General features: G+C 45.2%; 3 protein-coding genes, 3 long non-coding RNA genes, 1 other non-coding gene and 2 pseudogenes across 8 annotated transcripts; 5 read left to right on the top strand and 4 right to left on the bottom strand.

Annotated features, from left to right (window-relative positions):
- The first annotated feature begins 3,454 nt into the window (after nucleotides 1–3,454).
- LOC130370021 (uncharacterized) lies at nucleotides 3,455–5,486 on the top strand. Its single transcript, XR_008892945.1, has 3 exons — nucleotides 3,455–3,525; nucleotides 3,830–4,084; nucleotides 5,021–5,486. It is a non-coding gene; the product is annotated as an uncharacterized LOC130370021 (long non-coding RNA).
- A 311-nt stretch (nucleotides 5,487–5,797) lies between these two features.
- Nucleotides 5,798–6,896, top strand: LOC130370281 (uncharacterized). Of its 2 annotated transcripts, XR_008893007.1 has the most exons (4): nucleotides 5,798–5,880; nucleotides 6,356–6,416; nucleotides 6,535–6,592; nucleotides 6,733–6,896. It is a non-coding gene; the product is annotated as an uncharacterized LOC130370281 (long non-coding RNA). The 2 variants fall into 2 exon arrangements; XR_008893006.1 differs by having other exon boundaries at nucleotides 6,356–6,592.
- Nucleotides 6,897–7,499: 603 nt separating this feature from the next.
- On the top strand, nucleotides 7,500–7,618 carry LOC130370557 (5S ribosomal RNA; annotated as a pseudogene).
- A 7,433-nt stretch (nucleotides 7,619–15,051) lies between these two features.
- LOC130369802 (putative nuclease HARBI1) lies at nucleotides 15,052–16,993 on the top strand. Its single transcript, XM_056575359.1, has 3 exons — nucleotides 15,052–16,075; nucleotides 16,162–16,556; nucleotides 16,626–16,993. Exons 1-3 carry the CDS (start codon nucleotides 15,810–15,812, stop codon nucleotides 16,991–16,993), a joined length of 1,029 nt encoding a protein of 342 aa, XP_056431334.1. The 5' UTR covers nucleotides 15,052–15,809.
- On the bottom strand, nucleotides 16,948–19,125 carry LOC130370304 (nuclear apoptosis-inducing factor 1-like). The gene is made up of 3 exons (XM_056576032.1): nucleotides 17,601–19,125; nucleotides 17,335–17,512; nucleotides 16,948–17,252 (listed from the first exon to the last, which is right to left on the bottom strand). Exons 1-3 carry the CDS (start codon nucleotides 17,826–17,828, stop codon nucleotides 17,083–17,085), a joined length of 576 nt encoding a protein of 191 aa, XP_056432007.1. The 5' UTR covers nucleotides 17,829–19,125; the 3' UTR covers nucleotides 16,948–17,082.
- A 3,974-nt stretch (nucleotides 19,126–23,099) lies between these two features.
- Nucleotides 23,100–24,613, top strand: LOC130370306 (uncharacterized). Its single transcript, XR_008893013.1, has 4 exons — nucleotides 23,100–23,491; nucleotides 24,206–24,255; nucleotides 24,347–24,400; nucleotides 24,574–24,613. It is a non-coding gene; the product is annotated as an uncharacterized LOC130370306 (long non-coding RNA).
- Nucleotides 24,614–27,911: 3,298 nt separating this feature from the next.
- LOC130370302 (putative nuclease HARBI1) lies at nucleotides 27,912–32,772 on the bottom strand. The gene is made up of 2 exons (XM_056576031.1): nucleotides 30,507–32,772; nucleotides 27,912–30,374 (listed from the first exon to the last, which is right to left on the bottom strand). The coding sequence occupies exons 1-2, from the start codon at nucleotides 31,177–31,179 to the stop codon at nucleotides 30,001–30,003; spliced, it is 1,047 nt and encodes a 348-aa protein (XP_056432006.1). The 5' UTR covers nucleotides 31,180–32,772; the 3' UTR covers nucleotides 27,912–30,000.
- Nucleotides 32,773–57,605: 24,833 nt separating this feature from the next.
- LOC130370581 (5S ribosomal RNA) lies at nucleotides 57,606–57,724 on the bottom strand (annotated as a pseudogene).
- Nucleotides 57,725–58,031: 307 nt separating this feature from the next.
- LOC130370615 (U1 spliceosomal RNA) lies at nucleotides 58,032–58,193 on the bottom strand. Its single transcript, XR_008893102.1, has one exon. It is a non-coding gene; the product is annotated as a U1 spliceosomal RNA (small nuclear RNA).
- Between the last annotated feature and the right edge of the window lie 13,019 nt (nucleotides 58,194–71,212).

A 71,212-nucleotide genomic window follows, 5' to 3' on the forward strand; every position in this document is an offset into this window, starting at 1 on the left:
TTGATGGACGTACTTGCAAAAAGAACTGCGTTATGAGCTAAATTGATGGGTAAATTTAGGAATGCAAGTCGGGAGGCGGCCTGGAAAGGCCACTTCAGCCAGTGGCTGAGCACTTTTGGTAAAAAAAAAAGTAAAGACAATTTGTTGCAGATACAGAACGCAGCGGCTTATGCACATCTGCCACGGTTCTTCCAGGAGGTGCTCAACGCGTGGTTCCTGCTTTTTGATAAGACTACACTCGTATGCGAGTCAAGAGCGTCTGTGATGATGCTGCCTTTCCTCTCCAGCCCATATTTTAAACAGGGGGGCGGAGGAGTCTTAAAGAGCTTGGCTCTTGAGAGGGCGGGGCTGAAGTGGGTGGGAGATTTTGTCGACAGGGGAGGGAGATGGGATAAAGAAAGAGTGATTAGGATAGTGAGAGAGAAGGGGATAACATAGGAGGGGAGTGATTGTGAAAGTGTTGGAGAGAGTTGGAGAGACACTACTTTTTTGGAGAGAGGGCGAATGGGGGGATGGGTTTAGAAATAAGGGGAGGGTTGGGCAGGATGATGCGGTGGGAATCTCCCTGTGCCTGGGGGGGAAGACACACGCCATTGCTGATGTCACAACAAAGATTTGGTATTAGCATGCATTGACACAGAGTACAAAAACCCACATGCGAGAGTAAATGGACAGACACATATCCGGACATTACACCCATTTTGTGGAAGTATATTAACATACCGCACGCAATATTCGATCTTGATTTCAAGATAAGGCACAGGAGGATTTTCACCTGCATCATCCTGCACCAAATGCACAGGGGAGTGTATGGGAGGACGTGTATGGTGTGTGAAAGGGTGGATGAAGATGTTAATCATATTTTTGTGTATTGTCGCGAGCTAGCTGGATTCTGGGGAAAAATCAAGGGGCTGCTTGGAGGGTGCAGTGTGGCAGACTGCTGGGTGGATCGTGGGTGGGAATTATCTGTACTCTTGGGAGTAGATAGGAAATATAAAAACTGGAAAACGACCAACATGATCTTTGGGTTCGCAAGGAGGGCGATTTTTAACAGACGCAATTTTGCACTGTATGAAAGGAGAAAGTTGGATGTATGGAGGTTGTTTGTGAATGAATGGGAAAGACACTAACGAATGCTGTATGTTGTGGATGAGAGTTTGTTTGAGTATGTTTGTAGAGAGCACGGGAGTATATGGTGTGAATGAGAATGGAATTGTATGGATGACTGAGGCTACGTTTACACGATGACGGTTTGACCAGAAGACGCAAAAGTGGCGTCGCGTCTTCACTTTTTATTCCGCGTTTAGACAAGCGTTTTCGGGAGGAAATCTGCGTGCATACGGTGACGCAAAAGTGTGTGGAATTCGATTGGGTATGCATGCGAGGCGGCGAGGTGGTGATGTGATACACTATCACACAACACCGCCATGTCTGAGCGCATGCGTAGAATCTTCCTTCTCTTAATCTGTGCCGCAAAAACCAAAAACATCCTTCTCTGTTCAGTAACACTATCTGTACATATCCTGTACATTTCGTGGAAAGACTCCTGTACGCTTGTTAGAGCTGCCAGAGCAGCTTGAAGGTCCGACGCATGGAAATAATCCGACATGTTTGTTTATTTCCTTGTACTGGCACATGTATGTGACGTAAACGCGTACGCGACGTGAGCAGATCTGTGCAGGGTTTTGCGTCTTGGCAGTGTAGACGGAAACGCTACGGCGGAGCGTATTCAACTTTTCCACTCTGGAGGGTGGTTTCAGATGTATGCGTTTTCATGCCCTAAAAACGCCGTCACCGTCTAAACGAAAGGCACTTCCGATAAAATATTTCGTTGTTTTCACCCGCAAGCGTCCTCGTGTAAACGGGGCCTGAGCAGGGCACCGTTTGGGGTTGATTTGGGTGTTTTAAAGGGGGAGGCTTAATTTTGGAGGTGGGAGAGTGAGGGAGTTTTGTGTGGGATTTGGGTTTTGTGTGGTTTTTTGAATGAGGGGTGGTTTAATTTTTAAAAGTGTTCAAGGTTAAAAGATTCTGTGTTTGTTGTCTGGTTTTGTGGGATTGACATGTGGTTTAATTTTGTGGGTAGGTGTTCAAGGTTAAAAGACTCTGTATTTGTTGTCTGGTTTGTGTTTTGGGACTAAGGCTACGTTTACACGATGACGGTGTGAACAGAAGACGCAAAAGTGGCGTTGCGTCTTCACTTTTTATTCCGCGTTTAGACAAGCGTTTTCGGGAGGAAATTTGCGTGCATACGGTGACGCAAAAGTGTGTGGAATTCGATTGGGTATGCATGCCAGGCGGTGCTGTGATAGACTATCACACAACACCGCCATGTCTGAGCGCATGCGTAGAATCTTCCTTCTCTTATCCGTGCCGCAAAAACCAAAAAGATCCTTCTCTGTTCATTAATACTATCTGTAAATATCCTGTACATTTCGTGGAAATACTCCTGTATGCTTGTTAGAGCTGCCAGAGCAGCTTGAAGGTCCGACGCATGGAAATAATCGGACACGTTTGTTTATTTCCTTGTACTGGCACATGTATGTGACGTAAACGCGTACGCGACGTGAGCAGATCTGAGCAGTGTTTTGCGTCTTGGCAGTTTAGACGGAAACGCAACGGCGGAGCGTTTTCAACTTTTCCACTCTGGAGGGTGGTTTCGGATTTATGCGTTTTCATGCCCCAAAAACGCCGTCACCGTCTAAACGAAAGGCACTTCCGATAAAATATTTTGTCGTTTTCACCCGCAAGCGTCCTCGTGTAAACGGGGCCTGAGGGGCGGTTTAATTTCGAGGGTAAGTGTATTGCGGCTATGTGTTGGCATTGCAACTTTGTTTGTGGCTATGTGCGGGAATTACACTTGTTCTTGTGGCCTTGAGCGTCTGGGTCTCTCGAACATCTTGACCGCTCGTATCTCTAGAATTGACACATGATGAATGGCCTCCTTTATGAGCTGGACGCCTCCCTAGGCTCCGGATCCCTCCTGAGCGTGATAAAAAAGACTCTTTAATTGGTAAGGGCATATGTGGCCTTGGTATGAATGTGTGAATTACGTTACAGCTGCAATGGCCTTCCGTGCGCTGATCTTTAGCACCCACTGTTTTGGAGAATTTAAGCAACATACAGACACTGACAACGTCTCACCAAACTCTATTTGTGAAACATGTGGACAGTGTACTGACGCTGCTAGCAGGGAGCAGCGGAGAGCTGCAATGACGGCGGTCCGCTGCAGTCCAACCCAGGTTTTGCAACGCTACGTTTCTTCAAAAGATCACGCAAACGTTGACGCCCAAGCAGTGTAATGCATTTCGTTCAAAGATGGAACTCTGAGCCTGGAATAACGTATAAATTCATTCATTTCTTTCATTCATTATAGATCTAATCATTGTTTCTGTATAAGTCCAGTCTCTGGCCACGGCAGCGCTCTCACTCCTTACGTGCTCCTCCTGTATAAAAGCTAATATGGTCCCGACAATAATTGCTTACGGCCGTCTGAGTCCATAATACTGCGCGCTTTTCTGCCTAGTGGTAAGTTGCCGCTCTCTGTTCGTGTACATTATAAACTAATGTATGGATATACCAACAAGTTGATCATTAAAATATCCATGCAAGTAACATGCATAGGACTCATGTTTATGTCATGAGGTCGTTTGAATAATAGCATTTCGGCAGTGTTTTTCAGCTTTTTTAACCCTTTCGTGCATGGCGTCAACATAGGAAGACGATTAAATTAACTTCAATATTTTGGGCTTATCATGGTAATATTCTCTAAACCACATTGGTAAAATATGTTTTGTGATGTTTCAGATTAAAATTTTGCTTTCCCCTCCAGATTTGCACACGCACACTGCACCACGACATTGCACCACATAAAACACACATTACAAAACCAACAGTTATTTTAAGGAACTCCTGTCTGTCTTTCTGTCTGACTGAATGTCTATGTCCTGATTTTCTCTGGTCAGGTAGGTTCACTGCAATGCTTAAAAAAAATCATATTTCAAATCCAGGTTTATAAAAACAGTAACTAATGCGCTGTATTTGTGTGTGTTTCTACCCTCGAGTATGTCTGAGAGAAATAAAGAAGGTAATCAATGAATACATCACTTGAATTAGAGTATGATAATGCATAATAACAGGATTTGAATATCAACATTTAATGCATGGCATTACTCTTTGCATAGTGCATTACATTTTGATGTTGGAATTCTGCGTTGACGATCAAAATAAATGTAATGAAATACATTCATTTATTCATTCTTTGTGTCCGTTTGTTGGCCAATTTCCACCGGAACCGGCACGGAAGCGGCACGGCAGCGAACCGGTCGCTGAAAATAATAGAAACCATTAAAGTGAACGTAGGCTATTCCACTGGATACGGCAACGGCACAGCACGGAACCATCCCCAAACAGGCACTTCGTTTACGATACTTGCCTCTATTTCTGAAAGTTGCTGGTTCGCAGCCGTGTCTCAGAACACGACTACAGCCAATCAGTTTGCCTTTGCTCATGAATATTCATGAGCTCACATCGATCCCTATGCAATTCACAGGGTATTGTAATATTATACAGCCTATCTATGGTATCAATAGCTAATCAGTGGCAAAGAAGAAATGAAAGTCTGCGTCGATGCCTCGCAAGGCCAGTGTCGCGAGTGGACAGTGCCATGACATCTAGAAATGTTAGGTCTACCGTAGTTAATGGGTTATGTGTATGGTTGATTATAAGGTGTGTATATATATATATATATATATTATAATGTATATTAGAATATATATGGTTTGAACATAACTCGTGAATAATATTGTATGAATAATTATTATAATTATGCACGTCTTGAGCCATCAGTCGGAACGTGTCCGTGCCGCTTCCAGTGGGGATTGCAGTACGGAACACAGCCGCTTCCCTGCCGTGGCGCTTCTGTGCCGGTTCTGGTGGAAATTGGCCTTTACCCACAGCTACTTTGATTGACCTTGTGTTTCCTTCGTACGTGTGTGCGTGCGTGCGTGCGTGCGTGTGTCAGGTGTCCCACTGCGGTACCCCCCGCTACATGGAGCCCCACATCCTGAGCTGGAGGCCTCTCATGCTCTCCATGGTCAAGCTCAGGCTGATTTACTTCCTCTTCCTGAGGCCATCCCTGATGACGTCACTGTGGTAAAAGATATCAAAATGTCAGTGTCAATTTCAGATGGTAAAAGTTATGTTTTAGCAGGGGTTTAAGTGATGCTGTGCCTTTTAATGTTTATTCTTTTCCCCTCTGATATTATTAGACACATAAGTATACTTTTTGATCGTGATACACCAAACATTAATAACATCACCAACAGTGAACTGTTCCACTGTCCCTTCTGTAAATGCGTGGGTGCAAAATATAAGGTTGACAACCATGTAAAAGGCCATTGGTCAGTGAAACACAAAGGTGCTTATCTAAAATATTACAGAAATGAATTAATTTGTATTATAAGTATATATATAAGTATGAATCTTACTTCCTTTATTCCTCCCTTACAGATTTCACAATAATCAAGTGTGGATTAAGTTGTCGGACGGCAACACATTTTCATTGTTGCTATTGTGCACCAACACTTAGAAATCGATTGCAATTGGTAAGGCACCTACAAATACACCAGGAGGAGGTGCAAGCTGCAGGCCCTGCATAGCACTCTGTGGCCCCCGCTCAGCTCCCTGTGGCCCCCGCTCAGCTCCCTGTGGCCCCCACTCAGCTCCCCGTGGCCCCCGCTCAGCTCCCCGTGGCCCCCTCTCAGCTCCCCGTGGCCCCCTCTCAGCTCCCCGTGGCCCCCTCTCAGCTCCCTCAGCTCCCTGTGGCCCCCACTCAGCTCCCATTGGCTCCTGCAGAATGTTCCACGGCCACTAAAGCATCAAGTGAGCAAAATAAATTCTGTTGTCCTCATTGCATGTTGATTTTAAACAAAAGAAACTTCAAAACACACTGCAGGAGAAAACACACCAACCTCCTCTAGACGATAACGAAGGACAGATTTTTGTCAGTGTATCGATTGTACACATGGTGTGTTTGCAGTTGAAAAATCTTCTAGTGGTCCTTCAACACCCATACATGTAATCAAGAATATGTGGGGGCCAGCACAGAAGATCATCTGTGAGGTCGACCAGTGTCGTTTGAATGCTGACTTTGCTCAAAGGTGCGGGATGTTGCCTTTCGATTGCCAACACATCCAATCATTGGTGTTACGGTCAAACCGTGACACTCTGTACATTGTATCGGGGCCAATTGTGATTTCAGAGAGGTATGCGTAAATCATGACACATTATGCTTATTGTACAAGGTGTTATTTTTTTTACAACCTATTAACATCTTCCTGCATTTCCTTCTTCAAAGGAAAACATGCTGCAAATTAGAGTTGGTTGTGTCTCGCTCTCCTGCAGAACTTCCCTTAGCCGTAAGTGCCCTGAATATCAAAATTTTGAATCAAATCACAAAAAAACAGTTTTACTCACTGTCAACAGACCAACATGAATGTTTTCATAGTGAATGTATGTTGTCATTAAATCACTAAGGTCTGAAGAAGACCGATTGCAGGACAGAAAACGGCGACGAGTGCAAGGAGGGCTACGGGTGAGAGGTCATGTGATTAAATAGTCTTGTAGTCAACTATTGCTAGACTAAATCGTAATCCCTCCACTTATTTAAATTATCTGTTTTACATCTTGCATTGTTATTGTGCCTATAAGAACCGCAATCTGTTTCCTTTCTAGACGCTGGGAATTTGACAGAACTGGATTCCGGGAACAGGGTTGCTTGTTATGGGCCAGAAAAATACCCTGATACTTGCCATTGTTAAACATTTATGGAAGCTTAAGGAATGTATTTGGCTAGGCTAAAACTATTTTTTTTTCTTTGCAGATCAATTTTTTTTTGCCTGGGGTGAAAATAAAAATCATTGATGCAAAGTCTTCTGTCTTTGGTTTATTTGACTTAGCTAATATAATTGAGTGTACAAAATAATATGTGTCTATACTCTTATGGAAATGCTATGGTATGGTATATATTTAATGCTATGGTTTATATATATATATATATATATTTATTTTCATGGTAAAAAATCATTTGACAAGTTAAAAGTATGAATGTCTAAGTCTATCAAACGCATGATCCTTTTTCCACATTAAGTCATTGTGCTGTGCTGTATTGACGTTTGAGAATGCCGGATCTCCGCCACCAGATGGCGCCTGCGGGGGTGAAACCACGGGTTAAACGTTCAGACCAGCCCACATTTAGGGAAAATTTAAGCTCCTCCTCGATCTGCGAGCTGCAGTCAGGGGTACTTGAAAGATCCCGAAAACGATGACGCCCAAGCTGCATTGCGTTCAAATATGGAACTCTGAGTCTGGAATAACGTATTCATTAATTCATTCTGGATCGAATCAATGTTTCTGTACAAGTCCCGTCTCTGGCCACGGTAGAACTCTCACTCCTTACGTGCTCCTCCTGTATAAATGCTAATATGGTCCCGACAATTATTGCTTACGGCCATACCACCCTGAGCACGCCCGATCTCGTCTGATCTCGGAAGCTAAGCAGCGTCCGGACTGGTTAGTACTTGAATGGGTGACCGCCTGGGAATACCAGGTGCTGTAAGCTTTATTCTTTTTCAACTCGAGCTCATTGGCTGCAATGGCCTGCCGTGCGTTGATCATTAGGGCCCACTGTTTGAGAATTTAAGCAACATACAGACACTGACAACGTCTTTCCAAACTCCATTTGTGAAACATGTGGACAGTGTAGTGACGCTGCTAGCAGGGCGCCGCAGAGAGCTGCAATGACTACGGTCCACTGTAGTCTATCCCAGGTTTTGCAAAGCTACGTTTCTTCAAAAGATCACGCAGACGATGACGCCCAAGGAGTGTAATGCATTGCGTTCAAATATGGAACTCTTGAGTCTGGAATAACGTATTCATTCATTCATTTCTTTCATTCATTATGGATCTAATCATTGTGTCTTTACAAGTCCCGTCTCTGGCCACGGCAGCGCTCTCACTCACTTACGTGCTCCTCCTGTATAAAAGCTAATATGGTCCAGACAATTATTGCTTACGGCCATAACACCCTGAGCACGCCCGATCTCGTTTGGTCTGATACCGTTCAGGTGTGCGAAGAGTAAGTGTGCACAGAGCAGTAGAGTGTTTGTTGGATCTTTTGTGCTTGAGAAGGTACTTTTTTTTTTTTGATTTTTGTCTATACATCTCCCCCAAACAGTGATTCACTGTTTGGGGGAACACAATTCTCCCATTGTTTTGGCGAGGATTATCCCGTGGACGGACAAAATGGAAATGGAAAAGGCTTGAATGGAGTAGATCACGGAAAGAAAGACCAGAGGGGAGAAGAGGCTGGAGATAAAGAAAATACATTTGATTAAGAACTGACAGTGAGTGTGGAACTGATCAGTGAAGACACAGTAACGGTGATGGAAGTGATGAAAGCTACGAAAGAGATTTGCGGGGAGCTGATGGCTTGCCGCAAAATTGGACTGAAAAAATATGAATTAACAATGTGGGAAAGAGAAATTGATGGACGGTTTCAAAATAAGAGGGATTAGTGTAATTGTGAAAGAGCTCACTAATGGCGAAACGTTGGTTTCGTTTTTGGAGCTGCCGGCATACACCTCGGACAGGGACATTATCGGGAAACTACAAGGGTGGGGGGTCTCAGCTGTTTCACCTATTACAAGGAGAATGTGGCCCGGTACCAAAATTGCAGACGGGACCAGGGGCCGTATTCACAAAGGATTTTAGGGCTAAAAGTAGGTCCTAACTGGCGAATTTAGGAGTAACTCCTAAAAATAATGGGCGTGTCAGTCTTAAATTTAGGACTCCTAACTTTTTTCACTAAGAGCAATTCACAAAGTATTTTAGGCCTAAAAGTAGCACCTAAGTCTGGGAGAGCTTAAAAGTCCTCGAGAGGACTCCTAACTCACTAAGACCTATTCACAAAGGATCGCAAAATGGCTGCGAGACGAAATGTGTTGGAGACAATGGAAGACTGTGAGTTGATAAAGAGATTTAGGCTTAATCGTGAGGGCATTAAAATTGTTGTGGAGTTAGTGCGGGATACAATAACATCCCAGACTAACAGAAACAATCCAATTAGTCCCGAAATAAAATGTTTGGCAACACTTCGCTATTTAGCAACAGGGAAAATGCAACTGTGCAATGCCGACGATTTAGGAATATCGCAACCATCAGTCAGCCGTGCCATAAACCAAACCATCAACGCGCTCTCTAGACCACATATAATCCAACAGTTTATCTGGTTTCCTTTGGACATTCAACATTTACACAGGATCAAAGCCAACTTCATGGCAATTGCAGGTATGCCCGGTGTGGTCGGTGTTATTGACGGGACGCACGTAAAAATAATCGCGCCATCAAATGACGAGGACGCGTTCGTCAATAGAAAGAAGGTGCATTCCATCAACACCCAGGTTGTTTTTGATGCAAATTTTAACATACTGGATGTTGTTGCAAAGTGGCCTTGAGCTACCCATGATTCGCGCATTTTAACGGAGAGCGGTCTGAGGCAGCTTTTTGAGAGGCACCATGTACCAGTTGGGTGTCACTTGCTGGGTGACAGTGGCTATCCCTGCAAGACGTGGCTCTTGACACCCTACCTCAATCCACAACCGGGAGCACAGTTAACGTATAACATGTAAGTGATTACGCAGATTACGCTTAGTCCTATGCGTAAAACACATCGTATTGGCTCTTTGACGCCTTTTATTTGTTGAATCCATATTAATTATTGTTAACTGTTTTCCTTAGAGCACACAAACCTACACAAAATGTTGTGGAGAGAGGAATTGGGCAGATGAAACGTCGGTTTCATGTCCTCCACGGCGAAATTCGCCTCACCCCAGAGAGGGCAAGCACAGTAATCACTGTATGTGCCATTCTCCACAACCTCTGCAAGCGGAGGAACATTCCACAGCCAGAAGATGATGACGACGATGAAGAGGACGATGATGACGATGGCGATCAACATGAAGAGGAATTTGACCCTGTGGAACCGAGTGGACTGGCATTTAGGGATCACTTTGTGAATACACATTTTAGGTAAACACCTTGGCACAAATCAGTCAACACACATTTGTGTAGTTCAAAACATTTATTTTCTTTCAATTTTTCAATCTTTCCATCTTAAGATGATAATATTCCGTCTTCATTTTTATAAGCCGCTCTTTTGCTTTGAGGACCTTTCTTTGCCTTTTTAAAACCCTCATTTCCAGCCTCAATTTCTTCTCCAACAGTGAACTGGCACCAGCAGCAGGAGGGAGAGGAGAGCCAGTGGGTGCACCAAGAGGGAGAGTTGGAAGAGGAAGAGCAGGGAGAGGAAGAGCTGTGAGAGGAGGTGCAGTTGGAAGAGGACGAGCTGTGAGAGGAGGTGCAGCTGGAAGAGGAAGAGCTGGCAGAGGAAGGGCTAGGAGGGGGAGAAGAGGAAGAGCTGTCTGATGTGATCCTGCAGCTGCAGCAGGACTTTGTTCTTCATTTCTCCTGTGGGGAATATATATGTATAATTTGTCACACATTTTTGGGAAGTGGGTTGACCAGTTGCACATTGTAATTCTTCTGTAAATATTAAACAGAAAGGTTTTTCATGGAGCCTATTGCAATCATTGCATACATACCCCTCAATCTCCTTTAGCAAATCGACTGCAGGATCAGCTGCACCCTCAAGGCCGGTTATACTAATGTCCGAGCCTAGGACGGCGTACACCACCGATGCGACCGGGGACAACGACTTTGGTGCAGGTCCTCCTCCTACAAATTAAATTTCAGTTTTATTCACGTTTCATATCACTGTAGCCTTTGTTAATTGTAAATTTAAGACATGCAAATGCATTTCCCAAATGAAGGCAAGCAATGTTAATAATGGACTTACCAGTAGCCGCGACAGCTCTTTTATAGTCGGCAATTTCGAACCTACACTGGGATTGCAGGGCATACCAGCGTTTTTCACAATCGTCGGTAGAGCGACACACAGCAGGGAAGGAAGCATTGATGTTAACGCAAATTTCTTCCCATGCCTCCCGCTTCTTCTTGCTGGTCACTCCAGCCCCGAATCTACCCTTTATTACCGCCCTCCGCTCCAGCACAAACTGGGAAAGTAGTAGTAATTGGTCTTGGGACCAATTGGCCTTTCGCTTGCGTTTCACTTTTTGATCATCCATCATGATAGGGGGACTTGAATTTCGGTATGGGCTTTTATTTAAAGGAAATATGCTAATTAGATAATAGTTTGCAGGGTGTTTTAATTGCCTCCGTGATTTAATGCAACATATTTTTATTGTTTGCTTTCTCTCTATTGAACGTGCAGGCTACAACGTCATTATCGTGGTCTGCACAAAATTGTCATCATGCGTGTATTCTGCTAACTGCACTATAACTACTTAATAGGAATTCAGTTCTAGCCTAGGCTATTTCCTTGTTTTTCGGTGATTCAGGGGGCTCGTCTGAACAACCAATCACCGAACTGACTGCTTCTAAACTCGTGCACGAGAATTGACGTAATCCATAGCAACGGCGCGTCACTCTTAGTTCACTCTTTGTGATTTATCCTTAGTAAGAGTAGGTCTCAGCGGCTTTGTGAATAACTTTTAAGAAAAAACTCGTGTTTTAGCGCGAGTTAGGAGCACTCCTAGCGGTAAGATAAAATGCTTTGTGAATACGGCCCCAGGTTTCTTAAAGTTAAATTTAATGATTTAGTGAGGTCACTGCCGTACTCAACGAAGTTCAACACTGCTACGGGCCCCCAATATTGATCCACGATAAACAGGAGAAGGTGTGCAAGATGTGTATCCAACCGGGGCATATTTTAAGGGATTGCCCAGATTTCAGATGCCACAGGTGCCATAAACAGGGGCACTACACAAGAGAGTGCGGAACAGAAGAGGAAGAGAGGCAACAAGGAGGAGAAGGCGGGAGCCAGGAGATGGATGTCGGCGAGGAGGAGGAGCGACCGAGAGGAGAGGGAGGAGAAGGAGGAAGCGGAGCTGAGGCGACTGGAGCGGAAAAGAGTGGCGTGGGAGTCGGCGGGGAAGGAGAGCAGATGGATGAGGACGAGGAGCAGAAAGGAATGGGAGAGGACGAGACGGCAGCGGAAGAGACAACGGAGACGGGAGGAGAGAAGGAAAGGGAGGAGATCGGCAGCAGCGTGGACAGTGCGGCGAGAGGGACGGACGAGCGAAAGGAGCGGAGCAGCGCGGCGGAGGGAGCTAAAGGAGGGGAGAAGAACAGGGAAAAGAGTGTGTGGGGGGACATGAAGAGGGAAGTGAGGTGACAAGGGATGTTACGGGGGAGAGGCACTTACGCCTCGTGCCCACTGCACCGTCAGTCAACGGACGTGGGAAGGCGTGGCTGACGGATGGGGGAGTAGTCTTTGCAGAGGCATCCGTCAGCCAATCAAATCGCTTCGCCGGGATCTTCCCGCTTCTTCCTGCTTGTTGCGATGCAAGATTACCCGCTTTCCCGCTTTCCAGTATCGTCAGAGCCCGAGTCGCGTCACAGTGCTTAAATTTGCATACGCGATCTGATTGGATGACGGAACCGTCGCTGCCGAAAAAGTTGAACATTTTCAACTTTTTGACGGTGGCGAACGCTCCAACTGAACGGACGGATCCACAATGCATTGCGCGTCCGTCCCCATTCAAAGTCAATGGGAAACGGTCAACTGACGGAGGTAGTGGGCACGGGGCGTTAGGGTGGAAGTGGGCGACTTCGGACATAACAGCCAGTGATGGGGAAAACTTGGAGAAGGTGGGTGCAAATAGGAAAAGACCACTGGGGAGGAGACAAGGTAAGGGGGAAAAAAAGTGCAAAATGATAACATAACATGTGGAATCTTTTCTCATTTATACTTTTAATGATCAAGATATCTCCTTTTAATGCTAATGGGCTAAGGGACAGGAACATGAAGCAGCAAACCTTGATGGTGTGAGGCAGAAATAATATGTTTACAAGAGACACATTGGGATGAGGAGGATATGAGGGTGGTTGAGAGAGAATGGATGGGGGAGATGGAGGTGAATAATGGTGGTGTTAAATCAAGAGGGGTAGCAATTTTAGGGAAAAGGGGATGGTTGAGAATGCGATGAAGTGTGTGGATGATGGTGATGGGAGGGTGATAGGAATTAGTTTTGGGCACTTGGGTAAGAGATGTCGATTGTTGAATGTGTATGCACCGAATGAGGAGATGGAGAAGAGTTTTCTTTTCGGGGGATTGGGAGGAATGTGTGGTGAGAACTGTATGGTGGTGGGGGACTTTAACGTGTGGTGTGGGAGGTTGGATGCGTCTGCGAGTGTGTGTTTTAGGAATGACTCGTCAAGAGGTGTGTTGAAAGAGGTTATGAGAGTGAAAGGTTTGATAGATGTGTGGAGAGAAAGGAATCCAGAGGGGAGGGTTTTTTCAACGAGGCAAGCGGTGAGAGGGGTGTTTAAACAGAGTAGGATAGATTTAGTCTTGAGCACAAAGGGCATAGCAGGTAGGATAGGGAGAATTGATAATAAGGTTACCGCGCTCAGCGATCACATGGTGTTAGGGTTTAACTTAAGTCAGGGATTTGTTGTGACCACATGGCTCAAGCATGGCATAACAAATTGGGAGACACGCAGTGACAAGTTTTTGGTATATTTATTTAACAATAAAAGGCCCTAACAAGGAAATTAAGTATCAGTGTAGATGGCAGCTTAACTATGTGTAATGTGTTATGGACTGGTGTAATGAGTAGTGATGGCAGTGTGACACTGAAGCTTCGATACGTGCTTCAAACCCTGATCTACAACTCCCAAGAAGCACTGCTTCGAAGCTTGCTTCAGAGCAAAAAAAGTCACGTGACATGTGACGTCCGAAGCAGCAACTGGTTCGTTGCCTGAATGAATCACTTGACTGGTCCGCGGCTCGGTGGAGAAGCTTTGAGCAAAAAAAAGAAACCGACTCATAAGGCAGCCTACCTCAATACAAATCTTTGAGTGTCGAACCCCATCCCATACAATCACCCCCTAGAGTTACTCAAGCACACCCAACCAACCATGCCCGAAGCCAGCTGGTCACCGCCTAATTATTTAATGAAAAGAAAAACACAATCGATGCTACAATCGTTTACGGGAGTTGTGCATACTAAGCTATGTAATAGAACAACGTAAGGTATCGATTGGAGTAGGCTAGGGGATAACACACTGACTGTGGAGTGGAGGACCCGGGTTCGAATCCCATTCCTGGGGGGAAAGTTTTTATATGCTGTTTCAATTATATCCTAGCCTACATCAGTTAGCCTATCTGGACAGTAGGCTAGGCATATCCCTTTAAGAACAATTTAGACATCTGTATTCATGGAGATCATGCTATTAAGTATCTGCAGCCTCGAACTTCACCAGCAGAGGTCGCTGTCACTGAAGCTTCGAGTAATGAACCCATTTTCGAAACATTGGCTCAACTGGTTCAATGCTTTATAAAAGCTTCATTTGCCCATCACTAGTAATGAGAATGTACAACAAAACCAAAATAAAGACGATGAGGTTTGGCAGCAGCTTCAGTCACCCAGCAGCGACAGGCTGGATGTCTTCCTCCTTTTATAGGCCAATCAGGCCAATCAGGTCAATCAGTTGCACCTGCTGCAGAAAAGGGAGAGCCAAATGGCCCAAGTAGTAAAGCAGCGCCTCCCCCACCACACAGGGGAAGGACACCTTCCCTGACCGCCATGATATACGTTACCAGGGGGACGTAACACCCTCCCCCTTAAGAACAAACATTTCCTCCTCTGTCCTTTGGCTACTGTCAAAGGGCAAAGGGCTACGGTCAAAGGGCAAAGTAGGCCTCTTGAGCCTTCGGCGGAAGCACACTCTGAATCAGTGCAGTGCGGTCTGTAGCAGTCCAACTTCTTTCCTCTGCCAGACCTCATTAAAGGTCTGGCAGAGGAAATTTCTCATTAAATTTCGGCATCAGACGGACCATATCACCCAAGCTGTCCCTAGACCTTGCATCAACAGCTACGTCAGCATCTGGGGTCTCATTTATAACCGTTGCGTACGCACAAAACTGGGCTGAAATTGGTGTACGTGACTTTCCACGCCAAGGTTGTGATCTATAAAAAACCAACTTGGCGGGAAAATGTGCGCAGCCCTAAGCAAACTCTGACCCATGCGTACGCATGGTTTGGAGGAAAAGGAGATTTGGCGACACAGATGGTGGGGTGGTGAACTGAAGTCAGACTGAAGAAATGTAGAGGGAGTAGAACGATTATGTTTTATCATCCCCCTTCCTAAATTGAATTTCAACCCGTATCATGTGTTAAATCATAGTAGGGCCTAATCAGAATAATTTTAGCCAACTGCGTTATTTCTCAGTTATAACTCCAGAAACATCTCCTTAGAATCTAAATTAAAATTAAAATTCTCTATAGGCCTATTTAATCTCCACACTCCATACTGTCCACTCCCGGATCGCAGAAGGAGGAGAGGACGGCGCGACTCCATGGAATAAAGCATCTGTCCAACATGTGTCAATAACCTAATATTTTTATGTGACACGGTAAACACATAATCAAAATCAAATGTCAATTAAATCCCAAGTGTGGAAAATCAAGCCACACCCTCATCACAATCGTTATATTATAGTCCGTTCCTCTTGATGCTTTTCATGACAAATCAGGCATTCAAAAGGGGTTATATTCAAGAACATTTTACGTGGATGATTACAAACTGATTAACCAAGCTGTTCTCGGTCAGTCTTATTACCGTAACCCTATAAATACAGCGGTGAGCCCAGTGCGTAATGCTGCACCATGGCACTGCTGGAGGACCATGCAAATGGCATGATTCGGAGGGAGAGGGTCTTCAGGGACCATAACGACTTATTGGCCCATGATGATGACTGGCTAATGAGCCGTTTTAGATTCCCTAGAGCTATGCTCTTGGATCTATGTGCTGAACTGGGTCCTGCATTGGAAAGGGCAACACGTAGGAACCACGCAATCCCGGTGCAGACGCAGGTCCTCACCACTTTGGGGTTCCTGGCAACCGGCTGTTTCCAACGGGAATTGGCAGACAGGTAAGTGTTTCATATAGCTGCATCTTACAACCTGCTTTCACATTTAAGCATAATTGTGCTAATTTTGTTTGTTTTCCACCCTGTAGATCCGGTATATCACAGCCATCCCTCAGTGCCCTAATGCCCAGCGTTTTGAATGGCATCATACATATGGGCAGTCGATACATAAGGTTTCCCTACACAGTGGATGAACAGGCCGAGATTAAAAGGCAATTTGCAGCAATGTCCGATTTCCCAAACGTAATCGGCGCAATTGACTGCACTCATATTGCTATAAGTGCTCCATCTGAACATGAGTTCGCTTACGTCAACCGCAAGCACGTGCACACTATTAATGTTCAAGTTATATGTGATGCCCATATGAACTTCACAAACATAGTGGCACGTTGGCCTGGTGCAACACATGATTCATTTATTCTGACGCACAGTAGTGTAGGGAACAGACTACAGGCAGGCGCGGGGCGGGATGGCTGGCTTCTAGGTGAGTTTTTTTTAAAAAGGAATGTAACATTGTGGTTCTTGACATAACTAATGATTTTCTGCATTGCAGGGGACAGTGGATACCCCCTGAGACGCTGGCTCCTCACCCCAGTTTTGAACGCGCAAAGCGCCGAGGAACAACGTTATAATGAGGTCCATGGCCGTGCTCGTTCAGTGGTGGAGTGCGCCATCGGCCTCCTGAAGTGCCGGTGGCGCGCTCTGGATGCGTCGGGGGGGAGGCTTTTATACCAGCCTGCCAAAGTGTGCCGCATTATAAGGGCTTGCGGCGTGCTGCACAATTTGTCCCAGAGGAACGGCATCCCTCTCCCCCCCGACCTCCCGCCCCCCGAGCTTGACCCGGAGGCCCAGCCCCCTCCGAGGCAAGTCGGATTTCAACAGGGTGCAAGAGTACGTGCGGATGTCATGCAGCGTTTATGAAATGAAGACGACTCAAGGTTCATTTTTTCACAGCATCTTTTAATATTGTGGCAATTTCGGTGATGACATTTCGAATCTGCCTCATCTCCTCAGTCAAGTTGTTGACTGCATATAGTTTCCCTCTGTAGCTGCAGAACTTCATCTGTGAGGACCCGACCAGCGGACTGACGCTTGGTGCTGGGGGTGGGGGCAGCCGGATGACCTGCGGCCGAGGGCCCCTCGCCGGCATCATCGTCCTCCTCCCCACCGACCGCTGACTCTGGAGGACGCACAAGCAAAATGGCTTGCACTAGGCCTACATGATCGATAATAAATCTATAAAAAACAGAAATCAGCTTTACCTTGTTCTTCTGTGTTGTCAGTGTCCCCTTCCCTTTCGGACACGATGCCACTCACGCTTGCGGTGCCAATTATGGATGCAACTTGCCTGTCAATTGGGGTTAGGTCAGGAGTACTGGGTCCCCCTCCAGTTGCAGTCACGCTCTGGCGGTGTGAGGACAGCCTCTGCTTTGCACCCACCTGTAATTAACGATCTTCACTATACGACCAGTAACATTTGAGCAATTAATTATAAACATGTGCTGTGCGTGAGGAAATAAAAATGTACCTTTATGTCGGACCACTTCTTTTTCAATTCGGGTACTGTCCGCTCCGTACCACTGACAGCGTTCACTGCCGCAGCAACATGTTGCCACTCATTCTTTTTTTTAATATTGGTGATCCCGATTCCGTGACCGCCGAACAAAATTTCTTTTCGGGCCTCCACCTCACCCACAAGTGTCTCCACCTCAACCTCCGTGAAGTTTCTTTTTTTGGTTTTTCTCTGTCCTGCCATTGTTTCCAACAAGAAATAATACCGGCACCTGAGTCTGTTTTATATGCAGATCGCATTCATGAGGTCATTTGCATTGACCATTTATGGTTAAAAAGGGGCGTGTAGAGGGCGGAACGTGAAGCTGATTCAGCTGCGCACAATTGTAGTCAGTATGTGGTTTATAAAGCAAAGATTGCGTACAGGTGTGCGTACGCAGTGTTTTATAAATCTGAATATTTTTTGGCGCACGCAAAACTTCGCTTCTGGGTGTACGCACATTTTTAGTAACGATCCCACGCACAGTTTTATAAATGAGACCCCTGGTCTTGTCTGGCGCAACCTCTCTAGCTCAAGACGCACCTCCCTTTCTTTCTGGCATTCTCTGGCCTGAAACTCCATCTGCATGGCTAACAGTTATTTTTGCTCTGCAAAGGATAGACCCGTACCCACTGAGACAAATCCAGCCCCTGCCCCTTTAATGGGTGAACCACCTGGGCTAGATGTTTCGTCGTCTTCTAACACGCCGTGGTCAATTAACCCCATATGTGTTACAGCAAACACCTCCTTTTTCTTAGACCGACCCTGCATAACATCGGGGGTGAGGCTATGATGTGTGACGACCCGCCACAATTCTTCAACTTTTAATCTTTTAAGCAACTCGACTGATGGACTGGCCACAAACTCCTTAAAAAGATCCATCCTATTGTAAGCCAATCAACGGTCCACAAATGCTTAATCAGTAGTACCAATAACCTGTTATCAGCTATGATGCCCCGACTCAGAACGGTGAGTAGCGTGATATATCACCAAAAGCACAAGCGGGATAATTATCAGAGCTGCCCCGTATCTAACTGGAAGTAGAAGTCCCTATCTCGCTACCAACTAGTAAATCAATCAACAGGCCAACTCAATAACCCATATCCAAACAAACAAAAGATCAAAACTACCAGTTAACCAAATATGCAACCAAGCAAGACAAACAAATAACCAACTACTCAAACACTGCAAGTCTCCCAACAATAACACTCTCAAACTAACTATACAGGCCTTGGAAAGATATGAAAAAAACCTTAACAAAACCTATCCCGGACGAGCCCCCAATTTGTTATGACCACATGGTTCAAGCATGGCATAACAAATTGGGAGGCACGCAGTGACAAGTTTTTGGTATATTTATTTAACAATAAAAGGCCCTAACAAGGAAATTAAGTATCAGTTTAGATGGCAGCTTAACTATGTGTAATGTGTTATGGACTGGTGTAATGAGAATCTACAACAAAACCAAAATAAAGACGATGAGGTTTGGCAGCAGCTTCAGTCACCCAGCAGCGAGAGCCCGACAGGCTGGATGTCTTCCTCCTTTTATAGGCCAATCAGGCCAATCAGGTCAATCAGTTGCACCTGCTGCAGAAAAGGAAGAGCAAAATGGCCCAAGTAGTGAAGCAGCGCCTCCCCCACCACACAGGGGAAGGACACCTTCCCTGACCGCCATGGTATACGTTACCAGGGGGACGTAACAGAGTTGAGAGGAGAGGGGGGGGGCGTGTGGTGTATGAATGGTGAGTTGCTGAGAGAAGAAAAGTACAAAAGGAAAGTGAGAGTAATGTATATTGAGGAGGACATTGGGAGGTGGTGGGAGAGTTTGAAAGAAGAGATAAAGGAATTGAGTATGGGTTATAGTAGAGGCAGGAATATGATACAGAGAGAGAGAGAGGAGGTTAAAGGAAGATTTAGCTAGAGAGGCAAAGAGAGCGGATGAGGTGGTAGGTTATAATTTGGGGAAGTATATTAGAATTAAAGATGAACTGAAGGAGATAGAACAGAGGAGGTGTATGGGAGCAATGGTCAGAAGTAGGGCTAGATATGTGATTGAGGGAGAGAAATGTACAGGGTTCTTTTTAGGGTTAGAAAAGATGAAGCAGAAGAAGAATTATTTAGAAAAGGTGGAAGGAAAGGAAGGAGAGATGATTACAGATTTTGTAGGGATAGCTGAAAGAGTAGAAGATTTTTATAAGGAATTATTTAGGAAAGAAGAAGTTGATGAGAGTATGAGTCAGGTGTTGGACGGTGTGAAAGCTAGGGTGAGCAATAATGATAGGGAGATGTGTGAGAGAGGAATAGGGACGGGAGAAATAAATGAATGGGAGGGTTAGGCAGAAATAAGAGTCCAGGGATAGATGGGTTAATTGGAGAATTTTACGTTGAGTTTAGAGAGGAATTAGTGCCAGTGCTAGATAGATTATTTAGATGGATAGAGGAGAAGGGCGAGATGCCGCTTAGCATGTCGACAGGGTTAGTTACTATGATATATAAGAAAGGGAGTAGGGATAGACTACAGAATTATAGGCCACTTAGTATGCTGAATGGTGATTATAAAGTTTTAGCAAGGGTGTTAGCCAATAGGGTCAAACAAATAATAGGGAAGGTGGTGGGAAGCACACAGGCATATAGCATACCAGGTAGGGACATAGCAGACACAATAAGCAGTATCAGGGACATAATAGAATATATGAAGAGAGATAAAGGGGGGATAGTTAAGTTTAGATTTGAATAAAGCATTTGATAGGGTGGATCCTGATTATTTATACAGAGTGTTAGGAAAACTTGGTTTTTGGCACAGGTTGGTAGGATGGATAAAGAGAATGTATGACAGGGCAGTGAGTTGTGTTAAAATTAATGGGATAGTCACAGACGCATTTAGATTAGAAAGGTCGGTTAGGCAAAGCTGTCCGCTGTCGGCTCTGCTGTACTCCTTGTCGGCAGAGCCGCTAGCGGCACTACTATTGCAAAATGATAAGATTAGGGGTATAGAGTTACCAGAGGAGCAGGTAAGTTTATTATATCAGTGTGCAGATGACACGACAGTTACAAGGGACAGGGAAAGTGTAGTTTAGGTTTTAAGTAGTGTAGAGTTGTATGGCAGGACATCAGGGGCAAAAATAAACATAGAAAAGTCAGAAATCATGTATGTAGGAGTGGAGAGAGCAGGTAGGATGGGAGATAGGATTGAAAGAGAAAAATGATTATTTTAGGATGTTAGGTGTGAATTTAGGGATAGAGGATAGAGAATGGAGAGATATGCAGTTTGAAGGGATAGTGAATGGTATTAGGAAGACGTTAGGGTTTTGGAAACTTAGAGGGTTGAAGCTGAAGGGGATGGTGAAGGTTGTGAATGCGCTGGTAATGAACAAGCTTGTGTATGCAATGAATGTGTTGGATGTGCCTGAGAGTTTTGGGAGGTGGAGAGAATGGTGAGTGAGTTTGTGTGGGATGGGAAGGGAGTTTGGATAGACAGGGAGGTGATGGAAAATGAGTATGAGGATGGTGGGTTAAAATTGATTAATTTAGAAAGGAAAAAGAAAGTACTTGCAGAAGAAAGCACGCAGGGTGAAAATGGTGGTGAGATATTTAAAGGACAAGAGGGATCATATATGGAAGGTGTTTTAAAGGGAAGCAATTACTAAATGTGGTGGGTGTGGAGAGAGTGAAGTGTATATGGAACTAAAGAAAGGTATGTTGAGTGGAGTGTGAGTTTTATAAGGAGGTGTTGGGAGCGTGGGGAGAGTTTGTGAAATGTGTGCAGTATGAGTGTAAGAATGTGAGGCAGGTATGGGAGCAACCAGTGTTTTTAAATCCAAAAATTACATTTGAAGGGGACACAATTTATAACAGGGTGATATGGAGAGAAGGGGTTAGAAAGGTGAAGGATTTAGTTTACGAGTATGTACCTGGGTTTATGAGGGCACAGGTAATGGTAGACGAGTTGAGGGAAAGAGGTGATGAAATATGGTTGGGTACGGCGGAGGGGGTGTTGGAAAGGATCAAGGAGGGAATGCCGAGAGAATGGGTTGGAGTGATTGAGAGAGAGGCTGTGGTGAATGGAGAAGGAGAGATAGAAATGTGTGTGGGGGAAGGAGAAAGGAGGGTGAGTCTGATGAGTGTGAAAACGAGAGTAATGAATAGATGTTTAAGAGGGAAAGAAGTGAGGAGACAAGTATGGGTAAGAGTTATGAATGATATGGATGTAGGGGAAATATGGAGAAATTTAAGAGTGAAATGGAATTGTATTGAATGCGAAAATTGTGACTTCCTTTTACGGCACAATAGGGTGTTTAACAATTTAATAATAAGTAGGTTTAATGTGAATGTGAAGAAGGAATGTGATGTGTGCAGGGTGGGGGTGTGTTGTGTATTCAGTCTTATTATGTGCTGTTCGTTACTCCACTACACCACCGGATGGCGCACTTACCTAGTGTTGTACTGAAACTGTGTTATGTGACGTTGCGTGAGAAGAGGAAGAATACAATGATACTCGTTGAATGAATCTACCGTGCCCGTCTCGTTCTTTATTATATTATATTAACAAGTACAAGTTAGTATAGAACAGGGTGGAAACGTGTATGCATGAGTTTGTTGAATGCTGTGAGTTGGAGGGATACTTTGTGAAAATTAAAGAATTAATAAACAGATGTTGGCGAGGAGGGTTTGTGGAGAGAATGGAATGGAGAGAGTTGTGGTTGTTTGGGGTGACAAGTAAGGTGAAAGGATGTAATGTTAATTTTTTAAATTATGTTTTAAGCCATGCAAGGTTTGCTGTCAAGCTCAGAAGAAATTTAGCCCATTATGAAAAGAAGAGAGTTGAGGTGTGGAGTGTTTTTAGGAGTATAATGAGAAGAGATGTAAATATGGTGTATAGTTATGTTAGGGAAGATGAATTCCTTAGAGGGTTTGTGGAGGGGAGCACTTTTATTGTGATTTGAGATGATGGGGAAGTGAAGATAGATTTTGGATAAAGTGTATGGGAAGAGGGTTTATATATGTTGTGTGTGTAACTGTCTAGATTTGGATAAGTCGATGGGGGCACCTACGGGCTGGAGGTGCGGCTAAAAGGATAGCAGGGTGACTAACTAATTTCTGTCTTGTCAATTAGTGTTTTAAATATGATTTCCTTGATTTGGTGAGGGGCCAGTGTGTTGGCGGTTTTTCCAAAAGCATGCTGGCTACCTCAGTATTATTTGTAGTTAATTTGGTTTAAGATGTATGTGAAGTATCTTCTTTGTTTTCTCTATGTTTGATGTTGTATGTATATATTTGTGTTAATTATGTATAAATGGGACGATGTGTAGTCTTTTAATAAAAAGCACGCCCGATCTCGTCTGATCTCGGAAGCTAAGCAGGGTCCTGGTTAGTACTTGGATGGGTGACCGCCTGGGAATACCAGGTGCAGTAAGCCATTTTATTTTTCAACTCGAGCTCATTGGCTGCAATGGCTTGCAATGCCCTGGGCCCCGTTTCCCGATATCGATGGATCTTCGCTCGTAAGATCATTCTCCCGATGGATCTTTCGAACCATCGATAATTTCTTTGTCGCGTTTCCCGAAACTCCTCTTAACGTGAACGCGCATTCGCTGCACTCACGACGTCGTACACTCAAAAAAATGATTTTTTGCCATAATAAACTTTAAGCTTAACATTTAAATTAAACCTGTTTAAAGTAAATACATCATATATTATATTCTTCCATATTCATTAAATACAACATAAACCAGTTCAATAGGAAATTAAATCTGATTTATTCACATTAAGTCTATTTAATCGTTTCACTGGAATTCATTGGATCCACCTGAAGCCACTCTTTCATTCCTGAACCAGCAGACCTCGTGCTGATAAATGGACCGAGTTTGGTAAGCTTTTTATCCGTTTAAGTTAACTAGAAACCGATTATTTATTAGATGTCCACATGTTTAATGGGTAACATTAGAATAGATGTTCTGTTACTGAATATAAGCGTTTCTTTATTCATTTAGGCGAGTTATCTAGCACTGTAACTAGCACTAGCTAACTATTTAGCTAACTAGCTGGGTAACCTGGCTAGGAAAATAGTCATGAAACACCATAAATATGCTATTGCTTTCACAATGGTATCGCAAATCCCTTGGCTTATGTTGTGCAACGGCTTGTGCCCTTAGCATTTAGGCATGGTTTACGTCAGGTGGCTAGCACTACGACATTGGGTCTGCCAAAGCATTTAGCTAGCTATCGTATTTCGCATGTCCCCGCGATTGACTGGCTCCTGGCCGTTAAGGTGCAATCGAGGGAGTGGTTGCCGACCGTACACGTCCAGCCGTTGAGTAGGGAGTGAGAGCCTGTTGTCGGGAGTTTACTGGTAATCTATGAAAACGTGGTTGTTTTGATAAAACACAGTTCGAATATATGCTATACTTTGCCATCTCCAAATGTATTAAAACGTCCAAAGATGCCATATTACCACAGTTTTGGACGAGAGTTGGTAATGGCGGCTGTTGGGGGGGGGGGGGGATTCATGCCCATGGACTTACATTTATCGTCTCGTGTGAATTGTCACTTATAGCCTACTTTTCCTCAATTTTCATATTCAGGTATTCTCTCTTTGGATTTACTTTGTGAAAACCAGGGCAACCTCTTAATAGTAAGTATTAGTGGCATTTTTTGTTGGGTTTTCTCTACTAAAATATTGATCAGCTAATCTGTCCCTTCCACCCTTTCTTTTTTTTCTGCAGGTTTGTGTGAATGTGGGAGTGTAAACTTTGTGACATATCACCAGTATCAAGCAGGTATTGAGCTCAGCGTTATTCTTGTAATTTAGTGCTCTTCAGATCACACTAACAGTTCCCTCTGGATCAATCTCAATCTCCACACACACACACACACACAGGAGATTGTACTAATTTGTACAACTGTCAATAAATGTATTTGTTTTTTATTTATTTTCCAAATTCCTTTCCAGGCTCCTTGTTGTCGTAATAAATATGGATAATTGCTCTAATGTATGTCCTACCTTCTTATTTCTTCGCAAAATGATATTTAACTTGTGTTTTTGTAAACAGTGATTGTATAGCTGAATTTCAGCAGAATACGAAAACTGAGGTACAGTGAAGACTATTTAAGCCCAAAAGTTAAAATGTATGCATTTCAATTACATGACAATTTTCCATCTATTTTGATCACATAACTCCAATGTAAAAAATGACATTTCAATCCATGTTTATTAATCATGTTCATGTAATCTAACCAAATACATTGGGTTTATGCATAATACCTGAGTAAGTCCAATTTAATTGATTAATGTTGAGTTTATCTAATTTATTCATGTTGAATGAACATGATTAATAAACATGGATTGAAATGTCATTTTTTACATTGGAGTTATGTGATCAAAATAGATGGAAAATTGTCATGTAATTGAAATGCATACATTTTAACTTTTGGGCTTAAATATTTTTTTGAGTGTAGGATTGTAACTGTACTGACACGGTGCTGAAATGGGCTCCGTAGGAGGGGGAGACGCAGGAATGTCGCAGGAAAATTGTGTTAAAAAGGGTTAAAATATCTCCCCATCAAGGACAACAGCTGAGTAGCCTACGAAAAAAATAGACTGCAATTATATGAATGCTAAAGACATTAAAACACAATTGATTAGGCTTAAAGGCCGATATATGCTCTGTTTTAGACGTAACGCGTAAGCACTTAAAGGTCCCATGACATGAAAATCTCAATTTATGAGGTTTTCTAACATAAATATGAGTTCCCCTAGCCTGCCTATGGTCCCCCAGTGGCTAAAACGAGCACTAGCTGTTCTGCTCGCCTTTGAAAAAACGGAGGCTCAAGCGCGCTGATTTGGAAATCTGTGCTCATGACGTCATGAGGAATCTCAGCTCCTCCCCTTACTCTGCCTGGCCCGCCCAGAGACGTTGGCAATCAATCCCTTTCTCCTCCATGTCGTGGTTCATGTTCTTGAGTGAGTCAAAGCCAAAGTTCCTTCCCCCCAATTCATTCTCAACCTTGAATACACACTCAACAGTGTGTGTATTCACATTGATGTGGACGTTGAAGAACCAGGAACGTCGGAGAACCCAACGAGGTTGTTTGAGATTCATAATATCGGCTCACACAGCTTTTGGCCGTGATAATATATATTATATGATATAGATATCTGTGTAGGCTATATGATAATATTTAGATATAGAGCTCCAGGACTCCCGTGTGTTCTAGAATATTTACAGAACACGGCTAAAGGGTGTGCGCCTCGCCATTGCGATACATCCACTGTAAACAGAGCGCATGGTGGCTGCAAGCTGCTCAGGGCCACACCCCCACCCTCCTCCTTGACACGCCCACCGAAACAGCGCATTTGGGGGAAGCTCAATGTGCGACTGGCTCGGAGTGGCTGTAACTCTGCACCACGGCTGAATTTAGGGAACGTCTTTGAATACTGTGTTAGTTGCCCACTAATACCTATGTTAAAGAATACATAAAATAGCATGTCATGGGACCTTTAAGATACATAACCCCCCCTTACGGTTTTGCAGCATAATAGCGCCATTTTTAAAAGGCTGTGACAGAAGCGAATGAAGAATTTTGAAGAAGTCCGAAGAGGTGCGTCAATTTGAACATCTATACAACCCCTCATTGAAAGATTATAAAGATACACAGATGGCTCGGAACTCCTGGAGGCAGATATCCGCGAACGTGGGTTTGCCAGTGGAGGACTGCAGCAATATGTGGATGAAGCTGCGGGACAGATTTGTCCGTGCCAAAAAATTAATGAAGAGCAGAAGTGGCGATGGAGGGGGGAGAAGAATCCCTCCAATTTACATTCTTCTTTCGTGGTTGGGACCGCACATCAAACATCGAATGACCTCGTCCAACTACGAAAGGGTAAATATAAAGTTTTGAACTAATTCTGAGTGTTCGAGCAAGTACGCTAGAGTGGTGCTTCATCATATTGTAATAAGATCGTGGTAAAAGAGCCTTATTGTAGATGTCATACAATTGCCTGTAATGCCAGATGAGGGGATCTTTAAATGCTTTGTGAGGCTCATTGAAATGTACCATCATGGAGGTGATGCACCAGCAATGAATCGCCATATTATTTCGATACGTTTAGCTTTAGTTTTATCTGTATTAACTTGTGTGTGAAAATCAGTTAGTAGTCCATTTCAACTTTTTGTTTCGCGGGCAAAATATTACAGCTTTATATCCGAGAACAGTGGGAGAAGGCACGTTTTCTATCGTTTGGTAAAGAGCCGTATGTAGATGTAATGCAATCGCATTCAACCATTGCAATTGTAGCTACATGCTGTTTAGATATCGCTAAAGAACCGTGGGCGAGTGTTCCCTACACCCGTTTTCTATCTATCGGTAGTAATCCATTCCATAAAGGACGGTTCTGAATGCATGGGCAGAGAGCAACTGTCTGTTTTAACGTGTTTGTTCATACTGTTGATGTAAGGAATGCAGGAATGGTACTATCACCATTGTAGCAATATGCAATTTCCATATTTCTAACAGACCAACTGTGTTCTTTTGTTATCATGGACAGCCCTCCATCTCATCAGCTGAGGCCTCTTCCTCCACTTCCTCCTCTTCCTCCACATCCTCCTCTTCCTCCACATCACCTGAGGTGATCTTGACACTTGAGGCCTGCCCAGTGCCATCGACTTCTGCACCCGAGGCCTGCCCAGTGCCATCGCCTTCGACACCCGAGGCCTCCCCAGTGCCATCCACCCACACCCACAGGGCCCAATCTCTGCGCCCCCCAATCTCTATGTCCAGCCCTCCAGCCTCCGTGCTGCCATCTCCTCTGTCCCGCCAGGGCAACCGCAAAAGGTTGCTGGACCAGATCCAGCAGGACGATAATAGTATTGAAACTCTTGTCGAGAGAGAGAGAGAGCTCCGCCTGAACCGGGAAGAGGATGATGCCTCAAGATTTGGTGCCACAGTGGCGGACGTGGTGAGGCAAATGCCTCCAGCGGCTATGAACGCAGCCAAGCGCACCATATACACCACCTCAATAGACATTTTAATGGAGGTGTCACACTAAATTTGTACCGGCTGCCAAATTTGTACCGGGCGCGTCATCCATACGTAATCCATTCCAAACCTGCCTGCAACAGATTATCGCGTCGTCCGTTGCTGGGCAGGTTTCAAAAAACATTTGCGCTCATGTTGCCAAAGACGAAATAACATAGTACAGTTAACGGATCACTAGATAACACTTGTTTTTACTTTATATTTGTATTGTATTTCATTTTTTAATCAATTTAGCTAGTAAACTGAGTGTTCAAAGCGGGTTTCATAAAACATTCGCGCTCATGTTGCCAAAGACGAAATAACATAATACAGAAAACGGATCGCTAGATAACACTTGTTTTTACTTTATATTTGTATTGTATTTCATTGTTTAATCAAATTTAGCAAGTAAACTGAGTGTTTAAAGCAGGTCAAGGACGAAATAGCACAATACAGATAACGGATCGCTAGATAGAAGGTTCGCGAACCTTTCACGTCATTCAACGCGATCGCCCGTTGCCAGGCAACGGACGACGCGATCATCTGTTGCCGGGCAGGTTTGGAATGGATTACGTATTGATGACGCGCCCGGTACAAATTTGGCAGCCGGTACAAATTTAGTGTGACAGAGGCATTAAAAAAATGCTGAAAGCCCCATGTAAAATGCTCCTTACTGCTGAAAGCCCCCTGTCAATGTTCTTACTTTTATTATAATTATATTTTTTGTACTGTTCTCACTTTTATGTGTGTTTGTATTGTTATAATATTTTTTGCACTGTTCTCACTTATGTGTGTTTTTATTGTTATTATTATATTTTTTGCACTGTGCTTGCTTTTATAATTTGTATCTATTCTATATTTTGCACCTTTTCTTGTCTGTTTTAATAAAAAATTGTTTGGTTGTGAAACAGGAGTTTTACCTTTTTCAATTTAATATACACTGCTAAAAGTTGGTAAGGTCAAGACAGAACACAAAAGCCAGCTAATGGGTTCTAATAGCTCAAGCTAAAAAAAAAAAACATTCGCCAGGAGCTATGTCTGACGACTGCATAGAAAGACACAAGACCAGGAACCTAAATGTAACAGGTAAAATCACCAGGTCGTTATCAGGTCAGTTGTGGTCAAGTGCCACACGACCGCTCCCTTTGGGGTGAAAGACTTGCATCGAATCATTTCTCACTAAACACATTCGACAGGAGCTATGTCTGACGACTCTACATAGAAAGACAAAAGGCCAGGAACCTTAATGTAACAGGTAAAATCATCAGGTCAGTTGTGGTCAAGTGCCACACGACCGCTCCCTTTGGGGTGAAAGACTTGTATCAAATAATTTCTCAAACCTAAAGCAGCTGTATAAGTGTTTATACAGACTGCTTTTATAAAATACTGGACTGATCATATGCCTAAAGACACTATGCTGTTCTTTGAACTTCATATTTGATTTCTAGTATTATTTGAATAGTATGTGTCTGGCACCTTGTTTGTATGAAAAGTCAAGATAAAATAACACAACAAATAGGTATCGAAACAGATGTTTTTTATTAACAAATCCTAGTCAGTGTATACAGTAGGCTCATCAGGTGCGAAGTGTGCCACAGGATACTATTTCGTTCTGCCATTGAACCGCTCCCCCAGGCGTCTGGAAGAACTGCATAATGTCATTCCTCACAACCTGGGCAGCTCTGGTGGCACGGGTCCTGGACATCTGTGGTGTCCAGTGGCGATTTCTCTAAGACTGCAAGGGAAGCTCGGCTTCCGCTAAAATTTCGAACATTAAATTGTCAAATATGTATTGTTGTGTTAACATTTCATTGACTACAAATTCGTTAAAATACGTTCATGTCGAAGACGAGTTCGATAAGAATCTTATCCAAGACTGACTCGATTTTGTTAACTTCTCATACATTCCCGTAATGTCAATGCATTAGACCGTAGAAGCCGAGCGTCCATTCACTTCAATGAGACTGCATGGAACAGTTTTTTTCATTGCCTCGAAACTCGACAGTCATTGGATAAATGCCCAGATTTGTCCCGCCCCCGGACGCTCAGCGTCTCTGGGGGTGGATGGAGCAGTGGGCTGGCCTGGGCTAGCCTGGACGCTGGGCTTCCGCGTTTTGATTGGAGGATCAGTCGAAAGTCTGAATCACTTTTTGATTGACAGCTATTTTGAGATATACACAGTCACTTCACTATCTGAGTTCAGTCTCATCGCGGATTTTGCAAGTTAAGTCTCATGACAAACTGCAACACATTTCTTGGTATTTGCTTGGCGAAATTGCTTCCATTATTAATTTCTTACACTGTGAATGAAACACATTTATTGTATTTCCTTGTTTCAGTTTAACATACTTTCCGCATTTCCTTAAATAATTTGACAACTATTTTGATATAGGCCAAAAATGAGCTTCCCCTCTTTAAAAGACCAGCAGCCGCCACTGGTGGTGTCAGTGATAGACTGACGGCGCCACTCACCAGGCGTTACCGATCCTCCTGACTCTGCATCAGAGTAACCATCTGGTATGTAGCGGCCCCCAGATGACACATCCGCACAGGCTAGGAAATTGTGTAAAACAACACAGGCCTTGACAACATCAACAGCTTTATCTGGCTGGAACTCCATTGACCTGCCCAGAATCCGCCATCGTGCTGCCAAGATGCCAAAGGCATTTTCAATGACCCTCTTAGCTCTGGAGAGTCTGTAATTAAAAATCTGCTTTTCCCTGCTCAGATCTGCACCTTTAACAACAAAAAACAAAACATGCAGAGTTTTACTTACTTATTAGAACACGTTGGCACCACAACCATATAGAGAAGATACTACGTTCTGTCAAATATCTATGCAATTAATTCTTATGGTTTGTGTCATACCTGAAAATGGACGCATGATGTTCGCGTGCAGGGGAAAGGCAGCATCAGCAAGAATTACGTGGGGGGCATCGATCGTGGTCCCGGGAAGAAAAGCTGGCGGCGGCAGGTTCAGCTTGTCTTCGAGCAGCCGTGACCCAAATTCGCTCTCCTTAAAAACACCGCCGTCGCTCTCCCGTCCATATCCCCCGATGTCCAACATAGTGAACCGATATCGAGCATCACACATCGCCATCAGGACAATAGAATGACTTAGTTTGTAATTGAAGTAGTCACTCCCGGCATGAGGTGGGGCCTTGATGGTAACGTGCTTCCCATCGAGGCTTCCGACACAGTTTGGGAAGTTCCACTTTTGCCAAAAATCCTCTGCTATCACTTCCCACTTGCGGGTGGAAGGACAGGGCAAGTATTCTGGCTGCAGAGCTTTCCACAATGCCTGGCAAACCTCTGACACAATGCCGGACACAGTGCAGGAAGCCAGTTTGTAGCTTTCAGCTATAGCCTGCTGGCTTCCACCAGAGGCTAAAACTCGTAATGTCACAGCAAGTCTCTGGGCAACATCAATTGGCATGCTGTGTGTGCCACAATGCAGTAAGTGAGGTCGCACACGACAAAGAAGGTCATCAAACCTGCATGCCGACATTCTAAAATACTGAAAGTGCTTTGCTTCGTCCATATTCCTCAATGGTAGTACCAGTGTTGCATATTCACCAGTACTCCACCTCGATTAATTCAATGGACGCCAGTGGCGGCGCCAGGGGGGGGCTAGGGGGTGCTAGAGCACCCCCTAGATTGGCCATAGCACCCCCATAGCACCCCCAAGAAAATAATGGTTTATTTATTATTGTTATTTAATTTCATTCTGAGTTCTTAATAAAATTTATTGTGTGATAATAATATTTTAATCACAAAAGAAAATAACAGATTGAAATAAACAGATTGTTCACGTAGCACGACACAGACACGTTGCGTGCGTGAACGTGATTGTTCAATGAGTAGTAGGCTAAGTAACAGTAATCCTGGCGATCGGTCAATTTTAAGTCAAGCGTTCACAAAATCACGAAAATGGATCGGTATTTGATCCGAAAAATTCCTCGAGTTGAAGAAGACGTGCAAGAGGTAGTGGATTTCGATTCTGATGTAGAAGAAGAGGAACGTCCTGGTCCAAGTCAACCCTTCACCTCTACTGAGGGCGCTGCTAGCCATGATGCTAGAACCCTGGGTGACTTAAGCATGAGGATGGTCCGAAAAGACCAATATTACAAAAATATCCAACTCGGATGTTTGGAGTCCAGCAAAGAAGTTTCTGTAAGAGCTGGATGGAACCATATCCGTGGTTGGAATACAGTGTATCTCAGGATGCCGTCTTTTGCTTTGCCTGCAGGCATTTTCTCGGTGGAGGAGTGCACGGGTTTCATCGGGAGCCAACGTATACAACCATTGGCTTTCATAACACTTTTTGATCTCTTATTATTGTGGTTTTGAGTGCCTACTGCTTGGTTTCATTCATGTTTTGATTGTGACCTAAAATAATATACTCTTTTTGAAAGCATTTCTGACTCTTTGCCTGTTTAAGTTAATTCTATCTGACATTCTAATCTGCCGTCTTTAGTTAGAAGTGTATTGAACTTGGTATGTTTAGTTTAATTTGTCGCTCATGGTAGTGGTGACCTGGTAGTCATCTGGCGCAAACTTTAATCAACACACTGAAGTAAGTGAAGTATTTGGGATTACGTTATCTATAACATGCTGCATCCATTTTGACCGTCGGAGATGAACGCGGCTTTGTGCGCGTCCGTCAGAAGTAGCCTAATGACAATAATAATACGATCGATTTGAATGGCGCTTTTTATGTACCCCAAAGACCCGTTAGAGAGCAAACGTGTAAACATATGTGACGATATGGTGGGGAGGTGTTGTAGTAGAGAAAAATTAGACTCATATGCTATCACCCTAATTTCATAGCACCCTCAGTAAAACGCCGAGCACCCCCATAGCACCACCAGAAAAAAATCTCTGGCGCCGCCACTGATGGACGCACATCCCATCTCCCTCTCCGTAAAAGTTCTTCTCGTATCCTTTTCCTCCTTCGCAATATAATCTTTTGCTTTTCAATGCTTATCAGCTCCAGCTCCCTCAACTGTCTTCGACTCAACATTGCAGCCAAGGCTGGGGTGGCGTTGGGTGAACCGGACGAGGACGAGGACGAGGAAGATCCGTTTCGGGACGGCCTCCCGGATTACGCTGCTGGTGTGGAATCACGCTGAAGAGTGATCGCGTCTTTTTTTTAACCCCCCCCCCCCCCCCATGTCACTAAACATCCCCGTCAACGTGACCAATCCCCACCATATCCCAGCCTTTTAAACAAGCCTGCGATTTCCAATTCCACGCCCACAGATTCGTTCGTTGCTCCCCCTACTGTTCTTGCGGAGAATCCTCTTGCAACACGCGCAATCCTTAAGGAACCTTAAAGGAACCGTAAATCAAAACTTGTCTAAAACAAGTCCCTTGTGTAAATTACGTGCTTACGTCTCTGCGTCTAAAACGACCCTAAATCGGCCTTAAGCCGACATATATCAGTCCTAATCCTGAATGCACTATGCGATCCACGGCATTTCCCCCCTGAAATAATTCCATATGACAAAAAATGAAAAATAGCTTGTGTGACAACTACATTTATCTTAATGGGCTGATTTCTGAAACATGCTTTGCACAGCAAAGAGAGCCGACTTAATCTGATTCCGCATAAAGTTTCCTTGATTGGCTATAAAAGACCCTCCGGAAAAAGGGTAAGGCCTCTAGAAACGCGCAGTCATACAGCGCTACAGGCTGCCGAGGGAGGCCATCAGACAGCTGCTTGGGGCGATCAGGCAAGACCTCAGACCCAAGAGAACTTTTTTCGGTCGTTCCGCATCCCACAAGTGGCCGGAGTCGTGGATGGAACTTTGATTCCAATTCTCACGCCCCACGTTGATGGCCACGTCTACATCTGTCGGAAGGGATATGCCGCTTTCAACTGCCAGGTGGTGTGCGACCATCAGGGCATCATCCTGGATGTCGTAGCGAGATGGCCTGGAAGCACTCACGAGTCACGACTCCTTCGTGTTCCGCGAGTCCTCCATCGGACGGCTGGCTGCAGCCTCCAGGGGAGAGTGGCGGCTCCTCTGAGACAGTGGCTATCCGCTTAGGCCTCACCTGTTCACCCCAGTGGCTAACCCCGGAGACGTCTACGAGGAACGGTACACCGAAGCCCACCGTCTGGCCCGGTGCATTGTCGAGCGCACGATCGGCAGGTGGAAGTTGCTCTTCCGATGCCTCCACAAGTCCGGCGGAGGGCTCCAGTTTGCGCCAGCCAAGTTGTGCGCTGTGATCTGCGTGACAGCAATGTTGCACAACATTGCAGCCAAGGCTGGGGTGGCGTTGGGTGAACCGGACGAGGACGAGGACGAGGAAGATCCGTTTCGGGACGGCCTCCCGGATTACGCTGCTGGTGTGGAATCACGCTGAAGAGTGATCGCGTCTTTTTTTTAACCCCCCCCCCCCCATGTCACTAAACATCCCCGTCAACGTGACCAATCCCCACCATATCCCAGCCTTTTGCCTGCTCCTTTTGCCTTTAATTTTTTTTTCATTTCTTTCATTAATTTTTTTTTTCTTTCATTCATTATTTTTTTTAATTTAATAAATTTATTTAAGGCTATGTTTCATGAGTAGCCTATGTCACAGTCTGCAAAAATCCCCCCACTTTCTCTCACACATTTTGAGTGCCCTGCCTGCGCAAACTTTTTCTGGACTGTCCCGTTTTATTTTGGCCATTTTAACATCTTTATTAATAAATTAATTAATAATCTTTATTAATCACCAAACTAAGAACATAAAGGCGCAATGCTTTTCAATAAAACGCATCCAATACACGGAATGTCCGATGGTGACGCCACTGAGGCTATAGTAGGCTGACGATGCTCTTAGCGTCCTACGAGTACCTACGAGTACCCCTGGAGTACTCGTTAGCTACGAGCGTTTTCAAGACGTTCGTTACCAACGATGCTTTCGGGAAACGCGGTGAAAACTCTACGATGCCCTTTCGACACACTTCACGATCCATTAAGGCTAACGATGCTTTCGGGAAACGAGGCCCTGATCTTTAGCGCCCACTGTTTGAGAATTTAAGCAACATACAGACACTGAAAACGTCTCTCCAAACTCTATTTGTGACACATGTGTACAGTGTAGTGACGCTGCTAGCAGGGAGCAGCAGAGAGCTGCAATGACGGCGGTCCACTGTAGTCCATCCCAGGTTTTGCAACGCTACTTTTCTTCAAAAGATCGCCCAAGCAGTGTAATACATTGCGTTCAAATATGTAACTCTGAGTCTGGAATAACATATTCATTCATTCATTATGGATCTAATCATTGTTTCTGTACAAATCCAGTCTCTGGCCACGGCAGCGCTCTCACTCCTTACGTCCTCCTCCTGTATAAAACCAGAGCCCGTCTACGAAGAGCCTGGGCACTCCCTATACGCCCCATTGTACCGATTTTGGTTGTAGTTCCATGAGACATCCACTGGGGGTGATCGCGGGCGAGTCCAGATTGAATGGGAGTCTATGGGGCTAAACGGCTAATTATGCCTCTTTCACCTGCTTGTCGTTGAAATATCGCAAATTTTATTGCAGATTCCGCAAGTTCATTATAGATTATGGTTCAAAAGTCAAATGAGTGAGTACTTATGTCCTTTCGATTTCTTACAGTTTGGGCCGTTGTTGGCCATACACGCTTGCATTCTGCTAATGAACGCTGATTGGTCAGGGACGGACTTGCGACTGATTACGACCAGAGACCCCTCTTGACGGCATCTGAAGCTGAAGAGCATTCAGAAACGTGTTAACTCAATTTTTGCGTACTGTATTTATATTTTCCTGCAGGCCCTTTTATATTTTAGATAACCTCTCTCAATTTCTCTCTCGTTCTCGTACCTCTAATAAGAACCTCATTGTGGAAAAGGATTGTTTTTTGTATTTTGCGTTGGACAAGTAAACCCTTTAAAAACATCACGTCGTGGTCCGGTGGATTATTATCGTGGATAGTGGATGAGGTATGCGAAGAAGGGAAAACGGAGCGTCAAGCTGAAGCTTCACATTAGAAACATTGTTGGCCGTACATTAGTCAAAAAAGGTATGGTGAAAGTACATGGGCATAAATGGAATTTCTTCAATTTCTTGTGTTCAATGTTCAATGTGTTATATACATGGTAGGTACGGTATGACCACCTTAAATAATACAGTCAATATCCCGCTCAATATCATTTAATCTGTCATTGTCTATTTTTCGAAAATAAAGATAGTTTAAAAAAGAAATGCCTCGTAAATGTGCAATGATAAACTGCACTTGCAGTGGAAACGGATTGTCCGTCTTTTCGTTTCCCAAGGACAGAAAAAGGTAACGTTCTTGCTTGCTCCTGTATGAATGGTCCTAGGCTACCTGAGGCTTCACCTGGTAAGGAAAGTGGCGCTGGAGCCCGGGTAATATCGCACATGGCTTATTCAAGTTGCGCGCTAGACATTCTCTAAAGTGTCGAGACTCAAGCACTTAACTTACCTTAACCGATTGTTCGATACAAATGGTTAGTTAGCGATTTAACAACTTCAACATCTGCTATTACAGTCGTTATTTTTTTGTAGGACTTGGGCTAATGACCTTGCACAGAGGGAAAACCATCTACACCACTTGTCATTGATTTCTATGCATTCACTGATCTTTACAGATGGGTTTGTTTTAAGCCATTGAATATAATTGCTCTGCCATGCAACACATTATAAGCTACACATGTTTGTTAAATGAGAAATATGGTCTGGGTCACATTGAAACAGTAACAGTTGTATAACAGTAATTATACAAACATACCAACATTGCAACAGGCAAGTTTATTCAAACATCACACTAACAAGAACACAATAAGAACAGTAACTAATAAAAAAAAAAGAGAAATGATTTAACAACACTGAACATACTGAACAGAGGCAGGGGAAAAGGACAGAGGAAGAAGACTTGTCCGTTGTCACAGCATCAAGGTCCGACTGTAGAGATCAAGAAAGGAAGAGGCATGAGGAGAACAGAACACTGCTCTCTAGCAGATTGTTTACTGATGTAAACTAAATTGATGCAGTCTTAAATTTATGATTCTAATCCAGGTTTCTATTTTAGGAGAAAGAAATTGCTCATAATCGTTGCGGGAAAAGGGAAGTGCTTTAGAAACTGCCGTAAAGCAGTACCTCTGACAGTATTACAGTGTGTGACGTCATCGCATGTTTTTAACGCCTTTTTAGAAAAGATACGTGACCTTAAAAAATGCAATATTCAGCTGAGTTTATTATCTTAGCCCCACCCTTTGATAGAAACTTTCAAATTACTTGACAAAAAATTACATCGTGAGAAAAGTGGATTCTGAGGATAAAACCCCGTTGGCTCCCATTCATTCTGGACTCGCCTACGAGCGCCCCGCGTGGTCAAAGATTATTACTGCAACCAGTCCAGAAAACCGGAACTAACCCGCGAGTGCCAGTTCTCCTCATATTAGACATTCTCTGATAAAACCTAATATGGTCCAGACAATAATTGCTTACGGCCATGCCACCCTGACGCCCCCTACAGTGTCGGAGTACGTAGTGTTGGCTGTATACAGACGCATGGTGAATTGTTTGCTCCTGTGTTTTCGTTATCCGGTTCTACAACCCCGTTTTTTGTGTTTTTTTCGTCCCCCGCAGTCGTGGACTGTTGGGGGATCGCCCTGAGTTACTTTTGATTCCCAGTTTTTCCGTGCTTATGGACCTGTGGAGGCAAGAATGATCCGGGGCCTAGCTTCGGCGAAGCCACTGGGAGAAATGAGTGCCGGCAGCGAGCTGGAGGGCTGGAGAATGGAGCAGTACGAGAGGTGGAGGAGGACGGAAAGAAAAAGGAAGAAGCTGGCGGGTTGAGAGGAGGAAGAAGTAGTGCGGAGGAGGCGGGAGGAGAAAGGAGAGAAGGAGAGAGCAGTAGAGAAGGAAATGGCAAGGTGGCTGGAGGCGGGCGAGAGCAGGTGGTTGGAGGAGAAGCAGTGGACAGGACAAGTAAAACGGAGCGCAAGTACGAAAAGAAGCTCACGGTATGCGTGGAGCAGTGCGGGGACATGATACCAATTGGTGAACTAATGAAGGCCATGGCAGTTGTGTGTGGAGAAATAAGAGCATGTAGGGTGCTGGCCCTCGGAAAGCTGGAGGTGAAGGTGTGCAGAGAGAGGGGGAAGGACCGTCTGCTTGACGGCTTTAAAGTCAATAACGCCAGAATAATTGCTAAAGAACTGTGCAACAATAAGCTGGTGGTGTCATTTCTCAACCTGCCAGCGTACATAACTGACGAAGAGATAATTGACAAACTAAGTGGGTGGGGAGTCCGGGCGCTCTCGCCCATTAAGAGGAAGATGTGGCCAAGCACAAATATAGCAGATGGCACAAGGTTCGTACGTGTTAAATTTAATGAGATTGTGCAATCCTTGCCGTACTCCACAAAATTCAACACTGCAACTGGGATTGAATTTTTCAGAGTAATCCATGACCGCCAAATGAAGGTGTGTGGGAGTTGTATGCAGCCTGGCCACATCCTGCGTGAGTGCCCGGACTTCACCTGCCACAACTGCGGATGCCAAGGCCACTACGCACGGGAGTGCGCCACAGGGGTGGCAAAATGTCAGACGTTCCGGAGGAGGGAGAGAGACTGCGTATGCCCGGTGGAAGAGGACAGCCAAGGGCCGGGGGAGCCGGACAGTGGCGAACCGGGGGCGCCGGACGACGGTGGTGGCGAGGACGAGGAGGGAGAGAATGAGGACATGGACGCGAGCATGGACAAAGACAATGACTCTGGGGGGGAAGACCTCCCCTCGTTGCTGGAAGAGGAGCTCACCTCGGGCCAGCCTGCAGACCTGAGCCTGAAGGGAGAGCTGAGCGAGGGCCTGCCACAGCGGCAGGGAGACAACAGTGGAAGAGGCAGAGGTGAAAAACGGGAAGGGGTAAACTGTACTAAAAATGACTTGGGGCAATGATGAGGTGGGGGAGAGTGGGGATTTTGTTGATGAAACTGTGAGGGAGGGGAGCTCGGGGAGTGATGTGGACATAGAGGAGCTAAGGGAGGCGAAAAAACGGAGGGGAGTGGGAAGAAGAACAAAAATAGTTAATTAACTAATGAAGCTTAATGGCTCTTTTTCGTTGATTTTTCCTTCTTTTATTTTTTATTATTTATGGCCTTGGTTATAATTTCTCTAAATGTTAACGGTTTGAGAACCGAGTGTAAAAGAAAAGCCATTCTAGATCTGAAAGCCGATATTCTGTGTTTGCAGGAGACTAGATGGGATAACAACCTACTTAATACAAGCAGAAAGCTGTGGAAAGGCCAGATTTATGTTTAAGAAGGGACTCCCAGGGCCAGGGGAGTGGCGATTTGTTTTAACAGTGATAAAATAACGGGGATTAATTTAGTTCATAGAGATTTAGAGGGGAGGTTGATAGTTGTTGATTGTGTTTATGAGGGGAGGGTACTTAGAATAGTTAATTTACATGCACCCAATGAGGAGAAGGAGAAGAGGGTTTTCTTGGCTGGTATGAATGTGTGGTGCAACTCTAATTGTATGATTGTGGGGGATTGTAATGTTATTTTGACAAACTGATGCATCAAGAAACAATACATTCAAAGGGGACAGCACTAGGCGAAACCTTAGGGATTTAATGGAGAACAACCAATTGGTTGATAGATGGAGAGTCCTACACCCGTTGGAAAGGATTTTTTCAAGAAGGCCACTTGTTGCAAATACTCTTAAACAGAGTAGAATTGACTTAGCGTTAATACAAAGTAGAAATGTAAATTTAATTAAGAGACTCATCACGTCTCTACATTATGGCTTTAATACTTAACAATATATAGTTTGATTCCGTCGTCCTCCATTGCTCGATTCAACAATACATTTTGGCTTTTTATGACTCCCGGATCAAACCGCAGCAAAAGCCTTGGACTTTCCTATCGCCAACATGCCTCTGTACTCGGATATCTCAGGCACGGAGACTGGGAAATGCACAGACTGCACCAAACTGCGACAGACAGTGGCTTTATTTGAAACGAGACTAGCAGCATTAGAAAAATGCGTAGTACTTCTCCAGGATACAGTGCCGAGGGTGATTTTGCTGAGCTAACTCAGACAAATACACAACAAGATGATCAAAGCTACACTGTATCCTTCCCGAAGCTGGACAAGAGAGAGACAGTTCCAGCTGTATCTCACTGGCACAGAGTCGGCGCTAAGCCAAAACAACATACCAAAGTGAATCAACAAGTTCCCTCAACGCCAAATGCTAAGCTACCCAAAACTAAAGTTGCATGTATCAGCCGGATTAGCCCGTCACTGATGTAACCCTGCCGCTGAAGAACTGGTCCCTGCCACTTCAAAAGCCAACGAACGCGCCTGCCACCCATGCACCCTTGAGCCCCGAGATGCGTCCGGACAAACAGTGGGGACAGAAACAGACCATGAACCCGTCGCCAGAGAGGCGAGCTGTGCATGCGTCGGCCACCCGTGCACCCCTGAGCCCCGAAATGTGTCCGGACGGACGGTGCGGTCTACCACCGCCACCTCAAGCCAACAAGGGCCCATTTCACAGAAAGCAGATGAACCAGACACTCTGATTATAGGAGACTCAACCATCAAGGATATAACCGGTAAGAAGATCAAAACATGCTACTTCCCAGATGTGATGGTTAGTGATATCAACCAGAAACTAGCCACAATCATATTGGATAACCCCAAAATCTCACAGATTATTGTGCATGCAGGACTTAATGATATTCAAAGAGAACAGTCAGAACTTCTGAAGAGGGATTACGCTGATCTGTTGAATACACTGGACAAAATACACATTAAGTCATTCATCAGTGGACCCATACCAGCAGTTGACAGGGGAATAAACAGATTCAGTCGTCTACTTGCACTGAATACATGGCTTTCCAGAGTCTGCAATGAAAGAGGAAGGGGCTTTATTGTCAATTTCAACTTGTTCTGGGGGCGCAAATATCTTTTCAGAGCAGATGGGCTACACCCAAACAGGTTAGGCTCAAAACTGTTAAGGGACAATCTTCTCTTCTCGCTTTCCCACAAATCTCCATGGTCTGACGCACAGGCCACAATCAGAGCACAGGTCGAGAAGAAGCGAGACTACAGCCTCCCTGACACATCTACTCTGCCACTATCTGCCACACAGATAGCAGACAGACCAAAGACCTTGAAGAGAGACAACAGCCTGCCCGACACCATGGACACCGTGCCTTCCCCCATCGCTGATGTTGGCTTGGCGAGGAACGGCCACCCCCCTCCTCTGCACTCCCCCATCGATGATGACCTCCAGCCTCATCTCTCCCATAGCCACAACAACAACTCCAGCTCCACTGTCTTCTCCCTTTTCAGTTTTCCAGCTGAATTTAAGAAACTGGAATATGTTTGCATCAAACTTGCATCTGTGTCAATGATAGCATCGCCACGTCATGGCCACAGTCTGATAACACCCAAGCGGAGGGAGCCCCAGCCCCCCCCCCCCTGTACTGATAGTAGTAGAGTATTACAGAGACAAAAAAGGGTTCAGCCGTAGAAAAATAAATAAAGGACGTTTCGCATAATCTGCTGAACCTAAGGTTGCCTATGTCAAAACATAGCAACTTTTGCATTCCTGCTTTAACCACTAAGAGAGTAAACAAAGGGAAACTTAGACACACTGCTAACCTCACAAATCTCATACATATTGCCTCCAAACCAAAAACAACCTTAAAGCCTGTCAACAACACCATCAGGATGGGTCTACTTAATGTTAGGTCTCTTAATAACAAATCATTTTTAGTTAATGATTTTATTACCACCTCTTAACTGGAATTTATGTTTTTAACTGAAACATGGCTGGAACAAAATAACAGTGCAACCGTTCTGATAGAGACAGCTCCTCCCAACTATAACTTTTTTGATGCATGTAGATCTGGAAAAAGAGGTGGAGGGGTTGCTGTTATATTTAAAAATGTTTTTCAGGGGAAACAGATGTTACTTTGTGATTTTCCATCATTTGAATACCTTTGTGCTGTATGCTCCCCCAGAGTTCTCCTATTAATTATTTACAGGCCACCCACATACTCTGCACATTTTTTCGATGACTTCACAGAATTATTGTCTAGCATCTCCACAGACTTTGACTGTCTAGTTATAACTGGTGACTTCAATGTGACTGATTTGTGTGACAAAAAAAAAGTGTGCAAAAAAACGTTTTACCATTTGACACATTTGAACTGTCTCAACATGTGAAAGAAACTACTCATTGTAAGGGGCACACTCTAGACCTGGTTATCACAAAGGGCCTCAATGTTTCTGATCTCTCTGTGACTGATCCTTCCTTGTCTGAACACTTTTTGAAAGTCATGGATGTCATTGCACCTTATAAGGTTAAAACAATTTCTTGAAAGCAAAAGGCACCCTGGAGAAAAGCTTAATCTGTAACAGCACAGAAAAAATAATGCAGGAAGGTTGAACGCATCTGGCGTTAAACAAAACTTCATATTCACTGTCACGAACGCCTTGGCTCAAAGGCGTCGAACATAGGGAAACAGACACCGTCGGGTAACGCTCAATACAATAATGATATTTATTGACAGACAGTTTCCATAAATACACACGGGCGCAGAGAATACATTGCGACCGCTGCAACCAGCCGTCAAACCGCGTCTAGAGAGAGAAAACGAATTGGGCCACAGGACGCTGCCTTTATCCCCGGCAGCCAGCACACGGCTGCGTGCAATTCCCTCGTTACACCGGGAACACTCAAGCTCCTCCTACAGGCCAAAGAGAGCAGTACAACACATAAACAGCATACAAGCCTATTCCTATACCCTACAGGCAGAGGGAGGAATAGGGCTAGCGCTCAATGAACAGAGCGGGGCGTCACATCACTCCCCCCCAAAAGACAGGAGCCCACCTCATTGGCTTCTGGGAAAAACATTACAAAATACCAACCACCACAAGTTATTTTATCAAGTGTATATCCTTGCCCACATAAACCCATAAAAAAAAAACATTTTTAATAACACAGAGGCGCAGAGGAAGACACACCTGTTCCAAAAAATGCACATCAAACCAACAGCCAAACACTCCACAAACAGTCATACTCACAACCTTATTACCGCCTCCACTCTCCCGTATATCCGGCGCCTGGATACACGGGACACCTGAAGCAGAACAAAGACATGACAGATAGACAGACATTCATCCTCACTCCATTACATTTTCCCGGCCACGGTCATACGGTGTCTTCATTCTCGCACGACCCCGATTTTCGCTCGCCATCTTCCATGCAAGGAACAGCTTGCAACGAAAACCTTGGACATGGTCGGCCAAGCTCTCTGGTGGTTCTGTACCGCCCAACTCACTGCCCAAGACAGACAGAGGTGTCCGCACCCTGTGACCAAAGACGAGGTCACTAGGACCAAATCCCATACTTCCCTGCACGACTGCCCGTGCCGCCAGCAAGAGCCATGGTAAACACTCTGCCCAATCTCGCTTCAACTCAATGCCAGACCCTGACTCCGGCAGGGGCCCAACAGTCAATGATCAGGTGCTCAAAAGGAGTACCAACAGATTGGGTATGCACCACCACTTGACTGGACGCAGTACCTGCAAGAGGCAACCCGTCTTGGATAGAACACTCATGCTCCACACCCTGATCATCCACAATCATCGCATAGCACCCCTCCAAGGTGGCGCCCTCTTTCTGAGCCTCAATGACCCCATCCACAGACAATGGCGCTGGTAACACTGAAATGACCATCTTCGCCAACGTCACAGGAACACCAGATGAATCCTCTACCTGCGCACGAGCCACAGCACGAGTCACCGCGCAGGCAGTGAACACCTCCGGGAACTCCTCAGAACACTCGTCAGACTCAACTGACAGTTCCACTCCTGTAGGCCTACTGACCACAGGCGTTGGCGGAGATTGAAAAGGAAAAACTCACGTCCCAAATTGTTGCCCAAAATCAAATCAATGCCATCCACAGGCAGCGAAGGACGAACAGCGATCGTCACTTCTCCGTTTATGAAACCGGAATCTAGTTCGATCCTATGCAGAGGTACAGGAAACGAATGCAATCCAATTCCCCGAATCAAGACCGCATTGCCAGTGTCTGATGCTGGGGAAAAGGCGAGCACAGACTGACGGATTAAACTTTCTGAGGCTCCAGTGTTGCGCAAAATTTTGACTGGCACTCTCCGAGAGTCACCAACCAACGACACAAACCCGTCACTAACAAAAGGAGCATAAACAGCGTCAGGAACAGTCGGCACCACACACAAGCTTTCATCCCCGCCCGATACCGTAGAACACTCGGAACGCAACAGTTCGCCCGTACCTCCGTTCGCACCCTTCTTGTGAACAAACCTAACTGAGGACACACAACCAACCACTCCCGTGCTGGTCGTTGGCTGTTTACGGGCCAAATCAGGACAATCACGTCTGAAGTGCCCTGGCTTGTGGCACTCACGGCAAGTATTGTCAAAATTACCATCTTTATTTTTTCCGCCAGATCCAAAATTAAACCTCCCGGGAGGTCCTGCGTAACCCTGACTATAGCGCAGTTGGAAAGCCGGTTGCCGCTCTAGCCGATAATCTTCGCGTGGAGAGAATTCACGCGGGTAACTCTTGTGTGTCAAGACATAGCCATCGGCAAGAGAACTAGCCTCAGAGACAGTTTTCACCTTATGTTCGTTCACATAAGTAGCCACCCGTTCGGGCAAGATGTTCTTAAACTGCTCCACAATCATTAAATTACACAACGAATCAAAATCATCAACACCCTCAGCTGCAAGCCAACAGTGGAACAAACTGGACTGCTCCCTGGCTGCCTCAGAGTATGTTTGTTCTTCCGACTTTTGATGATTCAGAAAACGCTGTCGGTACGCCTCAGGGACAAGCTTGTATGCTTTCAGCACCGCCTCCTTAACCGTTTTATAGTTTTTCCGATCGATTGCGGACAGAGCGACATACGCCTCTTGGGATTTCCCGTACAAGGCAGTCTGCAACAATAAAACTTGGTCCTCACCAGTCCACTCCAGATCACTAGCGACACTTTCAAACAGGGAAAAAAAAACATCTGGGTCCCTCTCATTGAACTTAGGGAGAAACTTAACCATACTCGCAAGACTCGATGGCTGCTTGGAATTCCCATATTTCCCCTCCGCCATCAGGTCCAGGCGAAGACGTTCCAACCGTAATCTTTCCTGCTCCAACAAACGTTCCTGCTCCCTTTCCACCGCGTCAAATCTTTTGTGCTCGAGTTGCATTTGCAAAATAACTTTTTGCTCCTCAAAAGATAGCCCACTATAAGCCATAGCGGACTCAGATTTCTGACCGGGCGACTGCTCCATAACTGGATCGACAATCGGAGAACAAAAGAAGGGCAACACGTCTTTTACCTTTAAACTCTCACAAATCAAATCTACCAAACGGTCCTTCCTGGCAGTTCTCGGCAACGTAATCTCAATGGAATACCGTTCTGCAACCTCTAGTAACTGCTTAACCGTTAGTGTTAACAACAAGCTCTCCGATGGAGCTTCCCAAAACGCATCCAATGCGCTCATAACCAACCTTCCATAACCCAAACGAAAAAAGAAATACGATCCAAACAATGATCAACGCGGCTAGCACAGTAGGGAAAACCAATTACAGAGCGTCCTCCTAAACATTTACCCCCCGCCTAAACTCACCTATCTTCTGACGGAGTCCAAGAACCGTGGATTAGTGAACAACCGAAATGAACACCCACCAATACCGTCAGATGCCAGCCATCCCGACCAAAGTCGATGCAGCCTTACTCTGCAGCGGTGAACTCCGGTCCAGACTCCGTCTCCGGAACCTATGACCCAGCGCGGAGGCGCTCTAAATGGGGACAGCGTTTGCTCTTGAAACCAGCCACCCCACTATGAAAGCCGCGATTTCACCCCGCAAAACAAAACTTATGAAATCGTGCCTAAATGAACGTTACCGCTTGACAGCGCAGATCTCCCCTAACAACCAGGCGAGTACACAGCAGGCTCAAACCACGCCCACTACTAGTTTCATTCACAAAAACTCGCCAGTTAGCACCAGACCTACTCACCCCACGCCACAACAGGCCATGGAACTCCAAGTAGCCTAGTCTAAGTTACCGCACGTCGCTATCACAGCCAACATGGGCCTTAAACACTGCTTAAAGCAGACAGTTACCGGATCTTCTGATCCCGGACGAGCCCCCAAATGTCACGAACGCCTTGGCTCAAAGGCGTCGAACATAGGGAAACAGACACCGTCGGGTAACGCTCAATACAATAATGATATTTATTGACAGACAGTTTCCATAAATACACACGGGCGCAGAGAATACATTGCGACCGCTGCATCCAGCCGTCAAACCGCGTCTAGAGAGAGAAAACGAATTGGGCCACAGGACGCTGCCTTTATCCCCGGCAGCCAGCACACGGCTGCGTGCAATTCCCTCGTTACACCGGGAACACTCAAGCTCCTCCTACAGGCCAAAGAGAGCAGTACAACACATAAACAGCATACAAGCCTATTCCTATACCCTACAGGCAGAGGGAGGAATAGGCCTAGCGCTCAATGAACAGAGCGGGGCGTCACATCACCATATCTACAAAGAGAGCCTCCGTGCCTACAATTTAGACTTAAAAAATGCTAGAGAAACATTTTTAAACATTTTATAAACACTCCAATATCATGAAAACCAACACTAATAATGCAAAAACCCTATTTGCAACTGTTGACAGACTGACCAACCCCCCAACAGAAATTCCACCTGATCTCAATTCCACGCAGAAATGCAATGAGTTTGCAGCTTTTTAGTGATAAAATTGAAGGTATCAGACGCGCCATCAATATCTCCACTTCAAACAAAATTGTTGGACTACCACCCTGTTCAGGGAAAAATAACGTGGCAAGGATGGCATGCTTTAATGTTATAGACTCTCAAAATCTTGTGGAAACTGTGACACAACTGAAGCCATCCACCAATTGCCTTGATACTATACCTACCAACCTCTTTAAGAATGTTTTCGACTGCCTAGCAGTAGACATATTGCAGATAGTTAACAACTCTCTCCAGTCAGGCAATTTCCCAAAAGCTTTGAAAACTAGTTATTAAAGGCCCACTATGCAACTTCGGGCATTTCTTCGCTGTTTTCTTGGTTTTGGCACGCACATTTCTCTACACAGCGCCCCCTAAAGCTTCGTAGTAGATATTTCACAACACTGTCGTAACAACTCGTTGACGTCCCTTCCCCATGCACTTCTACACGAGCCATGTGCTTTTGTTTTCAAAGAAGCCGGCGAATGCGCGGAGCATTGTCCGAAGTAGATGTTCATAGAGTGTAGGCAAGGTTATACATTTTTAAAATGGTGTATTTGCATTGCAATAAACATAAATCCATCATTTTTTATAGTTGACGGGGCGAATTTATACCCTAGGTTATAATTGTTTTATCTTAGGTTGAACAGAACAATCAGTGTAAGAGGTTTGGCCAACATAATAATCGAAATAAACAAGAACCTGGATTCGGGGATTCAGACTGTATCTGGGGGACGAGACAGACGAACAGCAATACACCCATGGAAACAAAGGTGTTTATATGGTTGCAACCAAGCAAGCTAGAAACATACAGGGCTCACAACAAAACGGTCGAGAAAACAATTTTCACAGGGCTCAAAAAAATGGTTGAGCAAACACATGTGTACAGAGACTATCAGAATCAAGAATATTACGCAGACAAAGTTCACCCAAGGGTACTTTCAATTTCAAAAGCAACACGGCCGAGTCGGCGTCTGATTTGCAGTCTTGTTTTTCTTTCAGTTCACGCTATTCCTGAAAAGCTTGCCCAACGTTTACTCGTGTCTGGCCTCTCTGTCGGTCTGTCTCCCTTTTCTCTTCTTCTGTTCCTCCGACATTGGGTTTCTCTGTCTCTTTTTAGTCGGCTGATCTATGATGAATATAACAATCCCTTAGTGACTTGTGTTTACATCGAGCCGGTTCCGTGTTTGTGGGTCTGTGCCGTAAAGCAATTCGTTACTGTAGTGACCCAGACCCTTGCACAGAAGCATACGGCCTACATCTTTCTTTATTCTGGGTGGAAATAGTAACATAGTTACGCCATTAAATGCGTTTATGGAAACATTTTTAGCGAGAAATGTGCATTTTACTTTCATAATGTTCGCTCGGTGAATGTGAAGGATGTTTGGTTTGATAGTTATGACGAAGAGTGAACGCTCCGTTCACTTGCATGGACAGAGTCTCTGGTTGCTAAACAACCTCAACGTCTTGGCGGACTATTTCTCTGCTGGTCAACACTACGAATTCTGGAAACGCACCAGACACACCATGTGAAGTTATTTAACCCGATTATCGTTATTTATGAGTCCTTAGCCCAAGTGAAGGAGTTCAAGTACCTCGGGGTCTTGTTCGCGAGTGAGGGTACTATGGAGCGTGAGATTGGCCGGAGAATCGGAGCAGCGGGGGCGGAATTGCGTTCGCTTTACCGCACCGTTGTTACGAAAAGAGACCTGAGCCGCAAGGCAAAGCTCTCGATCTACCGGTCGATCTTCGTTCCTATCCTCACCTATGGTCATGAGGGGTTGGGTGATGACCGAAAGGACGAGATCGCGGGTAAAAGCGGCCGAGATGAGTTTTCTCAGAAGGGTGGCTGGCGTCTCGGGATAGGGTGAGAAGCTCAGTCATCCGTGAGGAACTCGGATTAGAGCCGCTGCTCCTTTACTTAGAAAGGAGTCAGCTGAGGTGGTTCGGGCATCTGGCAAGGATGCCCACTGGGCGCCTCCCTTTGGAGGTGTTTCAGGCACGTCCATTGGGGAGGAGACCTCGGGGAAGACCCAGGACTAGGTGGAGAGATTATATCTCAACACTGGCCTGGGAACGCCTCGGGATCCCCCCGTCAGAGCTGGTCAATGTGGCCCGGGAAAGGGAAGTCTGTAGCCCCCTGCTTGAGCTGCTCCCCCCGCGACCCGACCCCGGATAAACAGATGACGATGAGATGAGATCGTTATTTATATCCGAGATTATTTAATCTAACCTGATCTAAACTCTATCATGCACCCAAACACGGCGGCGTTTGGGTTTCCTACCTCGGACAACAATTGCCTCGCAACTGGCTGTTTATATCTAGCCGGTGCCATGTTTGGGTGTGTGTCTGTGCCGTAAAGCATTTTCGAAACTACAATCTGACTACATTTTCGAGGATACTTCCGCCGCGCCACATCCGGGTGCGCTCGGTCCGAACACATCAAGTTGCATATGCGCTTTTTCACTGTAGAGGCGACATGGGGAAATGACACACCCACCAATCGACCCAGAAATGGATGCAGAACCATCAGCATAACTCTCAACCTGCATACTTAATGTAATTTTGGCTAAAAAAGTTGCATAGTGGGCCTTTAAACCCCTTTTAATAAAGCGGAGCCTAGATGCCTCTGTTATTAACAACTACAGACCAATATCAAATCTACCCTTCATAAGTAAAATCATTGAGAAAGTTGTCCTCCAGCAACTTAATCACTTCCTGGCATCAACTGGTTGCTATGACACCTTCCAATCAGGATTTCGACCCCTGCACAGCATTGAGACCGCCCTTATTAAAGTTGTATACGACATCCGTCTTAACACAGACTCTGGCGAAACCTCAATACTAATGCCACTTGACCTCGGTGCTGCATTCGACACTATAGACCATACATTACTTCTGGACAGGTTAGAAAACTGGATGGGGCTTTCAGGCACCGTCTTAAATTGGTTCAGGTCCTACCTACAAAATAGGAACTACTTTGTTTCCATTGGCGACTTTGTATCAGAATCAACCAACCTGACATGTGGAGTCCCACAAGGTTCGATCTTAGGACCCTCTTTATTCAACATCTACATGCTCCCACTAGGGCAAATCATGCAAAATAACAATATTGACCATCATTGCTATGCTGATGACACACAAATCTATGTATCGCCATCACCAAATGACTATCGGCCCCTAGATCTGCTGTGCCAGTGAATTGAGCAAGTGAAAGAATGGATGTGCCGAAATTTCCTTCAACTAAATGAGGACAAAACCGAGATAATTGTATTTGGTTCTAAAACGGAAGGCTTAAAGTAACCCAACACCTTCACTCTCTGTCCCTGAAAACCTCAATCAAAGCCAGAAATCTAGGGGTTATCATGGATTCAGATTTACATTTTGACAGTCACATCAAATCATTTACAAAATCGGCATATTATCACCTTAAAAATGTAGCAAGACTTAGAGGGCTCATGTCCACCGAAGACTTACAAAATATTGTACATGCCTTTATCACTAGTAAGCTTGATTACTGCAATGGTCTCCTTACAGGTCTCCCAAAACAAACTCAGAGGAAGCTTCAGCTTGTTCAGAATGCTGCTGCTAGAGTTCTAACAAAGACCAAAAAATATGATCATATTACACCAATTCTGAAATCGTTACATTGGCTTCCTGTAGGTCAGAGAATTGATTTTAAAATCATGTTGCTAACCTATAAATCCCTACATGGTTTTAACCCAAAATATTTAACTGATATGCTTCCACTACATCAGCCTTCTAGACCACTAAGAAGCTCTGAGACCAATCTGTTAATTATCCCCAGAGTAAACACGAAACATGGGAAAGCAGGATTTAGTTACTATGCAACAAATCGCTGGAATAAACTCCCAGAGGATTTAAGACTTGCCCCAACTCTGAGCACCTTTAAAACAAGACTGAAGACTTTTATGTTTGCTATAGCTTTCTGTTAAATCTTAAATACATTGCACTTTCTAAAAAGAACTTTGCCTTTATTTTCTATTTCAATACTAAAATGCCTTTTCAACTTTCTATTTTACCCATGTTTTTCTTTTACTTATTTATTATTTTATTTAATTGTATGACAAGGTTTATATGTGAAGCACTTTGAGTCTGCCTTGTGTATGAAAAGTGCTAGATAAATAAAGTTGCCTTGCCTTGCTTAAAGGTGAGATGAAAAAATCTCTGAGAAATAGGAGGAAAGAACAGAAGGATCAGGCACTATATGGCCCATGGGAGGGACTTTCTGATCCAATAATGTATAGGGACACGGAGGTAGTGATAAGAAATTACAAAGCTAACAGAAGTGGAAAACAACTTTACCTTTTCCTTTGTTCTGAATTGGGTATGTGTGTGTATACTTGGTGTACGCGTATATATGTGTGTGCGTGGTTGGTAGTGTGTCCTAAAACTGAATCCTGGTGGCCCAGGTCATTAGATTCTGATAAAGTTGTCATGTGATACAGCTCCAAAGATGACAATTGGAGAATACTTATTAGGGGTCCAAGCCAACAGGTTGGAACCCTATTGTTTTTGTAAGGATTCTTATTATTAATATTTCCTCCTTCAAAGTGGTACCACAGCCCATACCGTAAATCAGGGGTGGCCAACCAGTCAGAGACTGGTTGGCCAGTCTCTGACTGGTCAACTGGTCAAGAGCCACATTTTTTACTGTGTTACTGCAAAGAGCCACATCATACACACGGGTACACATGAACATCCCCCATCCCTTACACACACACACACACACACACACACACACACACACACACACACACACACACACACACACACACACACACACACACACACACACACACACACACACACACACACACACACACACACACACACACACACACAGATCTCTGCTCAGCCAGATTTACTGTAAATGTCACACAACCAACATAATGACAGAAATGGACTCCTACAGTACGAAGACCACAGGCCAGTCATTTTCAACAATGAACATTGTGTGCACTGCCTCACACACAAACTCTCAGTTCAACCAAGTCCACAAAAAAATATATAACAATTTACAATAGCGTTTTTCTCTATTATACATGTTACTTAGTGGGACTTCTGGCATTCCTTGCTTTGAACAATTTTAAACAATTTTCCACAGAGAACATTGTGTGCACTGTCTCACACACACACACACACACACACACACACACACACACACACACACACACACTCTTAGTTCAACCAAGTCCACAAACAAAAAATATAAACATTTAAAATAGCGTTTTTCTCTTATATACATGTTACTTAGTGGGACTTCTGGCATTCCTTGCCTTGAACAATTTTAAACAATGTTTAACAATGAACATTGTGTGCACTGCCTCACACAAACTCTCAGTTCAACCAAGTCCACAAACAAAAATATAACAATAGCGTTTTTCTCTTACTTTGCATGTTGCTTAGTGGGACTTCTGGCATTCCTTGCCTTGAACAATTCTCTTGAAATCTGGCTTGTATTCCGTTGTTGCCACTCGAAGCAATTCTCTCACATGTGTGTCTGTCAGAACAGAGCGATGCTTTGATTTCACGTGTTTAAGGGTAGAGAACACAGACTCGCAGACGTATGTTGACCCAAACATTGACATTATCTTGAGCGCAGCCCGTTTGACATTGGGATATTTTTCCATTGGCACACTTTTCCAGAACTCAATGGTCCCTTCCCTTAAAGCAGATTTAAGTTGGTCCTCCTCACAAAGATCGATCATCTCCAACTCGGCCGCAGCCTCATCTGTGACTAGTGGGGCTTTCAAACAGTCTGTCTCCACATTGAACGGGTCGACGAGGAACGTAATCTGTGGCCTTTTCAGTTGTAGATCACAGAACCGGGTCACAAAGCTCTCGTGCAGGTTTTCAACCAGTGTTGCATATCTGGCTTTTTGCTCTTTCAGGGCGGCGCAGCAGGTGTCTTGCCCGTTGGATTTTAGCAGAGCGGGAAAATGCGCTAAATCTCCCCTTTGAATATGCGTCTTGAACAGCTTGAACAACACACTTTGCACCAGGTCAGGCAGCATGTGTAACTTACCCTGCAGGGTCAGGTTCAGTCTGTCCAAGTGACACAGCATGTCGACCAAAAAGGCCAGATCCATAATCCACTTGGGGTCAGAGAGCTCGGGATAGTCCTTGTCCTTCTCTTCCATGAACAGTTTCACGGCATCCAAAAGCTCCAAGAAGCGAGAAAGTACCTTGCCTTTTGACAGCCACCTCACAGTGCAGTGCAGCGGCAGGTCACCTGGAAGCCCTTGGTCCAGCTCAGCGATGAGATTCTTGAATTGCCTGTGGTTAAGCGCATGTGTGCGGATGTAGTTGACGATTTCCATCACGGGCTTCATGACGTTGTCTAAATTCAGTGATTTAGAGACGAGTTGCTCCCTGTGGATTATACAATGGAAATTCCAAAACTCTGGAAATGTGTGGTCAGCTCTGCACAGCCCCACAAGCCCTTTCAAAGAGCCGATCATGGCAGGTGCTCCATCCGTGGCCATTGCAGTCAGTTTTGGTATCGGGAGACTTGCTTTCGCAAATGCAGCCATCATCGCTTCTTTTACATCTATTCCACGGGTTCGGTCCTTCAATGGCACAATGTCAAGGAGTTCTTCTCTGATATGACACTCACTTGATACCGACCGTGCAAATATTGCCAACTGTGGCTTGTCCTGAATGTCGCAAGACTCGTCCAATGCGACACTAAAATATTCGCATTCTTGAAGATCGGAGTGCAACTGCGATTCAATAGCTGTGTTAATGTCCGATATTTTGCGTTCAACAGTGTGGCGGGACAGTTGGACGTCTGACACCATTCGTTTTAGTTTGTCGTTTTCAGGAGACAAGATTTTAACAACGTCACTGAGGCATTTTTTTACAAACTCCCCTTCATTGTATGGCTTTTTAGCTCGTGCAATGTTCCAAGCCAGTTGATAAGATGCCAGCGTTAGGGTCTCTGAGTGCGTCGTAGATTTTTGGAACATCTGTGTCTGCTTTTCTGCCTGCGTTTTCAAAGCGATTAACTTGTGCTTGCGAAGTTCAGTCCCTTTCCGAAATTCCTGGTCGAAGTTAGCATGGAGTGAGCTGAAGTGGCGCTGAAGATTTGAAGCCTTGAATTGAGCTAATGACACCTGGCATATAAGGCAGAATGGCTTCCCATTACGTTCAACAAAAAAATATAAACTCTCCCACTCTGTCAAAAACGTCCTGTGTTCCTCTTCATATTTTCTTTTTGCTGTGCATTTTTTACCTGCCATTTTTGGAGCCTAGCCTACTTGACGCAAATTGTTTACTCATGGGAAGGAGCTCTGTCACCGTGTCACGTTAAAATTTTACCGGCCTACGTCATCAGTTGTTGAAAACTTGACAAATGATTTGATTGGGTTCTCCGTTGCCGGGCAGGCACAGTCACGATTACTTGGCAGAGTCGCTGTGGGCACTGGCTCACTTGACAATGAAGTGACGAGCTGCAACAATCATAGGAAGTGCCGGGTGGGGTGGAGGGTGGAGGAGGAACGGGAGTCAGATATGTCAACTCTGGCAGCAGAGGTGGTCTTGGAACGGGGCATGTCGCGTTTTATTTTATTTTACCTTTGTGGTATAGAAGCCCACTAACACATGTACGTTTTTCGGTTTAGTGCATGACTTTGGAACAGCGTGGTTTCAGGCGGCTGATGGTAAACCCACCCATATTGGGCTTTGGTTTTGGACATACTGGTTTCGATTTCCCTTCCCAAAATATTGGTTTTAGTTTGCTGCTTGTTAAGGTTAGACGTTTCGACGTTGGTTGCACCAACGGCGTTCTTAGATTTGCTTATCATTTAATGCGCATGGTTTTCACCATTGTGAAAGGGGGGAGGTATTGAGGAAAATTAGAAACATTTTTGAAAAACAAAGTTTTTCTTCACCATACTTGCAAACAATGATTGCCATCCAGCTAAATGAGGGTGAAATATTTGAAAAAAACAGTGTTCAATAGATGGGTAGAAGCAGTTCCATCAAAAGACCAAAGTGCGGTTACAGTAATCAAGTTTCTGACTGGAGAAGTCATGCCAAGGTTTGGAATTCCGTCACAAATTAGCTCAGGCGATAGGGCAGTGTCTATTCAGAAAACACTCAAACAAGTGATTTAACATCTGCATGTCAAATAAAGACTAGTCCGTGTCTACAATCCTCAAACCACAAGGTATGGTGGAGAGAGGAATGGGACGCTTGAGACAAAGATTAACAAAATTAAATTAAATTTGATGCAATCAAATTTCGGCAGGGTTTTAATCAGTCCTGTTTTGGTGGTCCACTATTAACAAAAATGTTGATTGGATAAATAATATATACTATAATCAGCAACGGTTTGTCAATTTTTCCACGGATAAGGTCAAGGGACTATATAGATATAGATATGCTATTGGCAAAGCAAGGAGGGTTGTGTGGGATGGACGACATGTTGTACTTTTATCCCCAATAACACAGCAGGTGGCCAGGGCGCTGGCAGGGTTACAGTCCCTCAGATTAGAGTTGGCAGAGTGCTCCGGCATTAATGACCCCTTCACAGGATGGATGGAGAGCCCAGGGAGCGATGGGCGCTACAGGTGCAGCAGGTGCCATCCAAGCTTACATGGGGATCGAGTATACACCGGAGAGTTTCGACGAGGGACCACCAGAGGAGCCCGACCTGATCTGGCTGGAGAACATAGAATAGACCCCCTACACCATTGTACAAGAGCCCCCACGCAATGCAGCGCACCAATACATGATGATCACCTGACCCCTCCCCCCTTTCCCATCCCAGCCACTGCAAGCGGATCCCGCCAACTACAGAGGTCATTTCCAACCCAAACCCCTTGGCCGTCACCCCGACACTGACATGCCCTTACACACACACAATCACGTCTGAACCAGGCCCAAAAGACTGTCTCTGGCCTGGGGAAAGATGAAGCCTGAATCGACATCATTCAGTATGGATACCAGCCCTGGACTGTGGTTTATGCTGGGATTGATAGATAGAACTTTTCATTTTTTCCAGGCGATGTTAAGTGATTTTGTGCTACCTTCCATAAAAGCGCACGGTGGTATAGATATCTGTGCTGGGAGGCCATGGTTGGACAGGATGCACATTATTGTAATAAAAACACATATGACTTAAAATTATTTAGAAAGGATAAAATCGTCAGCTCTAACTCTTGATTTCACACTTCCACATTGAGTGTAGAAAAGGTGAGGATCATGAGTATGGTATTTAAAAGACAGCTATGCATTAAAAGACGAAAAACGGTCTAGGGTTATTCATTCCCCTCCCAGACTCGAGCTTGGTTTATAACCCGGTCCTTTGGGGTTGACTGTAGTGCCATATGTAAAAAGGAGAGAGTGTTGGGGGGGTTGTTCGGGAAGACTCTGGACTCCTCCACAGATGACCTGTTTGAGGTGCCAGCTCTCCCCCTTTTCTCTGAGGCTCCGTTATTTTCAGAGGACAACTCCGACACTGCTCTCTTACCAGGCTGGGCTCCTAGGAGTGAGGCTTCACTGGACTCCACTTCAGACTCCTCATCCAGGGTGACTGTTACGAGACTCCCGGTTTCATCAGAGTCCGAAGTGGAGTTTTGCCCAGCTCCGCCTGCTGCCCGGGCTGCACTACCCTCTTCCGCCTCACCATTTGGTGGGGCAGCCTCAGGCCCCTACTCATCTCCTGCCTTGCCCCCAACCTCTCTCCCAATCACAGTGCTTGGCGGGAGATTTGAATTTTCCATCCTGTTTTTTTCAATTTGTACAATTGTTTGTCCACTCTCACCCGCCATTTTGTTTGCCACATGTTTTAGCATGTTGGCAAAGAATTTCGGACAATCTCTGAAGAGGTGGTTTAAGTCTCCACAGAGGTTGCACTTTCTGCCAGTGGTGCACTCTTCAAAAGAGTGAACAATTTCTCTACATTTGCCACAAACAACCTTTTCACATGTTTCTGCCAGGTGCCCTTGCTCGCCACACTTGCGGCAGAGCTTGGGCTGCCACTGGTAGTGTATGTAGCCTCTGTTCTCTCCAAGAGCTATCATGGATGGGAGATGTTTCAGGCCCTGGAAGCCATGGGGATCCCGCCATTGTTGAATGGGGACCCTCCATGCGCAGTTCCAGATGCCATCTTCATCTCTCACCTTGGTAGCCTGGGCCCTCACAGTGCAATATCTACCCAGCCATAAAGAAATATCATCAGCATTTACCGTTTCATTGAACATCCTGACAATTACTGTTTTAATAGCATTGTCATTAAGTCTCACCACTACAAATGCTGAAAACTGGTCTTTTACCGGTTCATATCGTGTCCAGAAATCATTCAAGGTTGTTGCGGCCTGGAAGTTTACATCAAATCCTTTGTTGAAGGGCAGGGTTAGAATGCTATTCAGGTCCTTCGGTGTAAATTTAAGGATTCCTTGAATTAGCTTTCGCGAAAAATCAAGCCGGGAGGTCTGTATCATGGTTCCATTTGGTACTTTGAATTTAAAATGTACACTGTGGTGCCTCCTCATGCCGGTAGAGTTTACCGACATGGTGAAGACACCACGTGTTTAAAAACACAAAAAATCAGGTAAAAGTAATAAAATGCTAAAACCAAATAAATAAAAAATAAATAACAAGACGATAAAATACCACTTACCTTGTCGCAGTTCTATTAGCAGGCAATGAAATCCTTGATGAAGTTTTTAAGTAACAGGTACTTAAAGATGGTGCACCAAGGACGTGGTGCAATATCCTCAGAGGTTGCTATATAATTGCCACAAAACAGGCAATATATAGACGGACCAAAGGAGGTGATCACTGTCTTAGCCAAAGGCCGAGAAGCGATGCCCACACACTCTCAGACCAAGAGGCCAGGTTCCCAGACACGTCGCTCCACTTGGCGGTTAAATAGACAAACGACAAAACAAAAAAAATACCAAGCACCCTGTGTGCGTGTTTGTGTGTATGTGAAAGCTGAAGAAATAAACCAAGGTCGCTACATCTCTCTGCTGGCAGTCTCACTAGACTGTCCGCATGTTTCATAAATAACGTTTGGAGAGACGTTGTCAGTGTCTGTATGTAGCTTAAATTCTCAAACAGTGGGCGCTGAAGATCAGGGCACGGCAGGCCATTGCAGCCAATGAGCTCGAGTTGAAAAATAATACTGCTTACAGCACCTGGTATTCCCAGGCGGTCACCCATCCAAGTACTAACCAGGCCGGACCCTGATTAGCTTCCGAGATCGGACGAGAATGGGCGTGCTCAGGGTGGTATGGCCGTAAACAGTTATTGTCTGGTCCATAACTTTTATACAGGAGGAGGAGCCCATAAGGAATGAGAGCGCTGCTGTGGCCAGAGACGGGACTTGTACAGAAACAATGATTAGATCCATAATGAATGAAAGAAATGAATGAATGAATACATTATTCCAGACTCAGAGTTCCATATTTGAACGCAATGCATTACACTGCTTGGGCGTGATTGTTTGCGTGATCTTTTGAAGAAACGTAGCGTTGCAAAACCTGAGATGGACTGCAGTAGGCAGCGCGACGCAGCCATTCATAGCTATTATTTCTTTAGAACAACATGATCAGGGGAGAGCGCGAAAGCAGACCCCCACTACCAGAAAATATGCAATCGAGATTCCCACATTTGGGGAATTCGCACGGGACAGCAACAGCCTCAGTGCAATGGCTGAGCCTCGCTATGGGTGAACCACCTTTATCATGGTATCTCCCTTGCCAGGTAAGTATGAGTCGTACACGTTCAGGTGGGCTGAACGGTGCCCACGCGTGATCCCGTGGAGAACGGTTGCAAAGCATTCTGAGATGTCTAGACTTTAATAAACACTGTAGACCACCGGTCACGCGATGACAGGCAAATCTGAAATGAGCGTGATGAAAGCATAACGAAAGGAAACCTGGAGATCAGAGTTATCGAAACGCCACAGAAAGAATCCTTTTTTCTTTCTTAAACAACAGAATATCGTTGGAATAATTGTAAGCAGTGCGTTTATGAATTGTAAACAACACTTTATTGTCTACACGCTGTGGCATCCCGCCACTTAAACCTCGGCCCGGACCAGCCCGAGGGTTGGTCCGGGATGGCCGATACCACCGTCACCCACCAGCCGGCAACGGAGAGCACCAACCGAACCTCAATCAGCGGGATGGGAGACACCTGGCTGGACAGCCAGGGAAAGACTTTAAAAGGCACTCGGGAGCAGACGGAAAGGGCCGACGAGTGACGAGACAGAAAGGGCCGAGCCAGCCCTACCCTAGAGGTCCACGGAGATCCTAGGGGTAGCCGACCTGTCTGATTGTTAACCCTGTTATGCAATAAATGCCGTGGATGGATTAACCCTCATTAACAAGTCACTTGTACCTGGAACCCGGCTCATTCGAGGAGCGGGTTGCCACAACGCGGACGGGTGTACTCTCAGGAGGAGTTTAGTTTTGTTTTTCACAGTGAGAGAGGGGTGCACAGGTCCTGGAGGTACTGCAATACCAGGTAGATGCGTGGAGCGGAAGGAGCAAGCCCCTTTTCAATCTCTCTGTTCCAAAAATCAATTTGGTGCGCGCGCTTGCCTGTTATGTGAAGCGCACGGAGGCTCTGCGCAAATCTCAACAGTTATTTGTGCATTAAAGAACATTCCCAGGGCCTGCCCCAGACGAAACAACGGCTGTCGCATTGACTGTGTGATGCTATCGCACAGGCTTATGTGTCAGCAGGGGCAGAGCCACCTAAGACTATCAGAGCTCACTGGACCAGAGGAATATCGTCCTCTGTCGCTCTGCAAAGAGGGATGCCTATGGAGGATATCTGCACAGCAGCCTCCTGGGTTTCCCCATGCTCTTTTATTAGGTTTACCTAAGAGACTTGTCGCGCCTCTCTATGACGCACTCAGTTCTAGGTGCTTTGTCAGAGTGATTGTGTGACTATTCCCCTCGCATATTAGACAATGTGAGGAGGAGTAAAATATATCCGACACATTGGAGCTGCTCGTTGATGACGTGCCGTTGTTATGCTACGTCTGACGCATGATATGTATGTAGCTGTGTTTCTGGTACTGAGGTTTATTGACGGCCTGCCTATATGTGGTGGGAGATGCGTGAGAAACAGTTATGGTAGGGCCGGCAGCCTCCGCCGTTATGTGTAGGGAAAAAACAGCCGTCTTTAGTAAAGTGGTGTTTCTCGCTGTCACACGCTTCTCCCTCGCCCCGTAATTGCCGGCGCTTGTGGGGCGGGAAATAGCCCCATGAGCCCGCTGCGCTGGGCCTTTGCTGGCCGCTCGCCTGCGATGGAGGCGGACGGGGCTGGTAAGCCGGGGGGCCAGGAGGAGGAGCTGCCTGCGGCGCCGCGACAGTGAATGCCGGGGGCCTATGGCGGCGACGGGGGCTTGGAGCGGAACGCTGCCGCCCGGGTGGAGGCGGAGGGCGGGAGACGTGTCTCCCTGGGACCAATGAGGCATAGACTATATTGTGCTTCGCCCTTTAACACAATAGCGATAGCCTTAAAAGGCGAAGCCTATACGACATAGAACGATGGTTACGTATTGTAACTCTAGATTCTACGAGTGTAGGTGCAGCCTTTTAAGTGTCGGCCCCATTGTCCTTCAAATAGCTGAAATAGCCCACAACAATGGTACGTTATCATATTAGTTACAATCACGTTTGCCAAGTAATGCAAAATGAAGCATGAAATTGTATGATAATGGATATCAGGGGAGAAAATTATTGAGCCTTTAAATAACATCTTGCCCAGATGTTTGATATCCACACCAATACATGGTTAATCAATGTATTTTTTGGCCGTACTATATTGTGTACATAGCTATTATATATTGTACGTAACATATGGCCATATCAACCTGTTCTGGCTAATAATTCCTAATTCCTTCTTATTCGTTTTCTTTCAGGACATCGTTGAGTACACTGCCATCAGCCCCCCTACCTCTCCCTCATGCTCCTCCACCCCAGACACCTCTTCTACCACCCCCGACACCTCTTTCACCAACCCAGGCACATCTTCCACCACTGCAGCATGCCCCCCAAGCCCCGAATCCCAGGCGAAAAGGCGCCGTTGCAATCCACTCATGGAGTTCTTCCAAGAGGAGAGTGCCAGGGAGCAGGCCAGGCATGAGGAGAGTGAGGCAAAGTTGGCGGAGCGCCACAAAGAAACCGAGGCCAAAACAGACCGCTTCCTCACACTCTTTGAAAGAATGGTAGAGAAGATGTGATTCTCCACCATTCTCAAAGCTGAGTGTGTGTGTGTGTGTGTGTGTGTATTTTTTAGATACGTGCGTGTGTATTTTTTAGATGCGTGTGTGTGTGTATTTTTAGGCGTGAGTGTATATTTCTAGATGTGTGTTTCTTACTTAAATAAAGTGTTTCTTCTAAACTGTTCTTGTTCTTTACCGATTATTATCAAATACCATCTTTAACATGAAGCTAAGTGACATTCAAAATAAAGGTATATGACGAGGGACAAATAGCATTAAAAAAATCCTTTATTTAAACATGGCAATCAGAAAATATACATACCATTTCAGGTTTAACATTCACAATGGGTTGCCCGAGACAATGGCAGCCAGTCTGTCTCTCGTTACATTACCAGGGGTCTGGTTATCTGCTAGGGGGCAACGGGGAGGTTGGGGGTCAAGCATTTGCAGTTCTGCATCTGCATCTGCCTCTGGCTCTAGCATGTCGCCATTTTCCAGACACACATTATGGAGAAAGGCACAGGACGCAATAACAAGAGGGGCAAAAGACGGGCGAACCTCCAGAGCACGGAAAAGTGTCGACCTCCATCGGGTCTTCATCATTCCGAACGCCCGTTCAATGATGCTGCGCCCCCTTGAATGGTAATAGTTAAAACGCCCCTGTGCCTCTCCACAAACGGGCTCCTTGTACGGTGTTATTAGGCAGATAGGCGTATTTAAACAGGGATAACCACCATCAGCCAGAAGAATGTAACCAGGGGGAGGGTACCGTTTTGCCGTGTATAAACTGCTGTTTTTCATTATTCGTGTGTCATGAACTGACCCCGGGTAGCCAACAAATATGTCAGGAAATCGACCATCAGAATTACAAATGGCCTGCATATTTAATGAAAAGAACCCTTTATAATTCAAATAGTCGATTCTGTGCAGTAGAGGGGGTTTGATCCTGATGTGGCAGCCATCTATTGCGCCCACAACATTGCCGAAGGCTGGGCTCCCTGAAATCTGGGCAAATCCTTGCCCAATTTCCTCAAGCTCTCCTGCGTGTGGGAAACAGATGGCTCGCTTCAGGTTGACCCATATGCTGTGTGCCACTCTGTGGACGATCCGATGGATTGTGGATCTTGGCACATTGAACACACTGGATACAACCCGATACGAAAGTCCATGAGCCAGCCAGTACACATAGATGAGGACTTCCAGGTCCTGACCCCAACCATGGTCCTGGTCCCTCCGTAGAAGCCTCTGCAGACCATGCATGGCTCGTCTTCTGAGGCGGATGTCCCGCTTCAGCTCAAGCTCGACGTTCAACCACAACCGCAGTATGGGCACGTTAGGATTCAGCTTGCAGTACTGCGGACCCTCGGTCTGGAAATTGAAATAAGTTCACATCATTTACTCTGAAAATGGGTTTTTACGACTTGCAACTGCGGGGAAAACAATTCCAGATATACATGGCGTTTCCTTCCCCATCCCCAAACGATCCAAATAGTTTGGAGATCGTTTGGGGATCTCCAAACTATGCATGTTACATTGTATGTAACATGCATTGTTACATACAATGCATGTGTCGCTATTCAGACAGTCTTTTTTCTTTAAAATTGCATGATGTATTAAAATGGGGTTGAGCCAAGAAATTTACGTCAGTATTTAGCATGTTGTTGCTAGGATAACTACAACTAAACTTGTTGCACAGTCTGTTCTACATACCTCAAACCGATCCACAAGCATTCCCATGCGTCGAAGACATCCTTGGTAACTTCTTCTTCTTCTTGGATTGCTCCGATTGGCGTTCAAACTCGGAAAGATGTTTGAAACCCAAGCTAGAGAAAACACTGCAGCTGAAGAAGGCATTGTGAAATGAACCGGCGTAATACTCGTCGCGTCTGTATATCCACGCGGTCGACGACTAATGATGACGTCACACGGTAGGGTTTGATGACGTCACAGGGTAGGGTTGTCCCATTTGGTAGGGGACCGTTAAGGGGTAGCAATGAGGGGTAGCAATGAGATTGAGCAATGAGGGTTAGGGTTGAGATGTAGGGTTGAGACAGAGCAAAGGAATGAGATTGGGCCTAAGTGTTCGATTCTGCTTCCTAGTGGCTATGTGAGGGTAATGCAGCTTGTGTGTTCGATCCTGCTTCCTAATGGCTATGTGGGAGCAGCTTATGTACTTAAAATACGTAACAATCCCTCCTTGGTCATCTCAGATGACCATACAAGATTTTAAGTCATAAACACCATGTACCACACCGAAAACATAGTCAATGTATAATAAATCATCAACATCACCGACCGAAGTGGAAAAAAACTCCATATTGGAGATAAACCACAATGCGTCCCCATAATACTGAAATGGCATTTGCATTGGTGGGTCTCATAGGTAATTGTTGGGCAAAATAACCTGCTGAGCACATATAAATATAGCTAACTCCCACCCTAGCTTGAGGAGCACAACACATGGCAGTCACGTTACAATATAGTCAGCTTTTAACACATAACACAAACATGATAATATAGTCAGGTCAAGGCCAGAGCCAAGGCCCCATTTCCCAAGCAGGCAAATGGTAGACACTAACGGGAGAGCCACATTAATTCATCACACAAGAGATACTTCGATCACACAAGAGATACTTCGAGCACACAAGAGATACTTCGAGAACAAAGGAGACACTGAGGAGCTCTTCCCCGTTAGTAGGAACACAAGAAGATACACTTGCATACACCAGGGCCTGAGAGCCAAGGTCAAGCAAAAACACACAGAACCACACACACCTCATCAAGAGGAGGATACAGTATAAAACTGTATCACACAGGGACTCATGATCCCTCCTCTTCTTCTGAAGCAGACCTTCCACGGAGGCGAAGCTCCGGACAAACCATCAGCGCTGATTAGGGACTTAGACATATTCGATTTCTCACGCTTTATGACTCTGTATAACCGTTGCCACTTTACTTAATAAATCCAAGGTCCTCGTGCCGACAGACTTTATTACCTCTCCGTCTCATTTTATCTGGTCCAGTAACTAGACAGACCGTTTTTCCCTTCAATTTGGTGACCTCCGACGTGATTTTTCCTGAATTGAACCGCAACTGGGAAACGAGAGACGGAGAGCGGCGCGACCTCGGGACCCCGGAGCACCGGACCGGTTCCTGCAGTCTCACCTCGTGCACGCCCAACAAAAGGTAGGCAGAACCTGTTGATAAAATCCAAACTCTGCATAGTTATATAGGAACCACATTAGGAGGTGAGACTGTGAGAGCGGTTCGCTACGGGATATCTCGTGGGGACGAATAGAGTTGCATTCCAGCATTTCCCCATAAACCCGATTAACCCTGAACGCGTGACACATCGAATATCGGCTCGTTGCATGGTGAAAGAATACCGACGAGACCATAGGGCCTATAAGAATCGGTCATAGTGATACGAGACTACCGATGGCCAAGTAATGGATGTGTAATAAATACACCTGTGTATCAAGAGGGTTCGAGGCCCCACCTGTGTATCAAGAGGGTTCGAGGCCCCACCTGTGTATCAAGAGGGTTCGAGGCCCCACCAGTGTATCAAGAGGGTTCGAGGCCCCACCAGTGTATCAAGAGGGTTCGAGGCCCCACCTGTGTATCAAGAGGGTTCGAGGCCCCACCAGTGTATCAAGAGGGTTCGAGGCCCCACCAGTGTATCAAGAGGGTTCGAGGCCCCACCAGTGTATCAAGAGGGTTCGAGGCCCCACCAGTGTATCAAGAGGGTTCGAGGCCCCACCAGTGTATCAAGAGGGTTCGAGGCCCCACCAGTGTATCAAGAGGGTTCGAGGCCCCACCTGTGTATCAAGAGGGTTCGAGGCCCCACCTGTGTATCAAGAGGGTTCGAGGCCCCACCTGTGTATCAAGAGGGTTCGAGGCCCCACCTGTGTATCAAGAGGGTTCGAGGCCCCACCTGTGTATCAAGAGGGTTCGAGGCCCCACCTGTGTATCAAGAGGGTTCGAGGCCCCACCTGTGTATCAAGAGGGTTCGAGGCCCCACCTGTGTATCAAGAGGGTTCGAGGCCCCACCTGTGTATCAAGAGGGTTCGAGGCCCCACCTGTGTATCAAGAGGGTTCGAGGCCCCACCTGTGTATCAAGAGGGTTAGAGTCCCCCTCTTTGTTTGTGTATTAAATAATTCTATGTGGAAAGAAGGTTAAGAGTCCCTTTGCAGAGGAAACCGTATGCCTGGGGCACGAGTGACACACGGAGAGACTGTGTGTGTGTGTGTGTGTGTGTGTGTGTGTGTGTGAGAGGCCCAGAGAGAAAGAAAGAGAACAAGCGTATTTGTGGGCCGGCTAAATATAGAAATAAATCAATTAATGATAACCCGGCTATGTGTGCAACGCTTGCTTGCTTTGTTATGCTCAACGCTATTTTGCCGTATCTGATGATTGTGGGTGCGGGACACAGAATGAGAAGTCTGTTGATATGTGTCTGTGTGCGTCTCTGTGCGCGTGTACGCAAGAGTTGATATGTTTCTGTGTGTGTGTGTGTGTAAGAGGCCCAGAGAGAGAGTGACGAAGTGGCTGTGTGTGTGTGTGTGTAAGAGGCCCAGAGAGAAAGTGACGAAGTGGCTGTGTGTGTGTGTGTGTGTAAGAGGCCCAGAGAGAGAGAGAAGCCACATTCCACCCTTATCTGTTGTCTTGCACCAAACAGCACCCCGTACTGAGGAGGGAGAGAGAGCGTGTTCTCCTGAAGGAGGGAGAGAGTCACAGGGAGACACACAGTGGATATTCACATTATGGCTAATTTGTTTTAGTTTTGTTTTTTGTCTTCCTAGGACAACAGTTATCATTCATGATGATGAACATCGAAGTTCATGAGGTTAGAAGGACAATAACGTTGATACTTTAAAAGGACAACAGTGATGCTAATCTAATGCAATTGGACTAAAGAAGGTGTTGCTATCAACTAAGTGATTAATATTATTTTCACACTGGAAAGAATAATTGAATAAATATGGATATGATAAAGATGAGAATAATAATAAAAAAAATAAAACGTAATATTGATAAACTGTACAAGTAGGACAACACCTATTAAAATATGGGGTATATCTCTTTGGTCAAGGATGACAGGTGGATTAGCGCTACATCTGCTGGGAAGGGATCCTACATGCTATGTTGTCAATTTGGATTCGGAAGTAGTGGGTTTACCTTTCAAATGCCACTACTGCTGCTGCAACACTTAAATAATTTTAACTCTGATAAATGACTTTTTGTTTTATAGTTTCCCTGAGGAGTATTCATTACGCACACACATTTGGCTGCATAGGGCAGTTGAGGCTGAAGACTCTGTCTCCATCCCTCCACTTTGCAATCTATACCACCATATGGGTGGGGATTGATTGTATCCCAGGTGTGGCATCCTGCAGCGAGCCAGTATGGAAGGCTGGTTAGCCAACGACGGGTAAGATCCCACCTTGACACCCGGGACGACCTAAGGCAGGCACAGTCACGATTACTTGGCAGAGTCGCTGTGGGCACTGGCTTACTTGATCATGAAGTCACGAGCTGCAACAATCATAGGAAGTGCCGGGTGGGGTGTAAGGTGGAGGAGGAACAGGGGTCAGATATGTCAGCTCTGGCAGCAGAGGTGGTCTTGGAACGGGGCATGTCGCGTTTTATTTTATTTTATTTTACCTTTGTGGTATAGAAGCCCACTAACGCATGTACGTTTTTCGGTTTAGTGCATGACTTTGGAACAGCGTGGTTTCAGGCGGCTGATGGTAAACCCACCCATATTGGGCTTTGGTTTTGGACATACTGGTTTCGATTTCCCTTCCCAAAAGATTGGCTTTAATTTGCTGATGGTTAAGGTTAGACGTTTCGACGTTGGTTGCACCAACGGCGTTCTTAGATTTGCTTATCCTTTAATGCGCATGGTTTTGACCATTGCGCAAGGGGGGAGGTATTGAGGAGAATTAAAAAAAAAAATAATAATAATAATAATAATTAGAAAACAAGGTTTTTCTTCACCATACTTGCAAACAATGATTGACATCCAGCTAAATGAGTGTGAAATACAGTGTTCAACAGATGGGTAGAAGCAGTCCCATCAAAAGACCAAAGTGCGACTACAGTAATCAAGTTTCTGACTGGAGAAGTCAAGGCAAGGTTTGGACTTCCGTCAGAAATAAGCTCAGACAAAACGTTTATTCAGAGAACACTCAAACAAGTGATTCAACATTTGCATGTCAAATAAAGACTAGATTACACCCCAATCCTCAACCACAAGGTATGGTGGAAAGAGTGAATGGGACGCTCAAGACAAAAATTAACAACATTTGTGCAGGCACTAAATTGAATTGATGCACTACCACTGACACTAATGAGTTATCGCATGAAAACTAACAGAACGACGCATCTAACCCCGCATGAAATGCTTAAGGGTCGACCCATGCCTTCACTTAACATTCAAGGGTCCCAAAAGGGACTTCCATTAGAATAATTAGAAATAGGATTAAGGAAAATATGTTTGAACATCTAACTGTTGTACATAAGTTTGTAATTCCAGCAAGAGGAACACAAAGTTCCAGGGCCAGAGGAGGAGCCAGATGCAGACACGCCCGGAGCCGACCAACTACCCAAGGATGATGCAATCAGATTTCGGCAGGGTTTGAATCAGTCCTGTTTTGGTGGTCCACTATTAACAAAAATGTTGTTTGGATAAATAGTATATACTATAATCAGCAACGTTTTGTCAATTTTTCCACGGATAAGGTCAAGGGACTATATAGATATAGATATGCTATTGGCAGAGCAAGGAGGGGTGTGTGGGATGATAAAGACGACATGTTGTACTTTTATCCCCAATAACACAGCACCGGATGGGTCGGTGGCCAGGGTGCTGGCAGGGTTACAGTCCCTCAGATTAGATTTGGCAGAGAGAATTCCGGCATTAATGACCCCTTCACAGGATGGATGGAGAGCCCAATGAGCGATGGGCGCTACAGGTGCAGCAGGTGCCATCCAAGCTTACCTGGGGATCGAGAGTTTGGACGAGGGACCACCAGAGGGGCCCGACCTGATCCGGCTGGAGAACATGGAACAGACCCCTGCCCCACTGTCCAAGAGCCCCCCACGCAATGCAGCGCGCCAATACATGAAGATCACCTGACCCCCCCCCCCCCCCCTCCCTTCCCCATCCCAGCCACTACAAGCAAACCCCACCACCACACCCCCCTCCCCCCCCCCCCCCGCCTGTGACGTACTAGTAACCTCTCCAGGTGGGCTGCCCCATTCCCGTCCCCGCCAACGGCACCACCCCCTTCCCACCTGATGCACCCACGTCGCCCAGACCAGAGATCTGCGTTCCGGTACCAGGGGCTGCGGTCCGTTCCCTTAAGGCTTGAGGGCGCCCCTGGCTGTATTCGCTTCTGTACGCTTCACTGTTCTTAGCCGCTCCCATATCTATGCCCGCGTCTACGCAACCGACGCCGGGAACATAAATGTTGTTGTTTATATCGCTGTCCCACTAGATGGAGCTCGGGGATACACACGGGCGAGATTCCAGGGGCCTTGATCGCCCGTTTATCAGATGAGGTCCTGAGCGCAGTTGAATAAAAGGGTCTAATGCTCAGGTGGCGCCTTGCGACCACCTGCCCGTGATGACGCTCAGGACTATTCCGTGGTTTCTTAGTTGTTCCCGTGCCCCGGGCCTACCCCGAATACCCCATGCGTGTGATTGGTTATTGTTACACGACCAGCTAACTCCTCCTCACATCCTTAGTGTGTGGTCATCTGGGGATGGGTTGAGGGGGATTGCCATTCGTTATCTACCTCATATCTTTCTATTATTATTACTATTATTTAGGGACACGTTTCATGGTTGCATTTCTTTCCTGTGATTGTTATTGTGTAGTGTCTGTGTGATTGTTGCATTTTTGTTATATTGTTATTGTTTACTGTTAGTCTTATTGCTGCTTTTTGCTGATACTGTTTTTGTTTGGAGTTTGTTTTATTGTTGCATTTCGTTATTATTATGGTTTGGTGTTGGTTTTGTTGTGTGGCCAGCTTTGTTGTTGGTTGTTGTTTTTTGGTATAGTTTGATATTTGTTTTAGTATTGTTGTATGCTTGTATTTTTATTTTATTTTATTTTATTTATTTTATTTTTTTTCTCTTTTTTGTGTGTTACCTGCTGCCACTCTACTTGGTATTGTCTGTTCGCGATGTAAGGCCGGGGTGGATGCCACCCCCTAGGTGGGGTGTGTATGGCATACCCATGTCTGAAGCAGGGGTAGCGTTTCTCCCACGTGGTTCCCCATACACCCGGTCCAGCGAGTTGTTTTAGTCCCATGCTCATGGTTGTTTGTTTTTATGATCATTTTGCCTTCTTTCTGTTATTTCTAAAAAGTGTTATGATGGTAGTCCCGCGCTGAAGTCCTATCCCTCGTACCCCTAATGAGTAAAAGTCGTCTTGCGACGACTTGAGGGGGATATGTTGGGCAAAATAACCTGCTGAGCACATATAAATATAGCTAACTCCCACCCTAGCTTGAGGAGCACAACACATGGCAGTCACGTTACAATATAGTCAGCTTTTAACACATAACACAAACATGATAATATAGTCAGGTCAAGGCCAGAGCCAAGGCCCCATTTCCCAAGCAGGCAAATGGTAGACACTAACGGGAGAGCCACATTAATTCATCACACAAGAGATACTTCGATCACACAAGAGATACTTCGAGCACACAAGAGATACTTCGAGAACAAAGGAGACACTGAGGAGCTCTTCCCCGTTAGTAGGAACACAAGAAGATACACTTGCATACACCAGGGCCTGAGAGCCAAGGTCAAGCAAAAACACACAGAACCACACACACCTCATCAAGAGGAGGATACAGTATAAAACTGTATCACACAGGGACTCATGATCCCTCCTCTTCTTCTGAAGCAGACCTTCCACGGAGGCGAAGCTCCGGACAAACCATCAGCGCTGATTAGGGACTTAGACATATTCGATTTCTCACGCTTTATGACTCTGTATAACCGTTGCCACTTTACTTAATAAATCCAAGGTCCTCGTGCCGACAGACTTTATTACCTCTCCGTCTCATTTTATCTGGTCCAGTAACTAGACAGACCGTTTTTCCCTTCATAATACAAGTCATTGTTAACAATACAACATTGAACACATCCTGGTTATAATACAATCATATGGTTAAAGGGCACATAAACAAAAATATCCATAGAAATCCAAGCTAATACTTTTGGTTACATGTAACAAGGTCATAACATTTTCGGCGTGTGCAAAAGTAAAGTACAAAATTAGTAGTCATATTAGGATTTTAAAATATTCTAGATTATTGATAGGCTAGCATGGATTTGGGTGGTTCAGGTGATCTTCGTGTATTGGTGTGCGGTTGCATGTGGGTGGTATTGGACATTGTTGTAATCGCAGCCATTGTTTCTTCTGTCGCCATCGGGACCTGTAATTCATGAACCCAAGGCTCGTCCCTCCTTGTCAAGGGCTCAGCTCACAGAGAGGTTACTTTCACATCATGGGAGCCTCCTTCAGGCGTTCGTCGTCGTGTCAGCAACAGGAAACCTGTAAACAATGGATTATGCCTTTCCACCTCCCAAACATATTCTCCATCCATCCTGTGAAATGGTCATTAATGCCGGAGTTCTCTGCCAATTCGAACCTGAGGGATTGTAATCATCCCAGCGCCCTGGCCACCAACCCATCCGGAGCTGTGTTATTGGGGATAAAAGTACAACATGTTGTGCCTATCATCGCATACACCCCTCCTTGCTCTGTCAATAACATATCCATATCTATATATTCCTTTAACCTTATTCGTGGAAAACTGTACGAACTGTTGCTGATCATGACATATGTAATTTATCCGAACAATATTTTTTCTAATGGTGGACAACCAAAACAGAACCGATTCAAATCCTGCCGTTATTTGATTTCCTCATGTGACTGTTACTCCTTGCTCGGCAGACGTAGTTTGTAGGCTCCGGGTGTGTCTGCATCTGGTTCTGGAACTTTTTGTTTCTATTGTAGAAATACAAACTCATGTACAGCAGTTAGTTGTTCAAAAACATATTTCCTTTAATTCTAATTTTAATTGTTTTACAGTATTTACTTTGATTTAATTTCACACTACATCTCTCCTTGCGCATTGCTTCAGCCATGCGCATTGAATGACAACCAAACCTAACAACGCCGTAGTGCAACCAAGTTGAAGTTCCTTTCATTTACATTTACATTTAGGGCATTTAGCAGACGCTTTTATCCAAAGCGACTTACAATGAGTACATTTGTCATAAGAAGTGCATCAATATATCGCTGTCGGTACAGAAAGGATGTTCATAGAACCAAGTGCAAGTACCACAGTCGTTAGGTTAATCAATTCCCCGTATTACAGACATGATAGCAGCTGCTGCAGTTGCTACACAGTTAAGTGCTACAATACAATACAATACAGTGTACAATGGTGGTCAGAAGAGGAAAGGTGGCTATGCAGAATCGAGGTGAACTCTGAACAGGTGAGTCTTGAGTCCTTTTCGGAAG

The sequence above is a fragment of the Gadus chalcogrammus genome, chromosome 17 (assembly GCF_026213295.1).
Source record: "Gadus chalcogrammus isolate NIFS_2021 chromosome 17, NIFS_Gcha_1.0, whole genome shotgun sequence".
Classification (NCBI taxonomy): Eukaryota; Metazoa; Chordata; class Actinopteri; order Gadiformes; family Gadidae; genus Gadus; species Gadus chalcogrammus.

What these genes read in the sequence shown, in the direction of transcription:
- LOC130369802 (XM_056575359.1), top strand. Translation starts at nt 15,810, where the DNA reads ATGGCACTGCTGGAGGACCATGCAAATGGCATGATTCGGAGGGAGAGG. An exon ending in CAACGGGAATTGGCAGACAG is followed by an intron (nt 16,076 to 16,161) that starts GTAAGTGTTTCA and finishes TCCACCCTGTAG; the next exon opens with ATCCGGTATATCACAGCCAT. An exon ending in GCGGGATGGCTGGCTTCTAG is followed by an intron (nt 16,557 to 16,625) that starts GTGAGTTTTTTT and finishes TCTGCATTGCAG; the next exon opens with GGGACAGTGGATACCCCCTG.
- LOC130370304 (XM_056576032.1), bottom strand. Translation starts at nt 17,828, where the DNA reads ATGGCAGGACAGAGAAAAACCAAAAAAAGAAACTTCACGGAGGTTGAG. An exon ending in AGAAGTGGTCCGACATAAAG is followed by an intron (nt 17,513 to 17,600) that starts GTACATTTTTAT and finishes CGTTAATTACAG; the next exon opens with GTGGGTGCAAAGCAGAGGCT. An exon ending in TGACAACACAGAAGAACAAG is followed by an intron (nt 17,253 to 17,334) that starts GTAAAGCTGATT and finishes TGCGTCCTCCAG; the next exon opens with AGTCAGCGGTCGGTGGGGAG.
- LOC130370302 (XM_056576031.1), bottom strand. Translation starts at nt 31,179, where the DNA reads ATGGACGAAGCAAAGCACTTTCAGTATTTTAGAATGTCGGCATGCAGG. An exon ending in CATCATGCGTCCATTTTCAG is followed by an intron (nt 30,375 to 30,506) that starts GTATGACACAAA and finishes TTGTTGTTAAAG; the next exon opens with GTGCAGATCTGAGCAGGGAA.